General features: G+C 38.4%; 1 protein-coding gene across 1 annotated transcript; it reads right to left on the bottom strand.

Annotated features, from left to right (window-relative positions):
• Window positions 1-51,903: 51,903 nt before the first annotated feature.
• On the bottom strand, window positions 51,904-67,254 carry EDN3 (endothelin 3). The gene is made up of 5 exons (XM_086761010.1): window positions 66,933-67,254; window positions 66,263-66,491; window positions 55,039-55,203; window positions 54,456-54,560; window positions 51,904-53,587 (listed from the first exon to the last, which is right to left on the bottom strand). The coding sequence occupies exons 1-4, from the start codon at window positions 66,982-66,984 to the stop codon at window positions 54,488-54,490; spliced, it is 519 nt and encodes a 172-aa protein (XP_086617136.1). The 5' UTR covers window positions 66,985-67,254; the 3' UTR covers window positions 51,904-53,587; window positions 54,456-54,487.
• Window positions 67,255-72,089: the final 4,835 nt, after the last annotated feature.

The following is a 72,089-nucleotide window of genomic DNA, read 5'->3' as shown; positions in this document are numbered from 1 at the left end:
AGTTTGATTCTGTCCTCTGATACATGTAGAATTTTTCCTTCTCTGTATTTTTCCCTTGAGTCATATCTTCTGGCTTGTTTCTTAAGATTTCCTTACTTGGCTGGTGTCTAGTTGTTGCAGTTCTCTTCTATCTGTATTTTTTCTTCTTAAAACAAAATTCTCACTGTGAAAAGTTTTCTATTTGAAGTGGGATGGCAGCATTTTTTTTTAATGTCTGTTCTCTATGTCCCAACACAGCTTGCCTCTGGCCTGAGTTCTTACATGTCTCTGAGGGTATTACTAATTCATTTTGGAAAAGAATGGAAATTCTGGTTTACAAAGGCTTTTAGTCTTTTAAACTGAGTTTGTTCCAAAATGAGTCCACCCCTTCCAAATTTGAATTCTTTTTTTGAAAGAAAATATTTTTTCTTCACTCTTATAAGAAAAAAAACCTACAAGTAAAAAAATCCATATCAAGGTACAGCAGTGAAGTTCTTAATTATTTTTGAATAAAAATAGATTTTTTTTAAGTTTTTTTTTTAATAGTATTGGAATTAGTAGGATTTGTTTGGGTTTTTTTTCCCATGTGGAAAAGAGAGATTAGAAAACTCAGTAACATTTTGTCCAGTACTTCAAATACAGCAAAATTACAGCAAATACTAAATAATTTATCCACGTGGGTTATTTAACCTTGGTCTGGTTACCTAACCCCCTTTTTTTTTTTTTCCCATTTATTATCTAGTTATATACTTGCAATGATATTCTACTTCCTTCCAACCCAGTCTAAGCCTATTGCATCTTTTTTTTCAAAGGATACAATTTTTCATGTGTGTTTCGGTATAACTGAAACTTCCAGCCTTTTTTTATTTGGTTGAGAAGTGCTCTTCTTTTCTGGCTATGAAAGCCTTAAAGATTGGATCTTAACCCTGAAGGAAAATATTCCAGATACTTCCTCCCAGGTATGCCTGTCATGGGTTCATCTGCTTTATCTTGGAAATAGATGCCTTGGAGGATAAAAAAAATGCACCAACGTAATTATTGAGTTGTGAAATTACAGTAAGCTGTGTTGGCTAATGATCTGTTTCTAAATGTGTTATATGAATCTGCCCTTTCTCTTTTCAACCTTGAAATATTAAACTCACTTTATTTTGGGGCAATTGATGCATGTTCTTTTTATTTAAGTGCACATACATATCAGTGCACTGACAAGAATTTATTTTTCATAATATCAATACTTCATTTTTCCAAAAAGAATGTTATGTTCCCGCTTCTCCTTTAAGTAGAGATCTTTTGTTTACAGTAACTGTCTATAGATTTGTTTTAATTACTTTCTGAAATTATTCCAGTGAATCATGGGAGATCGAGATTTTTGCAGACTCTGCACAGAGAGCAGAAGTGTTCAGACTGTGCTTTCCTGTTCCTTCCACTGAACAGGCAAGTGAGGGGGAGAGGGAATGTTAGATGCACATGTTCTTGGTTGTTCTTTGCTGTAGGGATTCTCATAATTTGGTCTGATGCTGGAGTGACTCATACTTCCATTATCTCCTCTACACATATAAGAAGGAAGTAGAGACTGCTGGAAGCAGAGCACAGAAATCCTGACCCTGCTGGAGTCAGTACCTAAAGTTCATCCTGATTTCAGTATGGCAAGGATTTCGCCATTGTCTGAAGGGAACACCTTGCATGTTACATACTGGTACATGTTCTGCAATGTTAGTTCTTTGTAGCTGAGCCTGGACGTATTGACTATCCCTCATTAAAGTAATCTAGGAAATCCAAGCAGCTGAGCTTAAAAGACTTGAATGTGTGTACTGTATGCGTACAATAAATCTCTTGTAATACTTAAATGTTTAGATAGGTGCCAAGAATGATGATGTCTGAAATTGCTTGAAGAACATATTTTCCTCTTAAGACCATGGACATTCTTTTTTTTTTTTTTTTTTTTTTTTTAAATTATTCTTTTGACCAAGTGGAAACTATTGCACATACTCTTCCATAAAGTAAACCTTTATCTCTTATAATTTCATTATCAGCTCCCAAGGGGAGTGACATAAGATTGCAGTCACTCTAAAGAGAATGACCGGCACGTGGGATAAAGAAAAATAACTGTTGCTTATCTTTTAGGAGAGAAAAAATACTTTTCTTTCTGTGAGACATGAAGGGACATGATAAATAGTAATAGTTCTGTCCTTTTGCCTTGAGTAGCAGAAGGTGATGGTGAAAGTATGGTTCCAGTGATAATGGATTTTAGCCCAAGAGGTAAAGAGGGCTTTGAGTAACATGCATGTTTTTTCAGGAGAAACATATAGAATATTGTTAGACAAATTTTTCTTCCTTATCTTCATTACCATATGTATTCCACAGAAAGTCGAGGAAAATGTCAAGTCTGTAGGTGGGAAGAAGTTAAAGTTGTATTTTATCTCTGTATGAAATTATATAATTTACCATTTTGCTTCAGTGTCGTTGTTTTAGGTGTTAGTCCTTTGAGACTGGATGGTAAATATTAAGGACTTCACTTTCATAGAGATTAAAAAGAAATGCAATGGTTTCCAGATAAGGATATTCACTAGCTAATATAAAGGCAGCCCAAGAACATAATGGAAATTTAATATTTAGGAAGTGTTCCCCTGAGTTGGTGGTGGGCCATGTGGTTTCAGTCACTTGTTCTTTCAGTTGCCATCCAAGAAATAGTGCTTGATGCATGCTGACATACTTTACCCTTGTAACCTTGTTGTGTGGGGAAGAAATAAATTTCTTGTTGAACTGCTCACGAGCAATGTTAATGTTGTTTAAACTCACTTATTTAAACTTATCCTCCTAATTATTCTCTTTAGTAGTGCCAGTAACCTTTAGTTTATTATATGTAATATTAACTCATTGAAACAAGCTGTAATACACATATAGCAGTAATAGAGCTACATCACTTGTTTATATTCTGTTTTAAATTGTGAGAGTTTAGGAGATTATTATTTCTTACCAAGGTAAATATGCAGAATGTAATGTTTGGTTCATGCTCTGGACTGGGAGTCAGGAGATTTGGATCCTATTCTGCAGCGTTCCACTGCACTTGCATAAACTTGGTTAAATGTTTTGCCTCCCTCAGTTTTGGCACCATTTGGCTGTACTGTTTGCTGTTGGAACCGTGGTTCAGAAGCATAGCTAATTCCTCACTTACCTGGTGCTACTCGCTGAGGTGCAGTGAGAAGCGGAAGAAGCTGCAGGTAGACAAGGCAGTGGAGCCAACATTGAAGCACTGGGAATTCCTCTGTGAAACTCCAAAGCTGCCCATCAGTGCTGCTGCACCCCAGTGAGACACAAATCCTTAGGAAGCCAAGCACCAGTATCACTACTGATCATAGCAACCCACTGTTTAACGTGGGGCTTGGCAATGCATTTATGTAGACACTTCAGTTTTTAAGGGGGAGATTAATTTCCATCTATTTAGAAAAAAAAAAGCTTAAGAATGTATTTTATCATGTTAGTATAGTTTCCAGGCAGGGTACATGCAGGTTGTTAACTGAGGTGATGTGTCCATTTGGTCTCAGAAGACTGAGACTCATCCTCCATCCAGTCTTCCCAACTGAATCAAGAACTTTCAGTAGGAGATAAAGGTCTGAAAGCCAGGTATGTCCTGGTTCTGTATGAAGCTTATGTTAGGTGTGGAAAACATGGCAAAGAACTGATGCTATTTCTTTTGCTAGCTTAGTGACTGTGAAAAATAACATAAAAATCTTTGGTTAAAAAAAAGGACGTTATAAAGACAGTAATAGCATTGTCTTTTTTCACTCTTGAATGTGTTGTGTTCTGTAGCACAGAAAGCAATTAATTTTGCATAACAGTGTGCAGGTGTCATCAAATGCAATAATTAAATCTCAGCAGAGCAGTTGAAACATGCTGTTACTGGTGTGACTAGTTAGTGCTGTGAATGATGGGGAAGAGAGTCTGATTAGGGAGCCCGTAGGCAACAGGATAAAAGACCAATGTCAGCAACATCTTAACCAGCTGAGAAAAGTCTTTATGCCCAACGTGCTGCTGCTTGTACTTTAATAACTAGTCATCACCTGATGCTTTTCCTTTGGACAACCAAATGTGTATAAAGGTGGTGGTAATGTGAACTGTGACCAACATACTTCAGTCACAATTTGGGAGGTTTCTTCCTCGTGTATTAAGAGACTGTTTATACAACAATAGCTAGACCACATGAGTTACAGAGGAACAGCATGGACCCCTTGTGCAAGAATGTTGGTTTTGTAAGACATAGTTTGACACACATTCCCCTCTTGTAGTGAGTATCCCAAAACAGTTATTCTAGAAAGCCAGGCAACCAACTCAAAAGATTAAAAACTCCAAGAGGACAGAGCTCAGCTGTATCAGAAGGTGTCTGATCTTAAAATCAGCGGCAACATACATCTGTATGAAGAGAGTATGTGTGAATGCTGGGGCATGATTCTTGACTTTTGATACAGGAGACAGGCAAAGGTAGTATCTGAGCACTTGAAGATTCAAATTGATACTGGATATCAGGGCCTCACCTTAAGAATTTCTCAACCATAAGTCCTAGAGATGAAGGACTGAACTCTATTCTTTAGAGACTTATTTAGTTCTATTTTTACTGTTTTACGCAGTCTTCCAAAATGACCTCTTAATTCAAGTTTTCAATTATTAATTTGGCTAGAGTGGTAAAATAAAAACAAACACTCCCAAAACAAAAAAATCTCAAAATTAAGTGGCTGCTGGGTAGAGGATGATAAACTGAAAAGTTATTGCTTCTACATTGGCAAGGGAATTTATATGTTATGCCAGGTATTTGTATCCTCTTTCCTGAGATGAGTCAAAGTTAGGAGAGAGACCATAGGATGGACTGGAATATGGAGAGCAAGGCAGCTGGGAATTTCAGAGTATTTCTGTTCAGGGTGGAAGGTGCTTTCTCTAAAATGCAAGTGAAGACTCACTTAACGAGGGAGGTAGCAAACACCTGGCAGAGCACAGCACTCTAAATGTGAAAAATCAGAAAACAAGTTCAAGGTAACCACTGGGAAACTCCTCTAAGCCTCTGCAGAACTGATGTTTTCTTTTGTGAGAAGATGCCATCTGTTTTGTGACAGTAGGAGAAAATACTTCCTGCATGTAAGTAACATTTGAATTTAGATTTTTAATGTGTGAATGTATCAGTGCTGTTTGTTTGGAAAATACCTGGGCCATTTGAGTTCTCGCTGGAAGTCTAGTTTAGTGAGAGCTGATATGAAACTGCAAAACTGTTTCTGTGGAAGAGCTGGAAACAAAGATACTTGCGATACAGCAAAACTGCGATTGTGATATTCAGAGTAGGTAGCTTGGAGACTTTAAAATCAAATAGTAGGATTTTATTTGAAAAATACTGGCTTAGTGAAGCAAATATACCTATTTCAACACACTTCTACTAATGATCAGACATCTATCTGTCAAAACTTGCCTGGTTATCTTACAGGGTACTAAAAATCAGGTTTTCAGTATTTGTGGCTGCTTGGCCAGAACACTGTAACTATTCTATAATCCTGTTTTCAAACTGGAATGGAAGTGCAAATAACCCTATGTAAGTGAAGGCTCATGGGACCTGCTGGTTCCCTGCCATGCATTTCAAGGACTGATAAGTTTGATAGGCTGGCACCTTTGGGCTGAAGTGGGGATGTTGGGATTTTATGCTTCCTGATAGCACTTGTCCTAACTTTAAGAGGACTTTGTAGAATGTCCTTATCTTCTCTGAAGCAGCTGAGGCTGTTTTCAGAATTAGGACCAGCACAAGTAGCTGCTTGGAGTTAGGGTAATTGGCTGTCTAGTTTTATTTAGGAAAAAAAAACCCCACACACCACTATTTAAAATATTTGGATTTTTTGGAAACTGTATTTCTCATGCTTTATTTTTTTGACCTGAAAATATATGTGTGTGCACATGTCGTATTCTGCCTGAGAGACAGGTTGTGCTGCTGACTCAGATTTCCTTCATAATGGAAGTTACAAATCTAACCAGCATTCCTGGCTACTAAGATAGTATTGTGTATCTAAAGCCAATAGGATTTCCTCAAGGCCCCAAACAACCAATGCCGCCTTCTAGTGCTGCTTATTCTCAAGACAAAATAAAAGAGAAAAAAAAACATTGATATTCTGTAATAATGTAAGGACAAGTGTAAAATATTGCTAAATATATCCTAGTAGCATGTGCTTTGGTTTATGTTATAGTAACCTAGCACGCTACTTGTGGTGATTACTAATGCTTCACAAGAACAGTGTGTGCTCCTACCCCCTCTTCTATTAATTGTGTAAGTTTCCAATTGCTGCTTTCGACTTGTCTAAAATATCTCCTCAATCATCTGCAACACTGCTCCCTTTTATAAAGTAACAAAACACTATGAGGCTTTCTTTTGATTCAATTTAGTTGTGTTATATGCATAGCTGAGAGGCTAATATCTCATCCTATGATACTTAAATAAACATCTTTTCCTTCCATCAGTTTCTCATAAATCCTATACTTACTTTGTATATCCACAGGAGTCCTTTTGAACTTTGCATTTGTTTTTGTAAAACGTAAGTACATGTTTTACTGGGGACAGTGATATCTTGGTAAATAATTTTGGCGTAACTGATTTTGTGCAACAGTCATGGGATCTAAATATGCAAACAGACAAGTTTTCTGGGTTCAAGTCCAATAGAACTGAAATACAGGAGGACAAACATTAGATCATGAGATTGAGCAACTGTTTTCCATTTATGTTGTTATATACTACTGAATTATAGGTTGTGAATTCAATGGCCTCTGGAAACATCACAGTAGAAAAGTCTTTTGGCTTGTGAGTTGCTATGCAAATGTAATTATGCAGGTGTAATGCACTGTGGGGTTTTTTTCCTAGTTCTTTAAATGAACGTCAGCCTGTGTTACAATTCGAGCTAGGTTGCTGGCTTTATATTTGTTCTTTCTTTCCTGTACAACAATATGTCATTCAGTATTTACTAAGGTTTTATGTGCTATGACATCTTCCCACAGTCTGAGCTTCATTTGTAGTAGTTGTTAAAGCCAAAATATAATTGTACAATAAACTAATTGTGACTTGATACCAAAATGCTGCTAGGAAAATATGCAAACATCTTCTGACCCCTTCAATGTCTCTTCTCTTTTAAGACTAAGACAGGAGGAAATAAAAAAGCTAAATTGTCCTCATGCCAGTTGCAGTACAAGATGACAAAATATTTAGACAGCTTGTTCCTAAGCAAATACATATGCTAGACAATCAGATGGATGTTTTGATGGATCTAATAATGAATACAAATTAAGACCACAAATTGCTGAAGGCGGCCAAACAATTGTCCTGCCAAATGAGTTGCAGCATAATTGGAGACAATGGACTGAACTTGCCTGGTATCTTTTTCCCAAACACACCTTTCAACAGTTCAGGCTGGCTGGGGCCACTTGTTCATTCCCTGTAAATCAGAGTTTTCTCTGTGTGTTGCCTGCTGTTACCTCTCAAGGCAAAGGAACTCTTATTGATTCTACCTTAATATTGCTTTGCCTTTTAGAGCTTTTACAGTTTTCTTAGAAACTGTAAGTGAAGGATGGCAGATGCACTCGTTGTGGTTATCTAATTCCACCTAGGATGAAAGCAAGCTACTAGGTGTAGCAGCTGAAGGCCTGATTTGTACAATTTACCTGAACACTTTGGAATTTGAACACATGTAAGTGTCTTGGTTTTGCGTAAATGCATTGATGGCAGAGCTACTTCTGATTTGTCTCAATCCAATGGAAAGAAGAATCCATCCCATGGCTAGTTTGCTGCGGCAGAACTGCACAATCCCTTGGGGAATGCCAAATAACATGCTGGGCTATGGATGTAAAAGGAAGGATCCTTCTGGGTTTGTTTCTTGTATTTTTTTCAATGCAGCCTCTTGGAAGTCTATTACCCTATCAATTAAGTTTTCAATTATATTATTTTTTTTTATGAAAGCATTTCTTGTTTTAGTTGAAAACCTGTAACATTTCAGTAATAGAAACTTTGACAACTAGAAATTTTCAAACTTTTTACCCCCTCAAAGTAATTTTTTTTTCTTTTGAAATATTCTTCCTTTGGGGTAAAATATCGGTGTTCAAAAAGAATCCTTTTTCCTGTGTAATGGGACTTTATTTAATACATACTTAACTAAAACATGACACAAAAATCTCTCTGCTCTTTAGTCACAGTGATTGTGGAGGAGGAAAAGTGATCAGTTACAGCAGATCTGTTGTCATAGCAGTGTATTTACCACGTTACAAGTTTTAGGATTTCCTTACTATAAGTATGAAATAGGATTTTGTTATGCATTTCACTTCCATCAAATGCTTAATCTCAAGTTTTTTAATTACATAATTTTCTACTTTTTCAGGAACCTTTCTAAAATACTCAGAAGCCTGCTCAGTGTTAGTATAATAAAATGGTCTTTACTTGCCATGGGCAGTCCAGCCAGAACGCTTAAGTTTCTTCCACAACTTCTACCTCTTTTTCTTTAGACACATCAGCAAAACTCACTACATCTGTTTTCTGCTCAGCATCACATACTAATTTCCTGGAAGATGCTAACTTTTCTTTTGTTCATGGATACTAGTGGGTATTGCAGTTTTCAGAATAGTGCATAACTCTTCAACCTGCAATACAGTCATATTCCTGTTAGGTTTTTTTTTTAAGACGCTTACTAACTAGAGATAAATATTATGCATGTTTCTTGTAAATTAAATTAGTTCTGCTGCTTCCTCAAATGTAATGAGTTATAACTGGTAACTAAGTGGTTTTAATTTTTGTATTTTTCTTACCCAGTATTTCTTTTTGTTTTAATTCTTGTTTTCTGCTCTGGTTGTGTAACCTTCCAACCTATGTAGCATATTCTGTTGCCAGTTTTTCCTTTCACAACGACAAAGTTGCTAATGTTTAGTAACTTTTGTGTTAATAGGTACAGTACAGCTTGTGGCTTTTGTGGTGATAATCTTGTTTGTTCCCATCTGACACAGAATGCAAGTTTGACTACGTGAGCGTTTGATGCTGTCTTTGCGCACAAATACACAGTTTTCTTTAAGTGGTAACCTAACATTAAAAATAGTTATCCAGAAGCTGATGCTATATAACATGTAATTCATACAATTAAATTACAGATCTATAATGATACAGCTGAAAGTGAAATTTGGTCCAAGTTTCTCATGGTTCAACTGAATCAGATTTGTTTCTGTATTTCATGAATCTTGCTGATAGGGTGCTGCACAAGAGCCACACTAGTAAGTACAGAAACCTTAGAAAGCTTTTCCATCTAGTTGACAGGACTTGGAATAAATCAGAAACTTGTAACTTGGTAATTGTGACACGTGATTCTTCCAAACGAGATGGTATTTTCTTTCCATAGGTCATGAGCTAGAGTCCTTCAAAGACCTTGCTGCCTTGTTATACATATATGAAAGCAGTAATTAATTTCAGTGGAAGACCTGAAGTGGTAAAAACATTTTGTAACTTGTGGAGTGGCTGTTACACCTTCAATTTAGAGTGGAAGTCTCTCAATAGTTTGTTCCCTTTTATCTTCTGCAGTTTGGGGTTTTTTCTGATCACGTCAGCAGCTTAATTTGTGTATTACTGCAGGATGCTTTCAGAGTGACTGCTGACTGTTTTAATCTCATAGTCCTGTGATTTACAGAGATACAGCCTAATTATTTTTCCTCCTCATCCCTGTTTTTTAAAATCTGGTTCCTTAATTAATTTAAGTCAGAAGAAATGTTGCTGGCGATTTCAGTGTGGAAAAGATGTAAACTATGCCACTTTTTTTTTTTTTTCAGTCTAGCAAAAGTACTTTCATTTCTAGGATTTATTTTTGCTTGGGCAGAAAGAAGAAAGAGTGTCTAAGAGTGTCATCAAGCCATATTTTTTTTTTCTTTCCAAAAACTTGAGTTTGGATGTAACTGGCATTGGCTGGAAAAGTCATTTTACTTTCTTTCTGCCTGTACATCATCTTCAGGCTTTCATTGTGCTCTTTTGTGTTCCTTTCTGCCCAACAATGATTCTTCACACTCAGGAAGTGGAGAATGCACTTGAAAGTACAGTAGATAACTTTACAAGGTAAATTCATGCCCTCTTTCTACTCTGAGATAGAAGTATCTGATACAGCTAAAGAGCGTTGTGTCTTTCAGTCCTATAAAGAAGACAACACTAAGTTTTAAGACCTGGGATCAAATACTTCAATTTATCATTTAACTTCAGTCTAATCAGACGCAGAATGCCGTGTTTATGAAGCACGGTAACTGAAGTTCATTCAGAAATGGTTGTTGCTTGTGACGTTCACCTTCATGGTTGGTGGCTCCATAACCAAAACTGTTTCTGCTTCTGGATTCTGGCTGTCTGATATAGCATGAGAACTGTTGTGGCATTTTGGAAGATTCTTACATTGTGGCTAATTCTTAAATCTTTGAATATTTAGTCTAGTCTTGATTCAGTTGCGAAGTTAATAGGGATTGTATTTTCAGTGTCAAAGCGAAAGAATGGCTGTATTAAACTCTCACAAAAGTGAACAAGCTGTCTCCGAAAGAAAGCATTGCTTTGCTTCTGAGTCTCTACTAGATGTTCCTTTTTCTGTGTCTGTTCATGAGTGGGGTAGTCCAGACTAGTTCAGTTGAGCTCAGCTGTTCTTTGTCACTTTAATTACTGTAATCAAATGGCTGAACTCCTTGTGTGTTTGAGAAGAGAAAAAGTTTTAATATCCTGTTTAACCTTTCACTGGTTTTAATATTTCCATGAATGGAAGTTAAGTGAAGGCATCTGGCATGTTTAGTCTCAGTAAATAATGGAACTTCTCTCTGACATATTAATTATACTGAAATCATGACTACTATAAAACTTAAAAAACTTCAGACCTGATCTTTGGAACTCAGGTGTGCACAAGTAACATTTCACTCCTTTGGAAATAAAACCTCACTTGTGAATTTTAGTTATCTGTTGAGCCCCAAAAAATATCAGCAACTTCCACAGCAGTAGGATATTTTTTTTTTATTCTTAATCTATTTTTTTCTTCTAAAAAGTTCTATAAGCCCAGAGTGGGTGGCACCGTGTGACACTCAGCTTATAAATCCAGCAAGATGTGTGTAACAAAGAGCTTACAGTCATTCTTCTAAGGTCCTGAAATCAAAACCTAGCAGCTTTCTTTGTGACTTTGGCAAATTTCATGGGATGTGCGTTTCCTTGGACAGGGTAGTACTGCGCTAGCACTGTGGTAGCTCCCTCTAAGCAAGTCAGTTACAGTGCATAGCACACTGCTAACGTGTCTACACTAGGTGTGCGGATAGTTTTCCTCACCTAGCTCAAGCATCTCTGAATGCATTGCTATTTAACCGCTCTCAAGGCGTAACTTCCCTGTAATCTACATTTCCTGCAATCTACGTTTTCATGTTCAATCCAGCAGTCTTCTAGAAGTCTAAGTACGCTCACTGTCTTAACAAGTTTTGGCCATATATGAGCAAATTGAGTAAAGGAGGACTGCAGAGAAGGCATGAAAAAAACCCCAAATCAGTCTCCAAGCAAATATCCTGGTTTTGCTGTGACTGATGTAGGTATTTTCTCTGCCAAGCTTACAAACAGTAATGTATTCTGAAAGCACAGACGATCAAGAAGATTGGGTTGCGTGAACCTACTCTTGAGTTTGCACTTTGTAGTGCAGTAAAGACAGTCTTTGTGTCTTAGTCCCTAATCTGCAGAATAGATGCAATCATAAATCTGTCCAAAGCTGATCACAAGCTAAATATTTTGATGGCCATGAGAGATGTTCAGAGAATACAGTTATGAAGACCACAGATGTATCTCTATGGGAAAAGAGATATCCTGGGAAGCTACTCATTAACACCATTAACTGTAGGATATACTTGTCATATATCCATTAAAAAAAAAAAAAAAAAAAAATTTGGTAAACTTTCCAAACTTTGTAACAGCAGCAATGTCCTTCTCGACTCAATATTTTCATGATACTTCTCCCTTTTATAAGAGGTAGGTGCTTGAGATATAGTTTTTATTTTTTTAATTTGTCATTTTAGATTTATTTTAATTGAATACATTTTTATTAGAAAAGTCGTAGTATGTTGCATTTATAACCTAAGAGTTTGTGTACATGACCTATTAATGGGACAGTCAATGCAAGGTACATTAAGTGTAAGTTTAAGCCATGTGGCTTGCTAGCCACTAGACATTTATCGCATTGAAAGATAGAATGATTACATGTGACAGCTTCTACCTTCATTATAGCTTCTACATCAGCATGATGTTAAACTTAAAATGATGCTAAAATGTACTGAAAGTTTCTAACCAATAAAAGATTTTCATGAAGGGGAACAAATACAGTGATAAATCCAAAATGGTCTTCTAGGCTCAGTGCACTGATTCTTTATTTGCACATTTGTCATGAGACTGAATCAGGTTTAACCCTGATTGATCTTTGTTATGTCACTTGAGAAAATGTAGTTCAAACAATCCTTATCATTAACATCTCCTAAAGTAGAGTAAGAACCTAACTACATCAAGCCAGACATGTTTTTTAGTTTAAAGGGTACGGTCCTGTGAACACGTCTATTCATTCCTCCTTCTAAGAGCTGATGCTTGCATGTACGAGTGTGTGCAGGTTGTGGCTCCAAAGGGAGTGGGGATGCTAGAAGTAGACTATGATGAGAGTTGGTGTTAGGTTTGCAATACTGTCAGGACCTTAATCTTTTCTTCAGTTTAAATTTTACTTTTCAAAGTTTTCTAGAGTGCTGCCGAGCTGAGAGCTGCATCTTGATTTGTTATATACATTTTAATTTTGACTAAACAGTGTTTTGCTCAAGAAATATGGTGTTTGCTAGGACATAGCTGTCACACAGAAGTGAAATATGGATGTACACTTGGAATATCTACTATATATCCAGAAGATATTGTCATTCTTCACTGCTATTGGCTTATAAAATGCTTGTGTTTCCTGCTGAGGAAGATATTGGTGCAAGCAGTTCTGGGGCCACTAGATGAGAACTTGGAAAAGAGTATTGGGGATTTTGACATGCATAAATATTGTCTGGATCAGTCCCTAAGCTGCGAGTTGTTGAGAGCTGGACTTGGGAGAGGACATATCAGTGTTTTTTCTTCCATATGTGTCTGTCGTGGTTTTGTTAGTGAGGGGGGGCCTAAGGTGGTAGCTTCTGTAGGAAACTGCTAGAAGTCGCTCCCCTTTGTTCAGTGGACTTGGCCAGGCCTAGGGCGGACCTGCTGCTAGCCAAGCAGGTCGATTGGTAGCAGAATGTTCCGTGATAAAGCCTCTGTGATAACGTATTTAAGAAGGGGAAAACAGAAAAAAAAAGAGAGGAGAGAAGATGTGAAGAAGCTGAGGGGGGGCAGAGGCGCAGAGGGGGAGGCGCAGGCCTCATGGGCCTTGCAGGCCTCACCCTCTGGCCTCTCACCAGGCAGCCAACTGGGACCGACTCAGTCCAGCCCGGCTGCAAGAAGTGGAAAGGAGATGAGAAGTGAATAAGATGTAAAAAAAGATCCTGAGAGACATCTACCAGCCTGTTGTGAGGAACGGCTGCAGACACCAAGGTCAGTTCAGAAGGAGGGGGAGGAGTAATGCGGCTCCTGGCCAAGATTCCCCTGCAGCCTGTGGTGACGACCATGGTGGAGCAGGTTGTCCCCCTGCAGCCCATGGAGGTCCACGGAGGAGCAGAGATCCACTTGGAGCCCGTGAAGGACCCCGTACCGGGGGAGGTGGATGCCTGAAGGCAGCTGTGGCCTGTGGAGGGCCCGCTGGGACAGCTGTTCTAGAGGGACTGCACCTGTGGAAGAGATGACCCACGCCGGAGCAGTTCCACGAAGGACTGTGGCGTAGGGGTGGGACCCCACAACGGAGCAGGGGAGGAATGTGAGGAGTTCTTCCCCCAACCATGAAGCAGCGGTGTGAAACAACGTATGATGAACTGACTGCAACCCCCATTCCCTCTTCCCCCCTGTGCCGCTCAGGAGGGGAAGGTAGTAGAGATAATGTTAAGCTTGGGAAGAGGGAGGGGTGGGGGGAGGTTATCTTGCTCTCTGTCTCATTATCCTGCTATTTGTAGTAATAAATGAATAGTTTTCCCCAAGTCAAGTCTGTTTTGCCCGTGACGGTAACTTTAAGGATTTCTCCCTGTCCTTATCTCAAACCTCGAGCTGTTTTTCCTTATATTTTCTCTCCCTGTTCTCTCGGAAGGTGGGGGGAGTGAGAGAGAGACTGCGTAGTCTGGTCCTGATCAGGGCTGAACTACGACAGTGTCCATACCTGTTGCTGCTGGAAATTAGTCCAGCCTGAACCAATATGACCATTCTTGAAAGAAAAACCTCTCCTTAAAAGAAAACCTTCTTTTTAAAAAAACCTGCTTGAAAATTTAGAATTTACAGAAGAAAAATAAGTTGGCCTTTACATAAAAGACAAATGTGAGTGACTTTTATGGGGAGTCTGAAACTTTGTGTAATACCTTGAATTGCTGTATTCTTTGACCAAGATGAATGTATTAAATATTTGAAGAATAGGCATAGTAATTTTCAAGACAAACATTTGGGTGAACTATCTAAATTGTTAATCTGAGAACATGCTCCATATGCTTTATTTCCCAATTTTGAGGAAAACAGTTGATTTATTGTCCTAGAGATTGTATTATGAAACCCATAAGTTTGGCTTTATTTACACAGGAAAACTGCTGGAATCTAGGAGAAATGGTCTCAAAGTATTTTATATGGCCAAAAGTCAGTAAATAATGTTTCTTACCTTCAAACTGCCAATCCAGTACTTTATTTATGAAGTTAAGTGAGTCAGTATCATCAAGATTTCCACCGCAATGAATCAAGAAACAAGTTCAGTCATATGCAATCACTTAAAGAAAAAGCAGTGCTATAATATAGTGGAGTCTTGAGATAGTTACCTGTCACAGTTTTGTAATTTCTTAGATTACTGATATCTTCAACAGCTTGAAAATATTTTGAAAGATTATGTGTATGACCAATTTACCCAACCTTGAGGCAGCGCTAAGAGTCCTTGTGGTCATTTGATGCCATCAGAACCCCCCTAACTAAACACGAAATGCCAACTTTGGTGAGTTGCCTTAGGCAGCAAATGAGGAAGTGGGGAAGCTCCCTCATGCCAGCTGTATTCTCCCATCTCCTTTTTGAGGAGAAAAGAAGCAACTAACTAGCTTTAGAAAGGAGGTTTGTCTATGTTGAATCTAATTTCATTGTTTTCATTACCATCAATGCAATGTAAGAATTTCTAAGTAAGCCCATTTTTTTCACTGGTAAAATGCAATTCAGTTTCCTTTTGAAGACAAAGATGAATTATAAAAGAGAATCAGAGGAGGTAGAGATGAGAAATAGGATTAAAAACAATAATGCAAGTGGGAATATGTTGCTAGAATTAGTTTGGGCTTAATGTTATGAGTCAGTCATAAAATATGAGTTGGCTATTGCCCTCCCTCTAGAACTGAGGACAGAGATCAAAGGAAGCCTCCCTGCATGTACACAGAAAAGCCCCAAGGGGTTGCAGAGCGTTACAAGGTGAATCCTCTAGGGAGTAATGAAATTGGAATTGCTTTAGCCACAGTTTAAAGGTCAATATTCTTGTGATGAATGATATGACAGCATATAAATTACACTCTGCTCAGTTCTCAGTGTTGGGTTTTTTTATTGTCTAAATTGGCCAACCAGCTGCTTGCCTTTTTTTTTTTTAAAAGATTTGTTTACTGGCATGATGAAATGCAGAACTGTCTGGATCTCTGTGGTCAATGCCTAGGCCAGGTTGTAGTGTGTTTAGGGTTTTTTTAACAAACAAACAACAACCCAACAACAACCCCAAACAACAACAACAACACCCAAATCAGAACTCAAATTACGAAACTGTGTGATGAAAAGCAGAAATATACTAATGTCTTCTATAAATTTGTAAGGCTAAGGTTTAGTTTACAGGACTATGCACAAGGTAAATGGTGTATTAAAGGGAGAACAGTTAAAGCTTACTTTGTAAAACTCGGAATTTATTTGCTTAAGTTGCATGCGAAGGAGATCTAGAAGACCTTCTTATCAGTCAGTGATCTTAATTTCTTTAGCAGATCTCCAGTTCTGTGTAGTAGACCTCCTGCCTGTAGAATTAATTTTCCCTGTTCTGTTGACACTTGTCCAGTTTGCTGTCCAGATCACAACAGGGTGAACATGAGCAGCTAAATCCTCTGAAAACAATGGAATTGCTGCAGTCTAATTTCTTGTAGAGTTTTGCTTCGTTTGTTTCCCTACTAGTTGTATTAACGGCGTTACCCAGCTCCCTGGCCTCTCATCATCAAATGCTTTTCACTTCAGTGACCAAACCACCTCTGTTTTCTTTGCTTACCCACAAAATATCCCCACTCTATCCCCAACTCCCTCTTGAATTCCTGCGCTAGCAGATGGGCAATAAGCACTTAGGGCTCCGGTTTGTTCCACGCTGGCTGTGTTCTGGCTGACCTACAGATCCTTAAGTGTTCCCCTTCACACAGAGACAGCACTAAATTCTGGCATCTATGACCAGAAACTGGTTTCTGTAAACCTCTAGAAACAAATAAATTTTTTTAAAATCTTTACCGTTTTATTGATTTTAGTGAAGTTGGCCAGAAAAATTGAAGATTGTATTAACTGATACAAGTGCTAACTTTTAGCATAAGTAGCTCACTGAAAGCATGAGACGTTTAGCCCTAAATGCTTATATATCCTGTAGAACAATAATCTGGAATAGTTTATCTACAAAGCTAAGTTAGAAGATTTTTGTAGGTGTTTTTCTTTACTTTAGTCTTTTTGTTGTCACAAATTATCCATATTATTGGAAACTTTCTGTATGTGGTACACTGTACTATTAAATTACCATGTTTACTTTCATGTCTCAGAATGAAGAAACATTTGTATTAGCAGTGATTCTTGGCACAGTAACCAGCCAAATCTTACTAATTTCCTGTGTTACATACCAGTAATAACCCTTTGAGTTCTGATTACCTAACCGCAGCTACTTACTTCGTGCTGGGAAAACATTGTTAGTTTAGGAACCAAAGTGTAATAAAAATAAACCTGTTAAACTAATGAGTTTTCTGTAGATCAGTCTCAGCAAGTCATTGACCTGATGAATGTAAACATTTTAAATGGACCGATGATGGAGATTTTGACTTTTAGACAAAGAAGGAATTTATGTAGAAAACAGAAACACATTAGCATGCTAATAAAAAAAAAATCCTCTAAATTTAGTGTTAGAAAGTAAACTTAAGTAATTTTTAATTATGAAGACGCCTAACACACTGATGGCTTCTGTGTTCATGTAGCACTTTTCCCTACTTACACATTGTGCCCTTTTGCCTTGACAACTCATAGGAAAGGGTAAAGAACAGAAATAAATGCTCTGCAGGTTTTCTATATGACAATCAAATTCTCCCATCATTACTGCAAAATAAAAATGGGAGAGTGAATCCACAAGACATTTTGCATCCCTGGTGTATGCACTAGCTCTGTCATTCTGGTGTAAGAAATGGAATATACCATTCTCTCCATGCCCAGATTATACAATAGCTTGCATATGGCCAAGAACCTCTGTGTTTGTCCATCCTGGCAGAATCTGTTGTGCTGAAGCAGTGTTCTTACCTGTATGCAGAACTGCAAGACCATCCTCCTTCACTAAAAAGACATTAAGCCAATGCTTTTAAAAAAATAGTAAGCATCAGTTCTGTAAAGGACAGGTTAAGAGGACAGTAGTTCCTGTCCCTTTGAAACCTAAGTGCGATGCCATCCCTCCTTGTTTTGTCATTAGGGGATTCCCAGTCAGCATTCCACCCAGCTGAGGTTTACTTTTGGTCCTGGTGTAACACTACTGAAGGTGACCCACTGAACTCCATCAGTTCTAGGGAGTTAAGCAACCAGATTGGCAAGCAAGTTCTTAACTGAATGTCATGATAGTTCTGCGTATTGAGTGTGTTCTGTTCTCATTTTATCTTATTTAGTGCTCAAAAGTTTTATTCCTTTATAAATTGTATGCTATCAATATGTATATCTACTGGGACATTCCACTAGAAAGAGATAGAATGAGTGCTCAGAAGGTGCTCTGCCATTTCTTATTCTTAAAATAGTTGAATACACAGTGTTCTGAAAGAATTTCAGTGATTATTTGCCTATAAAGAAGTATGCTTGGTCGTTCTAAGTTCACATACAATAAAGGGCTGTATGTTTTAATTGGCTCTTATTAATTCTGTGAGATGTAAAAGCAGCAAAGTTGTTTTTGCATTTCAAGGATCTCTTGTATATATATTTTTATTTAAATCTAATCCCTCTTTAGAAATCACAGAACCCTAAAAACATTTAGGCTGGAAGGGATTTGTGGAGGTTATCCAGGCCTTGAGCTTCCTGCTCAAAGCAGGGCAATTTTGTAAGTTAAATGAGGTTACTCGGGACCGTGTCCAGTCATGTTTTGAAAAAATCTCTAAGGATGGAGATTCCAGTCTCTCTGAGCAACTTGTTCCAGTGCTTAATCGATTTCATTCGGATTTTTTTTTCCATATACCCAATCAAACCCTTACTGCAACCTGTGATAGTTGTGTGTTTTCCTTTCATTGTGCACCTCTTAAAAAAAAAAAAAAAAAGTGAAGACTGCAGATTGCTCCTTGGCCTTCTGTTTGCTGACCAAAGCCACTTCCATCAGCCTTTGCACATCATGTGCTTCAGTCCCTAACTGTGTTAGTGGCCTCTGCTAGACTGGTTTGTCCATCTCTGTCTTGTAACGAGTGTTCCAAGACTGGACACAATATTCCAGATCCAGATGCAGCCTCACGTGTACCAAGTAAAGGGGAATAATAATTTCCTTTGACCTCCTGGCTATGGGTTTACTTACACGACAGCCTTTGCCACTGCGAGGGCTCACTGCTGACTCCTGTTCTGCTTGTCTTGCACCAGGATCCAAAAATCCTTCTCTGCAGAGCTGCTGCTTAGCCCATTCAGTTCTTAGCCAGTTCTTAACTCATTCTTGTAGTTGAGGCCTTGGTCCAAAATCCCGCCTTGGTTCCCTCTTGACGCTATTGCCTCTCAAATGGATCAGTTTTGTAGCAGCGCTAGTCAACCCTTCGGAGAAGGCTGCTTGAAAAAGATGTTGCCTGTTTGTTAATGAACATCAAATATTCAGTAAGCAGGTATTATCATTGGTGGTAAAGTAGCTAAATCGGCTTACATCACGTGTGGCTTTAGTCCATTTTGTTCCCTGCTGAGCTAGTGGATTTCGGCTTACGTTATGGTCTGTCTCATTACTTCCATATTTTCTTGGCAGAGCTTTTTAAATTTCAAGTCTCTGATTAATCAAAGTCATCCTTAGAGTTATGCCTTTCCTCGAACGTGGGCAAAGAGGCTGTTCCTGATTTGATGTGGGATTTGTGGGGTTTAAGTGCAAAGGACATATGGAATAGTATGAGTTTAATTGTCTTGTTTTTATGTGCTGTACTATAAATACAAAAGCACCAGTACTAATAGTAAAATAAAAGCAAATGTTATTAATATCCTATTAGCTTTAACAAAGGAAAACATGATCTTTTTACTAACAGATGGAGTCTAGACTCTGTACATTAAGTATTTTTAAAGTATTTCGACATTTGAACAGCAAATGGATCAAGTGGATCACTTAAAAAAAATACACAGAAGAAATGAGAGCTTAAAGAATAATCATCTTTTCTATGACAAATAGCTTTTCAGTCTGATACACAACTTGCCTTCAGTCCATCCTTAGTGAACTAATAAATAAAAGTACCCACTGATGAGGAGATATCTGTTCTACGTAGGTCTCAAAGCGTTCAATCATGTTGTCATATCAGCATCCCAATTTTTGCTGGAATAACTGTGGTCCAGTGATGCGAATAACTTTCCCAAGGTTGTCCCGCAGGCCAGTGGCAGAACAGTTTATTGCCACAAATCTGGACAATGTAGAGTTTGAGCTTCTGCAGTGCTATTAAATAATCATTCTGGAATATATAATACTGGGTGGTATTGTAATGTAGTTGATGCTAACTAGAAAAGATTGCTAGGTGTTAATTGGATTATTTCTTCATGTTTCTGGAAGTGAACATAAACAAATTTAATCTGAAGTAATTAATATCCTAAGGTAAGAACTCTCAAAATACTATAAAAATTTTTAGATTGTAAATACAAACCAGCAGAGTATTTATAGGAGCTGAAAAGTGGATTAAACCCTCTGTCCACATTCTTCACTACTAGGGAAAAAAAAAAAAAAAATAACAAAACCCCTCACATTTTTCCATTTAGTCCCAAAATGCAGTTCCAGTTCTCTGGTAAGAAGTTCAGTCTTCAGAAAAAATCCTTCGCTGATTTTGGACTGACTTTATTTATATTTGTTTATGCATGTTTATCCTTGGAGTGAGCCCATCAGTGATGAGAATTCCAGACTTTGTGGACCAAAATGCCAAGGAAGCATTTCAAAACTGAGGAAAGCAAGCCAGGAAGAGAAGGCGCTACTCGCATGCAATTTTAAGCACCCCAGTACACAGGCGTTCAAAGCCCCCATGATCTTTAATGTTTTTATAATCTTTAGTGTTAAATCCTCCATTTTGAGATCGTAGAGATGTGTATAACCACAGTGAGTGCATGGAGTAATCTGGGACACTTTACCAGTATGCGCTTACTGCCTAAAAGGAGAAATGAGTTTGGGTAGTCGTTAGCCAGTGTGAAACCCTTTCACTAGAATGATTTTGGTAAACTTTATATACATTTTATGCAGTTGTCACTGGTAAATCCTTTAGAATCAAAGATAACAATGAGAGTGAATGAACAGACTTTATTTTCGATGTAAATGACTGTACACTTAGGGGTGCCAGTAACGTTGTATTGCACGATTCCTACACCGCACAGCACATAAGCCATTCAGTTACCACATTTAGCCAAGTAGCAATCTATTTAGAAAAAAGGGGATGGTATTAAATTTTGGCTTAGTGTTTAAGGAGATTAAACATTTGAAATTGTGCAAATTAATTTGTAATAACGCCATACACATCTTGCATCATATGTTTGCATTTTGAAGTATTCTGAAAAGTCTATAGCCATTTTTTTTGAACTTAAATTGTGAGCAGCAGCTCTGCTTTTGAAGCTTGTAGAAATATGCAGCGTTAACAATTCAGTTCTGTTTTCAGTCTTCATTGCAGACAAAGTCTGTGTCCAATGACCATTGCACACAGAATGATTTAGACCTAAGATGTTGTTTTTTTCAGTGCAATTTGTGTAATTAGGACTTTAAATATATATATCTCAATTTAGGAATGAATGGAGTTAGCAACACTGTAATAATGAAGAAAGCACCTCATTTGTGAATTACTACTTAGAGTAAATTGTTGGAGACTGAAGAGGCTAGCTGAGATTCTGGATTTTCTTCCAATTTTTTCCCAATCTCTAGAGCAGAGTTAAGGTGAATCTAGAGCCATATGGTAAAACTCAAACGTTTGTAGGTTTTATGTATTTCTCTGTATTTTCTATTTGCTGTTGCAATGGCTGTATTATTGTTCCTACTGATGAGGTCTTGGTCTCTGTAGGTGTTTGCTGCTGCTGTCACTGCCAGCAGAGCTGGGGATAGGCGTGGAAGGTGTTAGTTCTCAGTAAAGGCAGCAGCAGTTGGTTTTATAAGAGGGGAAGACACTGTTGGGGTGGGGGATGCCCACACCCATATGCTTCCTGTGGTTTCTACCGATGCACAATGCCAGTCATGAGCAACTTCAGAATTAGTGTCAACAACCTGGAAAAACAAAGAAAGACTGGCCAGTGAAAGTAAAAGTTGGAAAATGGTATTTATTTTTTTTGCTCTGAGCTGCATATCATCCATGGCTAGTTATCATTGAAGCCTTCTGAAATGGAGTTGAGAGTTGTGAAAATACGTAGGACAAGTCTAACTCAAAGGCCAAACTTCTATGGCACTAGTGTAGCACAGTGCCTTCAGAAAGTGAAATGATGCATGAATAAGGTGCGGGAACCAAATCTTTAAAAACATACATGTAATTGAGTATAACGGTCTTCTGTTGTTACTGTCTGATACTTCCCCACCCCCAGTATAATGAAAAAGATGTAACTTGAATTAGCATTTTTTCTTGGGGAAAGAAAAAGTAAGTGACCTTGTGTTCCTGCAGAGCTGCTGATAACACAGTGGTGTGCTTTTTGTGTTAGACTACATGATAATTTTGTCATTTTGTATTAGACCTTTATTATGCCAAAAATAGAGCCTAGTCAGAAAACGGCATGTTTCAAATCTGGCTCTGTAATCTTGTTTACATTAACTTGTACGCTGAGTGTTCTCCCTGAAGTCAATGGTACAAATCCAGTCTTAATGAAACTATTTCTTGTTTATTTTTACTCATCTGGTAATTATACTTTGCTATCTGATTCTTTTGTGACCCTTCAAGCAAAAGACTGCAGAACAGAAATAAAATCATCTTTGCTTCTGCGCTGGAGCCAGTTCTAAAGAAACGAAAAGTTCTTGTACCTGTTCTTAAAAGCCTCACACAATCTGGCAAGGAGGAGTACTCATATGGTATTATGAAGGTTGCTTGTGTATTTCAGATTTTTAAATATAGATGAGACTATGTGTTAAAGCTATTTTTGATGAGAGACAATGATCTAATACTGTAACTAGTTGCATCTGCTAGTAAGCTTAAAACAATCTTTGATAAACTGAGTCATCACATGCACAAAAATACAGGATTGATAGGAGAACTCTAAGTTGTTATTGAAGTCTAGAAGTAAAGCATAATAATTCACATAGTTAATAGAAGACAATATAAATATATAATATTTATAATATATTTTACTTTTGCTACTCAAAAGCAATAAAACAACTTTAAAAAGAACTTCATCAACAGAAACACATTCAGGAGGCCTGCAAAAATTGCAAATTTTGAAGCATAGGTTTCCATTTTCCAAACTTGCTACTTCATATTTTGTACAAAATTCACAAAGGATTTACATGAATTTTATATGAGACACAAGAGTTGCTCTGCCCTCTCCCTCATCCCGCTGATATGACTGCGAATTTTACGCCATTTTCTGTTCTTTTGTGGCAGTGATCAGAAAACATCCATCCATTTTTCACACTCAGACTATTCATACTTATTTGTGCAAAGTATTTTCTCAAGGTGTTTCAAGAATTGAAGTCCAAACTCTCTTGAAACAACTCTGTGACATTAAATAATAATTTGCATGGTCCCTTTACTATGTGATTTGTTCATCTTGTTTAATATAAAATGCTTGCTGCTGATTAAAGCTTTAATTTTGGGAGAAAATACCCTGGAACATTCTAACAGATTCCTCCGTGCCCCTGCCTCCTTGATGGAAGGCGCGGGCGCGGTGATGTGAGCACAGATCTGGGCTACATGGGCTGGAGCTTTTGTTGCTGGCTTGGGTTTGGGTTGTGTTTGGTTTTTTTTTTTTTAATCTTTGCTGTGGAAGGCTTATGAGAGGTTTGGTCAGCTGTTGTCTCACAGACAAAGTAGTGCCTATTGTTTGTGCTATTAATCTGTGGCATTTGGAGTAGTTTATTTTTAAATGGCCTTAAACTGTGCAGTAGCACGATTTACTTTATTGCAGCCAATATAGAGAATGTAGAGTGTTGTTCACTACAATATGTTATATCAAAAGTCCAGAATTCTAAATTCTAATAAAAAGTAACAGATTAAAATTTAAAAAGAGAAAAATAAATTAAAAATAATCCCAAAGCACTGTGTACAGAGGAAAAAAGTGCATCCAGATAACTCCCTTACAATTAAGATGTGACACGTATCTCTTCCTGTTCCATGTTATGGTACTTTCTCAGTAGGATGAGACTGATGACTTTATCACATTGTGATTAATCATTAAAGTCTTTAGACCTTCTTTGAGAATCTCAAAGTGGAAATGATGATTTATTAAATGGAAGCGTTTCTGAAATGTTACAGTTTTGGTCATTTTTCACAAACCAAACCAAATATCAAGTGAAACAGATGTTTACAAGCAATGCAGGTTGACACCAACACTTTTCCCGTGGAGAATGTGATTTTCAGGTATATAAAGTCTTATTTGAAAATTCTATTTAAATGCTTTATTTTCTTTCCTGGTGGAAGACTACTACAAATGAAAACACAGTCAGATTTTGAATAATATTTAAGATTTTTAATTGTAAGTCTATTTTTTTTGAAGGAGAAGAGTAATTTCCAGATATCTTCAGAAAAGGAAGAGGAGAAGAAGATGAAGTCAAAGGACTGACAGTTTATGTAGTGTGCTCAGAAATTTGATAAGTAGAAACCCTGGATCATTAGAGAGTATTAATGGAGATACTTCTATCAACCCATTTAAGTTATATCTAATCAGCTATGAATTAGTTATCTCAAAGGAACTTGGTTGACAATGACCATGTGCAAAATAGTTTCTGTGAGGAATTTAGTATAAATTATTTCTATAACTATTGTTGGCTCAAAAACTACTGTGGAAAAGTATAATGTAAATGTACTTCTGGGAGAGAATTCTGGTTTCTGCTCCCACTCCAGGTTATTTCACCCTTCAGTATATCTAGGGTCCCACATTGTGTAATCGTTCCATCCTCTTGACGTTTAGAATCGGGGATCTTTTTGGGTCAGATTATTTATTTTTTTGACATGATTCAATTTTTTTCTCTCCTTTTCATTTCTTAAGCTGAAAGAAAGTTATTGTGCCACTTATGGGAACAGGCTGAGTAAAATAAGTGTCTGTACACATTAAAGAAGTCCTAGGGGAAATCTAGTAAAAATATAGAGGTGAAAGTAGTTTGGGTAACCACAGTCATCTCTAAGAACAGCCTAAACTACTTAACTGATTTTTAAAATGTCTCATTTCCTGTGCCAGTGATTCTAGTGGAGGAAATGAAGCTCAAATATTGTTTGGTTCTGAGAATTTTTTTCTTCCTTTGGAATTTTTTAACGCATATAACACATGCACTTTTATTCCCATTGTTAGAAAATAAAAAGGGAACAATTACTGATTTCCTGTTTTGCTACCAGCGGTTTTGGTTTGTTTTTTGGTTTTTGTTTTTTTTCTTTTTGTCCAGAAGCATATACTATTAATTATGTATACTGTTGGTACAGATTCATTTTTCTTGTACAGAAGGCTTCAATTCTTTTCCTTCCCTGGCTGTTAGGCATCTGGGACTTCTTTTAGGTAAAACGTGCAGTGAATATCCAAGTAATTAATCTTCAGCCTATACTTGGGATAAACCTTCTTACTCTAGTGGTATTTGAGAGTTCTTTCTTGGCTTTTTTTACAGAAAACTTTTTCTTTTTTTTTTTCATTTAGCCATACTTTTGCCTTTACTTGAGATAATAGTCATCTTCTGTTACGCAAAGGATGATGTGCTCTTAATGTGATTCTGAAGATGTGCACATGTGGTCAAGAGAAGGTAAAAAATTTATTGGAAGGTTCCATATGAGAATGAAGCAGACCTAAAGTAAAACCTCAGTCTAACTGTACTAGTCGGGATCTATCTTCAGTGTTATTGCTTGCTTATCTACCTCTCCTTGCAGAAGAAATTCTCTGGGTAACCACGTTTCCAAAGCTGCAAGGTACCGCTAGCGAGTGACAACATTCCTATTAATTCTGTTTCTATTAATAACATATGACTAGACTGAGAAATTTTGATAGTTTTAATCCATAGTGACTTCTCTCACACTGTTTTTAAATTACAACTATTTTGTATTTTAGAAAATAAATTAATTTTTGAAGCTTAATATTTTCCATCTTATTAGTTCTCAGTAAGTCTTGTTTCTAGGATAGCATGTGTAACTTGAGGTTTTTGTACTACACTATGCTGTAGTTGATATCATCCCTATTATGGATGTAGAAGAAAGTAAAGAGTTCACCACAGGCAGTGTATCAAATGTTCTTTTCTTGTGCGACACTCGGATCTCTGATGTGTTCACACAGCTCCAAACTGCTTCTGTGGGAACTGCGCGCTCGGATCTGAGGCTAGAGCTAGGTTTCCTTTATTCAGGGTAATTACCTCATGGAAATCGCTGATGTCCGTTTCCTGACTTTTTACTCTGTCAGCTCGGAAACCCCGAGGTTTGGCCGGTGTGTCCCCAGCTCCGGGGGGGCGGGCCCGGCAGGCCCGCTCTTCCCGGCCGCTAGGTGGCAGTGTTCGCTGGCCGTTACCGGGGGCTGGGCTGGGGTGGCGAGGGCCGGCTCGGTTCCCGCGCCTGCGGGTTCGTTGTCCTGCTTAATTACAGTTGTCTCTAAGTTGATTTTTTTTTTTTTTTTTTAATTTTTGCTGCTCCATTTCTGACAGCTTTCCATCTCTTCTTGAGGGGCAGCTTTCTTTTGCTAGGCCTGCTAAATTACCCCATGTGTTTTGATGACTTAGGTCCAGAAGAGCTGCTTTGTTGTTTGACATCATGTCACTTCAGAATTTAAAAGATTAATATTGTTAGACAGTAATTTATCTACATTAAAACAAATGCCAAAGCTTCTTAAAAATAAAATAAGGAATAGCATAGATCTAAAAAATACTGTGTGATAGTCTTATGTCTAATTTTTGTCTTGTGTTCTCCTTAAAAAAAAGTCTAATTAGTACAGATTATGTTTATTAGCACGTGCACTCGCATGTACTGCCCGTCACTCTCCAGTTGCAGGTCTCTGCAGGGTTGGGGCTGGCCACCATGGCAGTTCATTGTTACGTGAAGTTCCTTTAGGGGACGTTGCACAAGAACCAAGGAATATGTAAATCACAGCACGAGAGTACGAGTGGCTGAAATTATGCCGTTATTAAATCTTATTTGTTTGTATGGCAAGAATCAGTAAGAGGCATATGAATTGTTGTGTTTAACAAAGTACAAATTGTGATCTATGAATTGGAATCAGGTGCGTTGTTAGGACAACAGAGACACACAGAGTACAAAGAAATATCTTTCAGTGCTAATGTTGAAAATGGGAGAAAGGCAGCAAATCTCTGGCAGGAACTTTCTCTTCGGGATGCCTACCAGGGGGGTGGGGGGGAAGAGGAGCAGTGAGGAATCGGGATTTTAGGAAGCAGTTCTGTTTGTGCAAGGTGTTGGATTTTGAGTTTCTCAGTTCACAAAAATAAAGAAACAATGACGCTTTTTGATTGTAAAGAATACCAGAAATGCTAGAGGCACAGCAAGACTCCTTTATGATTTTTTTTTCTAAAATGTCTATTGTTGAAATTCAGGTGTATGCAGCAGGTTAGCAGGAAGCTATCTGGGACGAGTTATTTAACTCCCAACTCTCTACTTGGAGGATCTAGATCACGAATAAAACTTAAGTTGTGCCTCAGTTCAAACACTGACAATTTCGTTGTCTGTAAATTACATGATATAATCAATCTATAGATATATTTATTTCTTTAGAACTCTTTCTGGATTTGAAGATCTTAAAATAGCATTTGGCCATGTGTAATTTTTAACTTATAATCATGAATATATTTGGAAGAATTTGTCTATCACAGCTTGCCTTCATTACCTCTGAATCTCCCTGTTGAAACAGAAGAGCTCTTTGCTCTTCTTTGAACCCCAAAAGCTTTTCTACAGTAGCTTTCATGGAAAGCAGACCCCCACTGCACTGGCAGAAGTTTGTATTTCTGTAGGGCTGCCTCTAATTTAATTTAAACCAACAAATCCCGCAAATTGCTGCTTGTCCTCAAATCTCTTTCAGATGGTAAAAGATGTGTCTCTTGTGGACTTGTCTACTACTCAACCTAGAACAATCTCAGGTTTTGCACAACATTACTTGCAAAGTTACGTAGGAGTGTCTGAATGGTTTCCTGAGACGACTCCTTCCTGTCCGTGGTTCAGCCTGGTGGGTGGTCCGTCAGCTGCTGAAGTTGGTGGTGAAGAATTAGACAAAACAGTGCGAGAGTTCACACTGCACAGCGGCTGCAGAGCTCTTTAGTATGTAGTCGTACTGCTTACGGTATCTTTTCCTTCCTTTCTAGCCGTATAGCCTAGCGTGGCCTCCTGTTAGCAACATCACCTTAGATGTTTGCTACAATGATGGAACTTCTCCTGTGAAAGCAAAACAAGTCACACTTTAAAAGCTGTCCTGAATTGAGATGTAAATCCTGGTCTAAACTCTGGTGAAATCACCCATTGATTTAATTGGGTTTGGGCTAGTTCCCTAATCTTGTGGCAGCTATTAGGGCACGTGCTTTAAAATAAAATTTTTTAAAAATAATTAAAAAAAAAAAAACCACAAAAAACCTCTCTGAAAAATTAGACTTTGTATCACTTTACCACCCCTGAACACTTCCAGAATTTGCCTCCCATAAATTTTTGCATGCTAAAATAGAGAGTTGTTGCAGCATGTTCTCCCAGAAGGCTGTTTCCATTTTACATCTATTAAGAGGTTTTCCTTTTCTTTTCTTTGAACATGTCAACTTTGAGCAATATTGATTATGATAATAAAACTGAGAGAACTATTGCTGCAGGTGCATTTACATTTTCAATCACACTTCTGCCTCTGTGCACCTACTTGGCAAGGAGTAGCTCATTCTCCAGAGACACCCATGGCTCACCACCGAGTTCTTCCCACGGCCACAGAGCAGCAGTTGAAGATTGCTTTGTTTCAGAGCACTGGAGGTAATTGCTTGGTGACAGGCAGAGCTTAACATGTTTGGACAGCCTAAAGGGATGATCTGACTCTAAAGAAGTGCAAAAATTGCAAAACTCGGTAAGCAAACAGGGCCTGGCCCCACGCCTACATTTCAAAGAGGCTGTGTGACCTATCAGCTAGTGCTAGAATGCAGCATGGGAATCCCTGTGTTGTACAAAGGGACAGAACTAGGAAGGCACTTTCGCATCCAGTGAGGATACCCAGAGGGCACACATATTGCAGAAAGGGTATGTAATACGTCCTGAGAATATAGAAAAAAAAAAAAAACAAAAACCCAAGTGGTTGCTTTCCTGGATGCTTGGAAGCCAGATACGCAGAAAGATGGGCACTTCTCTAATGAACCATGTATTCTCTGTGTGTTGAAGTCCTACACACGCACCATGCGTGTGGTCAGTGCCCGTGTCTGTGTTGCACAGGTGCAGTGTTTGACCAGACCAGCACAGTGCATGTGAGGGTGATGCAAAGTCAACCGCCAGTTGCACGTTTTGTTTGCTGGGTGCCGCAGAGGCTGCTCCTCGGTACTTGGCATCCAGGCTTTGTGAACTGGCCACACTCATTCATTGTAGAAATCCAGCAGACTGAGAATACTAATATTTCCGGAAGGAATTGGGCCTGAAGAAAGTAAGCAAGAGGGCTTATCATTAAAATGAAGGGAGGAGGATTTAAAAATAAATGTCAGAATGCTCTGGAAACACGTTTCCCAGAGCAATGAGCTTTGTAGGCCAACTGACAGAAGCCCCTGCCCTCAGCTACTGTTTCTGTGGTGCATGCCCAGTCTTCTCTAGGGAGATTTCTCACAGCTATGGATTGCCAAAGGTATAACAGAGATAATATTCCCAGCACTGGCGTAACTCAGGGCATTTACTTTCAAAGAAAATATTTTATTCAGGTGTCAGAAATCTCCTGATCTGAGGGAAAGGTGGAGGGGGGGAAGAGGAGGAGGGGGAGCAATTCAGGCTAATTAGCTGTGAATATTTTATTACTGATGAAGCATTGTTCTTGTTATGACTTTTTAGAGAAAAAAAAAAAGTGAGGAAAAATCAGAATGTAAACATGAACGAAGATAATGCAATTAACAGACTTGGCCAAAAGAAGGCTGAATTAAAGATCTTAAGCATGTAGAAAATACCTTTTCCAGACCTACCCTACCACAAAAAAAAAGATAAATTTTCTCTAAAAGCCAAGTATGAGACCCAAGAATGGAGAAGCAACTGTTAGGACTTGGCTGGAATGATAGCTCATTTTGAAAAATTCTTATAATTACTATCCTTGCAAAAGATTGAAGCAAAGATTAAAAATAAATGAAGGTTGATTTAAGCTAAACACAACTAAAACCAACTGATTCCCCCTTCTCCCCCCCCCAGTCCTACTGGAGGATTGTTTGGGCAAGGCACTTTATCCAATTTCATGTTCTCAAAACCGAAGAATTTCATGGATTCTCCAGTTTTTGGATTGTGGTGCGGATGTTAGAGAAAACTCTGAAAGTTGTATAGCCATTACTATATTTCTGATTAAGGTGAGCTGAGTCTGTATCAAGGCTCCTCAGAGATGTTGACGAACTAATTGAATTATCTAGCACTGATTCTGAATTTTCAGTGTTAATGAAATTTCTCTGGAAGTTCTTTCTCCTTGAATCAGTATGGCAAACATTAGCCTGCGTTGTGTCCTTCATTCATAAATATTTCCACAGCATGAAACAAACCTATTTTGTTTAAATGCAAATAAGTCACTGGATTTTGTTGCGTAACAAATTTTGTTTAGGTGATGTGTAGTCTTTGAAAGTGACTGTAATGAATTCCAAGCTTTTAATATTCCTGTCTAGTATTTCTTTTTATTATTATACTCTTTTGTTTGTCTGAAGTGGAAGAGATTATCTGTACTCTAACGTAAGCCTTCAGAATATCCCACTATACAAAGGTTATGGTACTGAGCCTTATTTTTTCCACAGAATAAATAACTTTTTAACAAAGGGCTTCACTATGTTGTTAGTCAGATTCCATTACTTTCTTTGCACTGCCGTTAAGCTGAAATGGATAACGTTACCTTCAGAGAGAAGGCAGCAGGTTGAGATGTAGCCAAAAATATCAGAATTAAGAAAATAAGATATGTGCAGTTAGCCAAGGAAATTATTTTCCCATAGCAATGGGAACAGCACCTCTCACAGATAAACTAGTCCGAAAGCTTTGGCAAAATTGAGATTCTGAAAGCAGTTACGGAGCAGGCTCCAACAGCAACGTGACGCAGGAGTCCTGCAAGGATGGAAGGTGTGTTCAAATGTGGCAGCCTGATAACAGGACTCTTTGGTTTTGATCTCTCAAGGAGTTTATCACTAGATGTATTGAATGTTTGTTTAGGTCTGTCTGTAAAAATAACTTAACTGGGATGGAGTCTACAGTACAGCATTCTTTTTTTCTTGTTCTGTTATAATTCTCTGTCCCTAATTTCCTGCTTCCTCATTTGGCTTGAATTGGACCGGTTCATGAGAAAAGCCTTCTCCATAAGGCATTAATTTTGTGTGGGGGAGAATTCTTTGTAGATACTCTGTGAATTGGAATAATAAACTACTATGGATTTGAAAGCTACTTTGGACAATGGCAGAAAGTCTGGAACTTTTGTTTCATTAGTATCCATTTTTTCAGTTAATCCCACTGCAATTTGAGGTAATGTATTTGCTGGTTTTTTTTCCTTTGGCAAAAATGCAAAACCCTTCTTGTCCACCAAATGCATGCACGTACTACAGACTTGTGTTGCTGACATATCTGTACTTGGATTGAAACTCTAAATGAGTGTTTTTGAATAGCACACCATAAATATTTTTTGCAGAATATTTCATAACTGCATTTAGAAGTTGTAGTGATTTTTCCCAGGCTTGAATCGGTGACGTGAAGTGTGTTATGTTCTTCACATGAAAGACCTGGTGGTACTGAACTCGCTATAGCTCTTGTGTGGTTGCATCCGTGCAGGCTGTCACTGATATTGTTGGCCGTAGATGCTAACGTTCTGTAACATTTTATTCTGAGTCTTTGTATTTACTTTTGATTTTTTTCTTTTCTTACCAAGTCAGAGAGTTTGATATTTCTAATACAAGAGCATATTCTTTCCAAATAATTTTTTTTACGTTTATGATAAACTTTCTAAAATCCTTTGCAACATTAAAAAAATTTTCCATTTTCAACTTTGTTAAGGTTGTGACTAAATAACATAATTCAATAACGTTAAATTCTCTTTGAATGCTGATTTGAATCCCTTGTACACAAACCAGTAGTAATTGTATTGGGCAATATATGTCCACATTTTTTGACACTCCCAGTTAAATAAGCTGTGTTTATTGAGTGAACAGATATTGTATATATTAAAAAAAAAAAAAAAAAAGTCTTACTGCAGCTGCTTTTGTGACACAGCAGGTTTTTAAGTCTCCCTTCAAAGGTGCTGCCGGGGAAATTCTAGGCGCTGCTTTATTTATGATGCTAATGTTGTGGTAAAATTGGCTTCAGGGGAGGGACTTTTCAAAGCATCTCGCTGCTTAACAGCACAAGGAATTTGTGCTCCCAAGTCTCTTGGGTACTTTTGAAAATCACATTGCATGTATGAACCTACCTGTAAGGATAGCTACTTGCTTGGACCACCATTTGGATTAAATGGACCCCTTTAGTGCAGAAGAGGACAAAAAATAGATTTTTTTTTTTTTCTGGAATTAAATTAAAAACATTGACTAAGATCTGCAAATATGTGTGGGTGTCTCCACGGGAAAATCTTGGTGGATCTAGGTGAAGACTGCATATCAAAATAAGTAAAAATAGTTACTAAATGGTGTATTTTCTAGAAGAGAATAACAGTTTTGAGGTTCTGATCTGAAGCCTATTGAAATAAAAGGACTCTGCAGAGTGTAAGGCTTGGGATAGTTTTTGAGATCCTTCCTTTCATTGAATAGTACAAGGGGTCTCAGCGAAGTCTGTGAGATTAGTCATTTAGTGCCTCTAGGGATACAGTAGTGATTAGCAGTAAAAAAACATCCTGATAAAGTAAACTAAATAAAATAGTAATTGTATCTTGAAAAATTATATCCAGCTATACACTCTGTTAATCTTCTGGAGGGAATTTTCTGAAACATTGAGTGTTCGTGCAAAATTAGTCATAGCTAGTCAAAACATTTCAGTACCAAGTACCAGAAAATATATTTTATTTTGCATCCATCCACAGAAAGCAACTTTTCTCATGTGCTCACAATTGTTAGTGATTCTCAGTAGACCAATCTGAACAGATCATAAGTATGAAAGAGCAAGAGCTTGCATCCTTGCATTTTACATATTCTACAACATCAGGCACTGGAAGAGTAACGAAACACTTCTCAACAAACTTGTTCAATTGTTATATAAATCAGTATTTTTCATCATTACACTATATTACATCTAATCTTCTGTAAGTGTTCTTGCTTATTGCTTTTTTAATGAATGTGTTTCTCAGTTCTGAGTTACGGCTGGCCTTATGGTTTTAGGAGGGGCAGGTATTGTTACACATACAGATGGTTTTGGTTCATTTCCAAAGTAAAAATGATTAACTAAGTGTTGGCAGCTTCATCTACCATTTTATACATATATCTAAATATATTTTATGGTAAGAGTCGTTTGTTCTAGGTGTAAGGGTGGGAAATGCATCTATACCCTGTAACCTAATCAATCTTTCAGAGTTCACAGTGGCAATCAAGTCCTGGAAAGAACATTTTGATGAGAACAAAGCTGTTGAGGAATTCTTGTGAGTCCTGTTAGAATGATGGCTTGGAATTGATATAATGCCAATACCTGTGAGAAGTCTAAAACTCAAAAGAAGTCTTACTGATTCAGTTATTGTGCTTCATGGATTTTTCCCTAAAACTTCTTTTTGTAGGCCATGTTGGCAGATTGTGCAGGGCAGTCTCCTGTCATGCTTTGGCGCTGATGGCATGCTGATCGCAAGGCAGAAGAGTAGTTGTATTTTAGAGACTTTGAATTGCCAGTCTGGTGGTGAGTCTAGTCTACTCCCTGACAAACGCTGGTCAGTAGTGTGACAATTCCTAAATAAATTGTCTCACTGACCCTGCTCATGGTCTTGTTTAGGGAGCCCCATTTAAGCCTCCAGCCATCACCTTTCTTGGTGTAGAGTTCCATAGCACGCTCATTCCAATCTGAGGCCTTAGGCTCTAACCCTCTGTTGTTCATTGCGATCTCCTTCAGCAGGTCAGGTCAACACCTGCAGTTCCATTCTCTGCAGCGTTATAGTGTACATCTTGTTTCTGAAAAGCAATATGTTATTTAAAACGAAACACTTCACAGAAAGCAATTTTTAAAAGAGCAATCAGTCTGACATGTCTCCCCATACACTTTTCTCAGGTCAGTGTTCTCCCTCTGTAAATTTAAGTCCTGTGCTGTGTCAGGTGTTTTGAACAAAGTGAAATCCCTCCTTCAGCTCCCCTGATTGGGGCTGAAATACTGAGAGACTCATCTCCTCTTTTATTGTTATCACCATGCTTTAAACGTCTCAAATGTCTTCATTTCCTGAAGAATTCTTTCTTCAACTATTTGGAAAACCAATACAAATACAATACATGTTACTGTAATGTTCTTGGAAAGTTCTTGTCCCTGAGGAAGGGATGTGGCTTTAAGGTCTTCCTGTGCCCTCAGATTTTATTTAACTTTATGCAGATATCAAGAAGATACTTCTTCATTCAAGATGCAAATACTCTCATATGTTTAAGAAAAAATTTGAGAGAGAGAATTTAATTGCAAAAATATCGGTAGACTCCATGTCACTACTTTCGTTGAAGTTGTGTGGATTTTATCACTCTTTATCACAAATTTTGAATGGATGTCTTCCAATACGTAGAATTCAGCAGACAGTATGACCTGTTGATTGATTCTAAAATTGTCTTGACAAATTGCAATCTCATAAATATTTTCTGTTTAACTTGAAGCTTGTTCTGAACGCTGTTACTTCTGCTATTCCTTTTTAAAAGCTTGCATTTATTTTTTAAGGGATTCTTTGCTTTGTAATAAAGACATGTTACAGACCTGTTCATAACCGTCCTTTGTTATGCCTTTAAAAATTGACAAGAATGCTGTTGTGCGTTAATACACTTGACAATTCATCCTAATTAAAAAAAAAAAAGGGGGAAAGAAAGTCCCCATCTGACACTGAAAGTACAGTGTTTGCAAGGTTCTGTGTTTTTATGAAGTAGAATGCCAGAGTAAAACCCATAAAGAAAGTGCAATTGCATGGCAAATTGGAGACAGTTTCTTGGGGGGAAGGAGGAATTCCCCCACATGTGAAGAGATTCAGCTTTTGAATAGCTTAGCTCCACGCTTCTCCAATTTTTGTTGGTATAAAATTCATCTCAAACTTTCAACAGCTGGTTTTGCAGATGTAGTCTTGAATGATCGTGTGACTATGAAATATAGCGTAGAGATTATGAAATTAGGTTTAAATCCATCAGCTTGGTAACAGCAGGTTTAGGCAAGTGGTGTGTAACACCATGGAAGCAAATTCACTCTTTTTTTTTAAAAAAAAAGTAGTTTTATCTGTGTGTCTGTGCAAGGTAAATTGACTGACATGGATTTGCTGTGGCTAAACCACTTTCAGTACTTGAGCTAGTTAACTTTAAATTAATTTAAAGGTTAATTCATCCATCCCTAGGCTGAAGAGCAGACAGCATTGTAAGCAAACTGTAAGTACAGAACTTAGAGAACCAGAGACCAAATACTGAATAATTACATGTCTGCTTGCCAAGTAAAGAGAGTCTGCCCCACTGCTGCGTACTGGAAGTGATAATTGCCACACATCAGCCACCTGGGGCTGGAGTCATCTCTGGATCTTAGAGTCATAGAATGGTTTGCGTTGGAAGGGACCTTTAAAACCCACCCAGTCCAACCCCCCTGCAAGGAGCAGGGACATCCCCAACAAGATCAGGGTGCTCAGAGCCTCATCCAACCTGGCCTTGAATGTTTCCAGGGATGGGACATCCACCACCTCTCTGGCAACGTGTTTGCAACCTGGGCAATCTTCTTTGTGTGTTTCCTTAACTTGTTTTAGTTTCTGAAACATTTAATTTATTTTATTTCTGTGAAATCACTTGTGGTGATGCTTAGCCTTGTTCATAAATATGCTGTGTTAGCTCCTTGCTGCACTCAAGCCCTCCGTAGGTGCTTAGTAGATGCTATGATGTTTTCCTGGGAAATTTCTGTGGGCAGAACAAAAAGATGGCATGAGGCTTTCTCAAGTCCTTCTCTCAGTTCCAGCTGCCTATACTGTGGCATATTCTATAGAGCCAGAGATGATGAGAGTCCCTCCAGATGCATGACTGACTCAAGTTCCAGTGCTGGTAATATGTATTTAATTTTCAATAAAACCTAGCAATAGAGAAAGAAACTGCATGGTATAAGAGCAAATTGCCATCGCAGTAACTGGAGTTGTTTCTTTAAAAACAATTTGAAGTGCTTGTCACTTTAAGATCTTCATATACAGTTTTGGTGGGTTTTTTTCCTCAAAAGGTACCTGCTGATGCTTCTGAAAATAAGAAACCTTGCAGTGGCGTTAAAGCGAAAAAAAAAAAAAAGATTTACAAATATGTCCTTCAGCAGATTATAGTTATCAGCTTTCCAATCTCTTCTCAAGATGAAAGGTGAAACAGTCTGACTTGAAACAAAGAAATGAACCCTATCTTGTCTTTGAACTGTTTGCCAAGGAAGTAATGGGCTTATGGTATTTACCTGTGCAATGCTGAATTTTGCTGAGAACAGCAGCTTTTAATGAAGCATACAAAAATATTTGAAATTTAGATATATTTTTGTTTGAACAAACTGTAATTCTGAAATGCTTCTATGAATTGCTGTTTTCTACATATCTGTGTACATTCATGTGCTTCAGTTTCAACTGAGCCTTGTATTCTAGAAGTCATTGCTTAAATTTTGAAAATAAAAATAATTGTAATAGCCCTAAAATACAACTTTAATTTCTTCAAAGAGGCCATATATGGCTGTTAACTTCTTGCTTCTGGGCAGCTTGAATCTTTTTCAGCATTCATTTTCCAAAGACCCAGGCTGGTGCACAACTTCATATGTGAAGCTATTCCTATGGATTTCAGCTGGACTGTTCATATGAAGAGAGCATGTACATGGACATTTGTCAGATAATGAAAAACAAAACAGGAAGATAAATGTTATTACAACCAAGATCATCCAGCAGTTCTGTGCTGATGTATTTCTGTGCATTAATCCTATTAATGCATAGAAAGATTATTTACTAAAAAATATGTATTCAGAAAAGATAAGAGCTGTCCCAGATAATTCTGAAGTAGTATTTAAAAACACATGGTACTTGACTTTTAACAAAACATCTATACATACTATAGGAAACTGCACATGGCCATCGTACAGAAAGCCCCAAATAGTTACTTTGTGGGTTCTGCTGTCCTTGAACAATCAGATGACCGAAGAGTGTGCAGAATTAACATGACACAGCCAGAAACCTATGTGTGCTCTACCAAACAAGGCTCTTTTCAAGGGGAAAAACGAGCCTCCGAACATGGCATTTAGGATGCTTAAACCGTACTGAAAGCTCCTCTCTCCTGCCCTTCAGTGAGGTGCTGTTCTTTATTCTTGCAGGTGTTCTGCAAACGCATCATTTTATTACGTAGCAGATACGGACCCGTTGTTTCAGGTATTCCATTAGGCACCCTGTTTCTCCATTTCAGTCCCCGACAGTCGCGCTTGAGTCACTTCACAGCTGTGAAGTCTAGACAAAGGCTTTTTTAATCATGGCACTTCTAGTTAAGTTCTTCAGTTTACAATCAAATCTGCTTGCAAGAGGTAATTTTAGTACTCTGTGGCTCATTGCGAAGCCATCTTACTTTCTTTTTATGCAATGCTGTTAAGATTTCTTGAAAGTTCTAGTCTTGTAAATATTCCTAGACTAAGCTGCTTTGTGATTAACAAACATAGGTGATTAGCCAAAGCCTGAAATCTTTGTTCCCTTTCCATTTATAAACTCACAGGCTTCATACAGAGGGAAGCACAAGATGGATTTCTTCAGTTTCCCTAATAACTGTTAGAATTCTTGTGAATGAAAAATTGTTCGTAATCTCATGGGATGTGACAAGCATTGCAACATATGGTGGCCATGTTAGTTGTCCAAACCCAGAAGCAGCACAGAGTAAAGCTGTAGCAAAAAGAGTATTTTTTTAAAGCATCATTGCGGTTGTTGTCTTCGTTCTCCTAAGACTCATGTATCTTTTTTGCTTACTTGTTTATTGCCATCCAACTTTATGAGAAGAGAGAAGCTTTGAAATAATATTCAACATGGATAACATTATTTGTAATTTAAGATCATTCTAGCAGTCAACACAGAAAACAATTACTGCCTTTCTTTTTGCAGTAGCTTAAACATAGCTGAGGACTGTTTCCACATGCGTCCTCCCCTAATTGTCAGTTCTTTACACTAAACCAGCTTTGCCTGCCGACAGTTTGTGAAATAATTGTATAGACAATTTTTTTTTTTAAACCAGGTATGCACATATTCATATGTATGCAAGCAAAGCAGAGAGGAACAAACTGTTAATTAAACTTAAATTAATTCAAGCTTAATTAATTTAAGTTTTCCTAGGTCAGTCTAATTTTTTATTTGATCGAGAGTGGAGACTAGTACGGGAACATTGCATGATAAATCTAAGAAATTCTGCATAAGGATTAGATGATTCTTGGGCTGGAAAATGTGGAAAAGCACGGGCAGAACACCTCCAAATTTTCACTCTGCTCTCACAAGCGTGTTTGCAAAGATGTTTGACCATCTTCGTTGTTCCTCTGGGCTCTTTCTTTACTTGCTGAGCATTCTTTTTAGACAGAGTACTGCAGAAGAGGAAGGATTATTTCATGCATTTTTCAAGCAATGCTGTTATCCACATCTGCCAATGCTATTGGTGGTGTTTTGGTGCAAGTGTGATGTTGTCTGTCCCAGGTTCAGTTTGTCACCAGGTACAGTCCCAGACTCTCCATTGTAGTATGCCAACATGCCCAGTTATTTCCCATCTTATGAGTTGGTAGCAACACAAAGAACTGTAGAAATCCCTTGTATCTCTTCTACAGTGCTTTCATGTCTCCGGGGGAAAATCCAGTTCCTTTTGGGGAAGTGGGATTTGCGGTAAAGTGAAGACCAATGGTTCATTCTGACACGTTTTGATCAAAGTAGTTATAAAGTACTCTTTTGCTTTGAATCTTGTTCTGAGCTAAATGCATTCATGCAGATAAGCCCTAGGGCATGCAGGATTTGGCCCTAGTGAGGATCTGAATGAATGCTGGGTAAAGTCAGGAAAGATTCTGTTATTTTTCAATAAGTTTTGAATTAAGTCTCAGTGGAAACATATTCTAGGCATCCCTATGAATCTGAATGTTACTGCTCCTTCATATCTGCCAATGCAGCTGAAGGCTATCAGCATGCAGGAAGCTGCCAGAGGGCCAAGGAAGTGGTTATTCGCCTGTATTCACCACTTCTGAGATCGCACTTGGGGGTTTGAGTGGGATCCCAAGCTCCAGAAAGATACTGCTGAACTCCTACAGAGGGCCAGCTACTGCTTGAAGACCTCAAGTCCTTAACGTATAGGCAGAGCCTTAGAGCACTGATTTGTTCAGCCTAGACTGAGGCTGTGGCAGCTGCTTGATTGACCTCATGGGTGGCTAAGCAGAAAACATCCTCTGGTTCTTCTTGGAGGCACACAGATGACTAGCAACAGACACAAGTTACAGTAGGGGAAGTTCTGACTAGAGAGAAGGAGAAAATTCTTCCAAGTGAGGGTGTTCAAGTCACTGGAACAGAGCCTGAGAGAAGTTGTGGAAAATTAAAGATTTTCAAAATTGAACTGGACAAGGTCCTGAACAACCTGATCTCAACCTAAAATTTTCCCTAACTTTGAAGTTAGCTGTGAAATTGGATCTGATGGTCTTCAGAGGTTTCCTCTAAAATATGTATTATTTCATAATTCTAACATGAGCAATGCATGATAAAGCATCTTGAGAAAAGATTTTCCTTCTACCAGTCTGGTTCACCAATGGTCCCACAAATCTGCATAAGCACAGTTATAAGGGCAGTAAACTGTGACATGGAAAAAAAAAAAAAAGTCAGGATGGAAAGGGAGAAAAGCGGTAATCAGAGGAAGCCTCCTAGTTAGGCTCCAGTCCTGGATGCATTGAAAATGGGAATGTGTCACCAGGCACTCTGGTATTTGTCCTCAACTTCTGCTTTATTCCAAGAGCACCGCCACACCACTAACAGTTTGTGGATCACTTTCTTGATGGACACCATATGAGAACAAGAGATCAGACAAAGATCATCCTTTGCAGTACTAATTGCTTAAATCTGGATAGCATGTAAGGACTGAGAGCTCTACATGGAAAGTCAAGAATGGTGAGATAGATCAGTGCCATGTACAGAGGCCAGGTTAATCAGCATCAGAAGTCTACATCCCAGCTTTAGCACAAAAAAAAATTCGAATCTTAATCTTGGCTTTTGATAAATGTTTCCTTGTCATTATTTGATCAATCACGTCTTAATGGAAAGTGCAGCAATATGTAATCCTATAGCTCTGTATTTGAAAGACAGACAGAAAGAGAAAAAAATACTGCAGTAATCACATTTGAGATGGGAAGAAAGCACATATGGAATGCACATGTAGCTAAGTATGTAGGGAGGCTTATTGAGATTCTTGCAGAAATAAGGAAATAACTGAAAAAAAAACTGTTGTAACTACTAAACGCTAGCAATTCCCAATATGATTTTTTTTTTTTTTTTTTTTAAAGGTAGTAAATCAGAGTGTCTATTCAGCCCTGGACTTTAATAAGCTAGGGTTCCATGCAGAACATGTGGAGTCTTCTTGCACGTAACAATAGGACTCACTAAAAAGCTTAATCATAAAATCATAATTCTAAACTATTATATTCCAGATGTCTTTACTGGTTTGCCTGTGAAGACAGTCTGGGATAAACTGATGTCGGGATGTTGTCTGCCTGTGCTTTCGTCTGTTATGGTAACTAATGTTTGCATCTGGACAAAGGTCTGCTCTACTGCTGTAACTTAGGGAGGAAAGCAGAATTTCTCCTAGTTTGTGCCCTTACTTGGGAGAACTTACTTGAGATGAATAAAAAAAGCAGTCACACTGATGTCAGATCCTCATGGTGATGAAATGCTACAAAATTATTGCAACTAAATGCAGTGGCATGACAGCCGTCTTCAGGAGTCCGCTTCATGGCTATCCTTCCTCAGTGTAGAAGTGCATTCGTTTTAGCAGTTGGCACAAATGCAAGCTCAAAAACAGAGTTTTGATCATAAGTTTATTTTTAAATAAAATCATCATAGAAAAGAGATTCTCAGAGGTTTTTTTTTCAATGCAGTCCTATTAAAATCTGTGGAGTTATTTTAACTTTACAGGAAAATAAATTAAAATCCCTAGCATCATGCCATGGCTTTCTATTTTATGTTACCTTCAGTAGTAAATTGAATTGCTGTGATACCTAAAACCTCTGTTGCAAAGTTCATGCAATTGATCAGAAAAGAAAAAAAAGTTGTGAAATATTTTGTCATTATTACAAAACATAATTTTCCTGAATTGAAACAGTTCATAGTCATTAAGTGTCTGATTAATGTTGTTTTCATCCTTTTCCCCATTTTTCTCATCCCTCTCTCACTTTCACAGTTAAAGAAAGGCCAAAAAGAGAGAGTGGCTCAGAAGAGCACATTTTTCCAGTTAATGTCAGAGTTGTTTTTCTATGTAGACACATGTTTAAGCAGTTTTCTACTATTTATGCCAAGGTACCATGATTAACTATGTTAGTAGCATTTATAATTGTTAATAATTTAAATCAGTAACTACTTCTATGCCATTAGTGCATTGCTTTGAGCACTCTGAATACACCAATAGCCATTTTATTCCTCTTTTAGCAGAACGTAATTGAGTGCTGTATTTCAATTCAAAATCAGGACAAGGATTAGATTAAAATTGTCAAGGAGAACTTTCAATTTTCTTACCTAAGCAAAAGTTTGAATTTAACTCATTCTTGTTATTCAAGTATCACTCCATGTGTGCCTTGGTGTTTTTTTTTTAAGAAGAGATACTTTCTGTCTTTTTTTTTTGCTTAAGAATTGTTTTATGATTTAGAAATTGGTTTAGACAAGCCATCAAGAATCGACCAAAACTGCTAAAACCAATGTCTGAAAAGGGATATATACTAGTACAACTTCAGCTCAAAAGCTATCGATGTACATAACCATGAATTGCATAAACTCAGAATCCTCGGCAGAGTCTGTGGCTGAGGAGGAAAATCAATTCTAGCCTGATGAAGCACAGGTCCAGCCGTTTGATTACTCTTCTCTCAAGTTTCTTAAGTTAGAAACGTGACTCTTGCAGTTCATTCTTACCTTTTTGTGACAGCAGCACAATGTAAGAATTATAGATAATCTGTTCAAGTTTAGTGTAATTTTGGGATTTCAGAATCAAGCTCTGGTGACTAAAGATGGTTTAGAACAAATGAAACACATTTAGGAAATCGGAAAAGGACTTTTAAAACTGACCTTAAGTCTGAATTGTAAAATCCTTAATTATTGGGTCAGAGATCTCATTGCAGCTGTGAAATTATATTCAACTTCACATTCCTCCAGACTACACAACAGGAGCCTGTGCTACTGCAGTTCTTGAGTGGGATAGTACAATTATATCTTGTTTTTTTCCAAGATACAACTTTTAAAAATCCTTTGCAATATTGATGTGAAATAGAGCTCCCTTTCAGTTTAGTATTAAGTTTTCTTTCTAAAGCTTCTGTGCAAGACTGATGACTGTTTTGCTCATGTTGGCTCTTTCTCCTGAGCTCCTCCGTAATCCCAGTCCATGTGGAAGTGCTGAAGGTACCGTGCCACACTACTTGCATGTCTGATAAACATTTGCAGGCATAAAGTTCTGCTCTGGAAGCTAACAAAATTGTTCAGGACAGCTGCTTCCCTTTGCCTTCGCCCACTGCTTTTGCAGCTGAGTAATTACATGCTATTTTGTGAATGTGAATTCTGCAAGATATTAATAATAAAAATGGAAAGGTGGATCTGATCCCTAAAACACTGAGATAGCCTCGCAGATTGAGAGGTGAACAGTTTCATGGGAGAAGAGTTTTATTTCCAGTTGGTGAATTTGGGAAAGGCATTGGTGATTTTACAGCCTGAGTTTTTTGTTGGTGAAACAGAAATGAAGATACTGACTTCTGTGAATTGCTTTGAGAGCTGAGGATTAATTATGGCATGTAAGAGTGGGACAGGACTGTTCCCCCTAGCCAGCGTGGTAGAATCTCTGCAGTCCTCATGGGAGCTGGGTTGGTTCATTTCTAGCAACGTTTCAAAAGTAATCAGCCATTTCTGCTTTCCTCTGTGTACCTTCCCTAGCAAAGATAGTTAACGTTAGTACTGGAGCAGTGCCATTGTTTCCAGTGGATGTTATGATTGGCACTGAGCATTTTGAGGGTAAGGTGTGCTACAAAAACTAATGAGCGAAGTTTTAAGGGTTGGATAGACTATATGACTGTAATTGAAGATAATTGCCCTTAATAGAGAAATGGAATACAATCATCATCTTTGTCCTGTCTAAAGACTAATCTCAAATGGACCAAAAACTGTATGTTGAGAAAAACATTTTAATTAAATATTGATAATAAAGGTAACTTTAGTATTTAATATGTTTCATGCTCTTCAAATTTGCATTTAAAACTTCAAGAATTACTGCAAAAGTTAGCTTTACAAAAAAAAATTCACAAATTTTAAATTAATTTTCTTAGATGAAGAAGATACACGTGTGGAAGGAAATGCAGCTAGTAACTGTGGCGTACCAAAAGTTTGTTTATATAAAGTCAAGGCTTAAAAGTACTGAGAAGCTATTACCAGGCAGCTCAGACCACGACCTGCCTAGCTCAGGTATCATAGTCTTATATCTAACTAAATTTTTAGTATCTTCAGTGCTTTTCCTTTTCTTCTTTTTTTTTTTTTTAATATAAAAAATGTAACTGAATGTGTCAAGTAGTATGTAACAATATGTGAAAGTAACTCCCACAAGCACTTGGATTGTTGTGCAGATACTCTTGGACTAACCTCTAAACCAATTAAGTCCAGATCAGATCATTCATGACCGCAAATCGTTCCCATATGAGGACTTCTCCATGAGTACGATAAATAAAGTTCCATAATGAAAACCAGGACTGCCACTAGCCTGCAGTGGTGGTGTTGGAGGAAAGGGGACAATGGAGTACAGAAATGAAACTATATTAATGTGAATTGTTCTTCCAAATGAAACACTTAGGAACAACAAAGAGACCTTGCAACATCTCTGCTGTTGCTGCCACAGAGAAGAATGTTTGTTGTTAGTGAGGCACCTCTCACAGGAACATCATTTAACTGTGGTGGGGGACTTCACTTGGCTTGCTGTAAGGAAAACGCCAGTGTAGATGTTTTACTTGCAGGAAGGAGTAGAGTGAGAATGCCGAGGCACGGGCAGTCAGACAGGGAAAGTGGCGTGGTGTATTTATGGGCAATTACAAGAGTGACATCTCTGGGTGACTGCTGCTTCAATGGCATTACAGAAAAAACATCTATCTTGAAAAATATTTTTTGATGGTGTCTCTCAACCATAAACTTCCTTCTTTATGTTGACTGAGCTGCCACTTTACATAAAATTTTACCTGAAATAAAAAATTATTTTATTACAGTTTTAAGATGCATTACTATTTTTAGGAGGGAAGGACTGTATAAAAAAACTATTTTATTTTAATTTGGCACAATTCTAAAATTCCAAGCATTTTAGTTTACTTCCTATAGAAAGCAAACTTTTGCCTTTTAGATAAATCCTGTGGGTGTTTGAACCGCTCAGACTCTGCTTCTTACAACCACTTTTGACAGACAGCTGAATGGGTTAATAATCTTGGATATACTTAAATGCCTAGAAATTCAGTGTAAACAGGTCATCAGGCAACAAAGTTCATTCACAAGTTTGCCCTTAGCGACCCATCCACCAATGTTTGTAATCATTCAAGGCAGCCTGCCTGTTTCTACCAAAATCCTCTGAAGAATCAGGGTTTTTAGAGAGGAAAAGGACAAAGTTGTATAGATATGCAAGCAATTAACAGAAAAATTGTGTACAATTAAATTTTGAAGTTTATTTTTTTTAATGCAAATCCATAAGATGTCAGACTTCTTTTGATCTGTTTGCAGAGAGTTAATGGTTTAATGTTTAATTACTGTAATGCATAAACTTTGAGTGACTGCACTTAGGATTTCCTCCCCACCTTAATTATAGGTAAGGCATTTTTTTTAGTGATGTTTAGCCCGTATTTGAACAAAGACTCTTCTTTCCTGTATAGAGGCGGGCATGATACAGCAGTGGGGAGTTAGCAGAATTGGTTTTGTCTGTATAGTTTAGAAAAAGAATGTATTTGAGAAACTGGAACAATAACTGGTTTGCAATAGCATTCATATGATGCTAGTAACAGAAAACATGAACGAGTAATAAGAATAACGTCTTTCCACTGGCTCTGTGTCTGCAACAGTTGATTTCAACAGTACGTTTCAAGTGCTAACAACATATCAAGTGAGGTTCCTCAGCAGAGTAACTTTAATCATGAGGGACTAAGCGAATATGCATGCTGTATAAAATACGAAGCAGTGTGAGAAGGATGGTAAGGCTTTTTGAGGTAGAAACAAGATTTTAAGAAGAACCTTTGGAGGATGCACGCAGATTAGTAAATATGTGTGTCTGACAGAGAAAGGAAAAATTTCCAGAGGAATTTTTCGAGAAAGTGATGATGTGATGTTCTGTACAGCATGCAGTGTTCCTATGGCTTTTAAGTGAAAACCAAGCTGACGAACATCTTAGGGCTGTTTTCTGTAAGTGAAATGTGCAAGCAGTGGAATCCGCAGTAGCAGAAACAGATGAGGCACAAAAAGTAGTATGAGAACTCTTTTGTGTACAAGCAGAACAACACTTGAAAAATAAAAGTTGACTAACTTAGGAACTTTCTGGATGGCTAATGTTCCAATTCGTACTGTTAGATAACCCAGCTATAAAAGTGCTATTAAAGGAAAAAAAAAAAGTCATACCTTATTCAGGCCAGATGAGAATAAGCACACTTATCAAAAATGTTGGCAGTTGTGCAAAGAAAAAAAAAAAGTTGTTGAAAGATTGTACTGAACTTACTCTTGCTGCAGCAGAGGCAACAGATGCTGGAGGCCTCTCTGTTCAAGATACTGTAGCTGTGCCGTGTTCTTCACCAGCACTTCTGGAGAATTGGGAAAGGCGAGTTTGGAATTTATGTTTCTTCCAATAGACGGTGTTTGTTTTGAAATTGGTATTTTTTCACACAGTGAGGCAGGCCCAGTAGAAGCAGTTTGGAAACAGGCGCTGCCTTTTGAAAAAAAAAAAAAAATTACTGATAGTGCTGCATATGTGGAAATAAAGGCTTTGAGAACCATTTATGAAACAATGCATGTGACTGGCAAAACATGTTTACTCAGTTTGCTCTGTGATATTTGGGAGAAGACCTCTGCAACATCAGTGAATTAAATAATCGTTGCAGTAAAATGCCCTCCGCTGGAATCCTTTGCCTGGGTGCGTAGTTCCGTATCTCAAGGCAGAGGGCCTGGGGCCCACCTTGTCTTCTCCAGTAAAGACATGGTGGAACAGCTTGCCCGATGCTCACTGCATGCTGCCCTGACGATCATACAAAAAGTTGTACCTCAGGGGCTGGATGCGGGCAACTAGGATGTGCGTTTTGATATTACTGGTACTAGTAACAGACTTTCCAATATCGAGATGTTTCTGAGCATGTTGGCATAGCAAACGCTGTGTACATTAGTTTACTTTGTGTTTTCCACCAAGATTCTTACATGGGAAGTACACTGCTAGTAAATTGATAATCCCTCCTTCAGCTCTCCTGATTGGGGTTGAAATACTGAGAGACTCATCTCCTCTTTTATTGTTATCACCATGCTTTAAATGTCTCAAATGTCTTCATTTCCTGAAGAATTCCTTCTTTAACTATTTGGAAAACAAATACAGATACAATACATGTTGCTGTAACGTTCTCAGCAACTTCTTGTCCTTGAGGGAGGGACTCCTTTTTTCCTTTTTTTCTTTTCTGGTAGGCAACAGATGACCGATTCCTTGAAAATGTTCAAAGAGGTACAGTGACAGTTCCACCAAAAGACATGGATCCTTCACATGTTCTCTAACATAAAGTGAAACTGTTATTTGGAGAGAAACCTGGCTTAGCACTGGGCCCGTAGGGATCTTAACAAGGACCTTGGCCTTGCTCTTGTGTTAGTGTGTGCAATGAGAGCCCAAGTCATTTACCCCAGATCCCATGATGAGATAGCAGCAGAATCAGAATTATGATCCAGGGGTAACTGCAGGATTTCTTCTCCTTAAACTTTCTTTTTTATTCTGTGCTCCTGCAAATACAGAGTTAAATTATTCAATCTCTTTGGAACTCTGCTTAAAGAAAGAATGTTAATTTAAGACAAACCTCAGGATCTGGCACAGGTGTTTTGAATATTTTAATTCATGATCAGATTTGTATAAAGAAGGGTTTTACATTTAAGAATTCAAATGCTTAGGTTCAATCTGGTTCTTAATTGTAGTGTCTTTAAAAACATTGAGAACATGACCCTTAGCTGACCCATGACTATCCAAATTGGCACCAGAAGGAGCTGCAAACTGGCTTCACTGTGAAATTAATGGAATTCTCTTCTGTGATAGATATAGGGAAACAAAGTACAGGTTTAAAAAACATCTATTTGGAGAACTGCATCTTAATGGTATCAGAATTGCATAAACACGTGCATAGTTCCAGGAATCTTCTAAAAGAGCCTCTGTGCTTTGATTGTTACTTATGTTTTACTCTGGTTATGTAGTTCACCTAATCCACTAGCCATTCAATATATATTTTATATTGCTACCATAGTTTGCACTTTTTTTAATGACAAAACACTCCAACCTTCTTCCCATCTGCATTGAAAGTATTTGCATAGCTAAGGGCCCGCGCTGGTACGCGAAGGCAGCTCATCTGCTGAGCAATATAGTTTGCCAGGCCTGGAACACCAAAGAGAAACATAGTGAGACACTGAAGCATTTTTAAATTCAGTCAGTTCTTTGGGGCAGTAACTATAAAAACAAGACAGCTATATCAAAGTGAACTATGAAAATAAAAATGAAAATTATTCAACTAATTGCAATAGAACAAATAATTCCTGGACAAGTACAGCGAAATTACCATTCATTAAATCCATAAACACTCACTAGCTTGAGTGAGCTGTTTCACACTCTGAGGAACAGCTTAAACAGAAATTATTAGATAATAAATGTGATTTGTTGTCTAATGGAATATCCATTATAACCAGTAAAAAGGAAACTCTCATCTTCTCTAAGATTATTTCGTTGTTTAACAGACTGGCCTCTTAGTGTCTAAACTATCTTGTCCATACAGGATTTCAAAATACTCATAGGAAAAGTGAGTTTGGATGTCAAAGACTTCTGAGCAACTTATTGGTAAGGGGCTAGGACTTCAGCTCTTGCAAGTCAATACAATTCAGTTAATGCTAATAGAGACATCTGCAGGGAGTTTGAGTCAAGGTATCCATTTACTAATGCCCAAATGATAGCACATGGCTAGATGTGCTAAAGATGTTCAGATGCCTAAAGAAACACAGAGGTGCAGAAGGAGGTTTTTAAAATGGACTTATGTATCTACCCAGTTTCTAAAAGTGGTGCATACAGGAAATGACTGGCAACCTGGTCTGTTATAAAATGGATAAGGATCATACGGAACTAAAATGAGAGAACTAAGCTAGAAGACATAGATATGGGGGGGGATGTTCAATGTGGATACTGGTGTGACTCTAGGCTAAAACCCAGTAAGAGCCCAACGATTCAGTGAGGTGTTTCCCAAGGCACAACAGGAGCTGAGGCTTGAACCTCATCCCAAACCTCTGTTGAAGCTCCACTGTGCTACTGTCAGCATGGGTCACTCAGCTAGAGATACCTTTGGGGAGTGCAAATCAAGGCACGCCTGTCTTCCAAAGCACTTCCGAAAATCCTGGAAGTCAAAATACTTTTTAAAATGTGCTTTTAAACAAAGTTTGGCAAGACATTACTGCAAGGTAAACACAAAGTTCAATACGTGTTGTTTAACTTGCTTAATGTATTTGAAGTCTCTCACTCCTGACATTTCTTGGTAGCATAAAGCTCTCCAGATCAGCTTATAAGTATATCTCTTCCATTGTAAAACTCCAGTAGTGAAAACAAACATTGTTTCCAATCTCATCTGTTCACAATTTTGCTTGATTGCTATTCCAAAAGATTTCAAGCTGTGGATTTAAAGATTTAATATTCATATGGCTAGAATTTGTTCCTTTTCTAACAATTACTTTTAGCTACATTATTCAGTCTTACTTACATTAGCCTGCATTTTACTTGCATCAAGACACAGAATTTGTCTTCTTAAGTTACCTTGAACCAAACTGTCATGATTGTCCTCAGCAGTCTTTCACATCAGAGTTATTTTTGCCTAGCTGTTCTGAAAAAAAAAAAAAAACGACTCCTAAAGCAACATCTTGAGTATGTGTGGAAGATGCTAGACGCTGCCAATGGGAATGTCTTTCACGCTGGAGCACTAGGTATCTAGAAGTATTCAGGGTGGATCTGGTAAGAACACGTCCCAGAACTGTGGCCACCATTTAGTTTGGTCATTATAAAAAGTCTTACAGTCTGTGTAACATTTGCGTTCTTTTCTTGTAGCAAGAGAAATTCTGACAAGCTGGTTTTGCTCAGCTGTGTTTTGTGAGAGAGAAAGGGTATTAGATGTCAAAGTTGAGGATTTTAAAACCATCAAGGGCACCAAATTCAGTCTCTGCTGGCACATAATGCCAGCAGTTTCATGTTTTATTTTGCAGAAAAAACTATTCAGTTCTGATATATTCAACAAATAGTGGAGGGTATAGTAGGATACTATTTAGCACATTTTAAAGCAGATGAGGAATTACTTAAGTCATTGGAGTTTAGCCAAGGGAAAATTACTTCTGCCTGTATGACAAAATAATCCTAAAAATGTACCACCATCTCCTACTCATGTATCTGGGAGACTTCAGTGTGTTACAAAAAAAACCCTTAGTAAAGGTGAGGATAATTAAACAAATAAACCAAGGGTCTACTTTAGTTTGTGTAGATTTCTTTATAAAAATGAAACATCTTTCTCAGTGAAGTCAACTAAAAATCAATTTATTTTCCCCCTACATCCCTTATTTTGTCATCCCTACATGGAAATAATAGTAGAAGAATCTACAGAAGAACTTGACTCCCAGGTTTACAAGCATTTTATAATATACGGGAAGAACTAGAAGCCAAAGAACAGTATCCCCAAAAGCTAGCACAGCAAGCGAGGAGCCGTTCATTCCAACGGACAGGGGACGAGACGTGGGCTGTGCTCAGGAACAGTCACCCAGCTCTGTAGGCAGGTACGAGTGTCCTCTTTCACACCCACAGCTCTGGCCGCCGCCTTGGGCGCTGACATCAAAGCCTAGGCCTTTCACAAGGCCCCGCCAAGGAGCAAGAGGTGCAGGTGGTGATGGAGACCATTGTCTTCGTGGCACTTAACCATTCTTTCTGGGATGTTTACCTGAATGGCTTTGCTGTAATGTAAGCTCCCTCCTACTTGTACTTCCTTCTGGAAACACAAGGAACAGAATATTGCTTTCCTCTGTCACAGCCCTTTGCGTTTGACAACAGCACTTACATCTCCTCTCTTCCTTCTCTGTAGGCTAAAAACTGATCTTCCTCCAAGCCTCCCTTCTACGTTGTTTTCCAGACTTTTGATCATTTATTGTTCTATTGCTATTAATAACGGAAAACTGAATTAGAATGAGAGCTATGCAACTCTGAGAAAATTACAGCAGAGTTATATAAATGGTTTTACATGGAATAGAGTAAGAACTGGAACTAACTTGTTGTTACAAAAGTAAACACAAGTGTCCTCAAAATAATATCCCAGACCAAGAATAACTCTGCAAAACACCTAACTATGCTCATGTTACATGTTGAAAGAACATTTATTTCTAACTTCTGCAACTAAGCATTTTATGATTTAACATGTTTTAAGAGGTCTTTGTTAGTTTTAAACATTCATACATTGTATATAAAATTAATTTTATATATAATTTTTAAAGAATAGGATTTCAAATTAGCTTAACATCTAGTTACAATTTTAAAAATAGGTAAACTGAGTCCCTAAGGGCTGAGGAATATTAATGGTGACATTTTCTATGAACGTATTAAATGAGGTAAAAATTATCTTGTGGGTGTTAACTATTCCCAGATAGAACAATGGTAGTTCTGCTCCAGAACCCAGTACATATAATTTTCAGGTATATGCTGTGGTTTATAGATTTATTTGGAGTAAACTTCAGATTTTCCGTCTTCTGAGTTTGACATAACAGTGATTTCTCATTTTCTTTCTTTTGCTATATTCACGACGGACTGATTTTTACATTAACTGCTAGCAGTACGTTGGCACAATTTTTCAGCTACTGTGCAGAGTCCCAGAACTGAACTACTTGAAAGTGGAATTCATGTAGAAAAAAAAGTTGGGGTTTTCTTTCTTGAGGAAAAAGCACAACAATAACAGCCCGCAACTCAAGGGCTAAATCTACCTGCATGCCAAAGAACACAATTTGTTTGGTTTTTTTTTCTGGGAACATTTAAAATAGAGCGAAAGCATGCGGGACTGGTGAAGGTGTGAATCTGTCTTCAAATGCAACATTGAAATTGAATTCATGTGAGGGAAGACAGGAGTAATCCAAACATAGATTAAGAGTTTGTGTAAAAGCTGAATTGTGTCAGTCAAGGAGGCACTGACAGCCTTGTTAGCACTGAGATGTGTTTACAATTACAGGAAAAAGAAAAAAGAAAAAGAAGACTGAAGCTGAAGTCAGTGAACATTGTTCACAAAAAGAACTCACAGTCCAAATGACCATTGTCTTCTGGTTTGTCCCAGGATACAAATCAGACCAGATGAGGGTTAGATTTATAGCAAAAGGGGACACAAAATTGAAATGTAACTTTTTATGTGTCATTATTATAAAAGAATTTTTAATTATGTTTTCATACTCAGTTCTTCTAACAGCTTGAGAATTATCAATCTCTTGAAGAAGGTAAGTTGGGTTTTTTTTGTTGGTTTTTTTTTTTTTTTTATGACCTGGGTGTATGCATTTGGGGGGAAAAAAAAATGCAGTTTGTGGTTAAAAATGAGCATTAGGCATTCGTCATAACAAAGCTCAATTATTTTTTTAAAACCCCAAAACTACACAGTATCTCTTAAAAATTATGGGAAAATAGTATGTGAATTGTTTTTTATACAATAAATAATCTATTTTCTATAAATGTACAAAATCATTTGCACAGCAAGTAAGAAACTAATACAAATGCAATAACTGAAAGATATCATTACTTTTATAACTGTAATAATTTATTTATGAAATATATCCACATATATATAAAATATATCATATATATTTTGGCAAAGACCTCCCTTCTTGTTTCAAACCACTCTTTTAAGCCTATATAACCATTTTTTGTGTTTATTTCTTTTCATTTTTCTTTTGGTCGCCATCTTTCTTCTGATAAAATATAATTTAATGTCATTGGGTTACAGTTTAACCTATGTGCCCTGGGAAAAGTCTGCATGAAGGTAAGTCAAACCAAAAAAAATATCTGTAATGTCACAAGTAAGGGATTTCCTCTCTTTAAATAATATAGAACAGGATTTGCAAAAGTTACTTTTTTTTTCCCTAGCTTACTCTTGCATCCTCCTATAAAAAAAAAGTCCATAATTCCTGAAGAAATAATTTACACTGAAAAATGTCCAGGGTTGGATACAATCTGTATTGCCAAGTTTCCAAGTTATTCAGTGAGGATGTTTCAATGGAGAGATAAAAATTTTATTTATAGCACTAACAAAGACGAATGTATGTACTGTGGATGATAACGTATTTAAGGGGCTTAGAACAGCAAATGGTCTCGTACAGTAAGTCGTTCTGATTGTACAAAGTTTCATTTGAAATTCCACAGCCCTACCCTTTCATCTTTAGGAACTTCTTTGGGATGAATAATTGGAGTTCTGTTCATCAACTACAGTGCATCCTTAAATAATCACTGTAAACATTTTTGAATGGAACTTTGAAATGCGGGAATAATTTGTGCCTAAATTAGGTAATCTATTGAATACTCAGTGTATACTCTTAACTTGCTATAGTTTATAATAATATTTATATTAGGCATTCATATTTATTCTGCATAGATATTGTCATTTAAACATCTGCCGTGAAGTTACGATATGATGATTCAGGCTTGCATACATTAACAAGAGAAATATTTTGTATCTGTTTATTCTTAATGAGAACTCATGTATAGGCAATCTCTCTCTAACTCGCCACATTCTCCAGTTACAGTTGCCTGCATAAAGCTGTGGATGGATTCTTCAGACATCTAGCAAGCAGTAAGTGGAACAGGATGTTTCTATTGTACTTTTTAAAATCACAAAGAAAAATGTTTCCTGAAACTTTGTGTTGCTGAAGTTTGGATCTGCCTTTGACTTTTTCATCACTAGTGATACGTTCCCTGCCAGGTTACACGACAAAGATTATCCTTTACTGAGACTCTCACGGGGAGCATGGGAGAAAGCTTCTTCATACAGGTTCGCATGCCCTCGAAGTGGCATTGTTGAAATGTGTTGCGTACTGCTGAATTCTCCACTGGCATCAGACTGAAGCATCGAGTTTGTCCATCTCAAGGGAGAGCTCTAGTTTAAGTTCTTGCTTCTGAGCTTCAGCAGATAAACGTGAAAGCTTTTAAAAAAAAAACCAAAACAGAACAAAAAACCAAACTGCTTAATTGTTTAGAACTAATTTCCTATTACCTGATAGAACTATTGTTCATCTCCTTGATAAGGTGTACACAGAGTGAATGCTACTCAATTGTCTAATTAGCTCTGATGAAATAATCATAGCAATAAATTCAGCCTGGGGACTTCTAATCCAAGTGCTTCCCTTCATAGTGAAAAATTGTGGGTAATAGTGTGATTTTTTTAATTTTTTTTTTTTTTAAACTTTTCGAGTTCTAGTGGCTGCTTCGTTTTACCCAGAACTACAAGTATTTGCTTATCCTGACATTTTGCATTTCGTATGTAGCAAAAGCATTACGGGTGGATTTGGAACTGAAACTTCCTGCAGCTGGCTAGTAGGTCACAGTAACCTCTTTATATCTGAAATCTAAAGTAGCTTTATTTTTTCCTCCAAGTACTTTTCCCACAAAGTTTGTTCTGTTTCTTTACCTTGACAATTTAAGTTTTACTGAAGCACTGCATTGTGACATGTAGCTTAAGTTGTTGCAGCACTAAATGAGCAAAAAGATGATTGACAGGAACAGCCCTTGCCCCCCCCCAAAAAAAAGAGGGCACTCTTCCCAAGATATGTATTGGCTTATAGCCAAAGAATCCAACTTTTGAAGGAGCTCTATCAGCATGAGGAAGGTTGTAGTAGTTCTGTGTATACTAAAGGTTATTTTAAAAAACAAATTTAAAAAACTAAACAACTCTTGGGCCAAATTCTGCCCTTATTTAGCAAGAAGTTATAATATGCAGTTTAAAGAATTTACAGCTCTGCAAATACATGGAAAGTTAATCTTTCTTTTCAGCATTAAACATCTGTAGCATACCTGACTGTTCAGAATCCTACAAACTCTCTGTGCTACTGAATGAAAGTGTGTTCTTCTTCCCTGTAGTGGTCTTTCTCCTCTGTCTTTTTCATTGATCCGTGATTTCTGGGGAAGAGACATTTTTTAAGTTTGTCACTGTGTTCTCATCAACTGTCCTTACAGAGCCATTCATAAAATTACAATGTCATACTCTTAATTAGACTAGATAAAACATTCTAAAATAGTGCAATATTAAGCATGCCCCTAACTGGACAGGAGATCTGCTGTTTCAAAACCAGCACATATAAGAAGAAACAGCAAGAAGAAAATTCAAAGCAGTACTGTACTGGGTCCAGCCTCTTTCCTTCACCTGTTAAATTTTCTTGATCGGGAGTTTTCTTGCTGAAGGGGGAAGTGAACAAGCGGCTGTATAAGTGCTTGGCTGCTGGCCAGGGTTAACTCACCACAACTGGAGATGAGAATTTTACTTAAAATCAATATATTTGTTAATTGGTTTCATTTGATACATGCAACTTGATTAATTTATCTCCATTAAAAAGTCAAATCATGTAGACAGTTTGCTAGGCTAAGAAAAGATACTCACCTTCTTCTGTCTTGCATTCTTCTGCAAAACTGCATACACTGTTTGTCATGAGCATCCAAGCAAGAACACCGAAATGAAGACTGGAAAGTACTTTGAATCTGGCCTGTAGACCTTTTGCCTCTAAAACTGCCTCTGTAGTTAGATAGCCCATACGGCACAGTCCTCCTGTTGTGAGAATTATAAATATCGTATATTTTAAGAGCCAATTAAAATGATATTCCATATCTTTTCTGTTTTAGAAAACAGATCTATTGCTACAAAGCAATAAATAGGGGCACAAAATTCAAACGCTGTGCTTATGTAGGAAGTTCTCTCTGTAACAGACCACAACTTTTGCTCAATCAACTCAGGCTTTCACAAAGTTAAAAGCAGCAGAGAGTGCGCCCAACTGGCAGAATTAATTGACAACTACACTGGTTATCTAAAACAATTTTTATTACCTAACAGCTGACACAAATACATCCCCAGGTTATTGCTCATTTTACTGCTTATTCCTTTATTATGTTGGTTACCTCCCGCAAACGCACAACATTTATGTTCAGTGGCATAGCTGGTATGAAGTGACAAAGGCGCTGTGCTGATTTCCACTAGATAAGTAACATCATGTTGTTGTTGTTGTCATCTTCATGATTCAGAGCCTGCTTTGCCATTAATTTTGTCATTGAGAAATGGAGAAAACTGTCAGCGTGATTCATTTACTGCATCATGTTTGGAACATGACCACTTATAAATGTGAGAACTCACTTATAAATGTGAGAAACAGCTAGATAATCATCCTCATATGTATCTACTAGTACTCTTCTACAAGAGATCATATTCTGTACTGCAGCACACCAAGAAATACAAAGAGGTAGTTCTCTTTATTTCCCTGCAGTCTGGCATACTTTGTTCTTTAATAGGTCATAGTCAATACTACTGTCAGAAAAGGACATGCTTCATCACTGCCCGCTAACATCCATAAAAAGCGTTGGGTAGCTTAGACTGACGTCATAAGTTATTTTCCTACGAGTTGTTTAAGAATCTCAATCAATAGCAGGTGTACACCACATGGAACTTCTGGAGACCCATAAAAGTTCCTGTGTACTTGAGGGGTGGGCTAAGCAACCCACAAATCCACAAACTAAAAATCTGAAGAGATTCTCATGTTCAAAAGCAAGAAAGAGAAGGGGGGGGGGGGAAGCAGGGGAGAGGAAGCAAGAAAAGATTGAGAAGAGTTACAGAAATGTTACAGAACAAAGCCTGAATAATCAGTCTAGAGACACTAATTTCACATAGTTGTACTTCTTTAATTTGCTTTCATAAAAACATCATTAGGCTATTAATTGGAAGACTGCAAATTTTCCCACACTCGTGGTGGGCTGAAAGGTTCAGAAACGTTAGTTTCCCTATCTCTGCAATAATTTTTGATGTAACATCAGTACGTTTGATGCAAATGACTTATTCAAACCTCTGCACTTATAGCACATACGAGCTTGTAATAGAGCCTCTCATCTTCCGCAGCCTGAACCAGAGCACACTTATATATAGATTTATCATAAAATCACACGGAAAGAAAATCACAAGAAGTATTTTTGTGTGTCGGAGACCATGAGATGGTCTTTCTCCAGCAGATACTGGTCTGCCTTGCCTATATGCAGAAACTTGCATGTTTTCACTACTTCCTTCATTCTGTGGCTATGCCTAGACACTGGGAGAGACCAAGAATAGGGATACAAGTCTTAAAAGACTTTAGGACTTGCTTTTGGCATCCCTTCTCAGTCATTTTAAAACCTTTTTGTTGTCTTAAGGATTAGGGGTGATGTCCATTTTATAATTGAAGAATATTAGTAATTCTATACTGCCATCTGCTTTAATGAATGATAAATGGCTAATGCAGGTAACTTCTGACATAAATAATTGCTGTATGGTGATACTTTTTGATACGTTCATGCTTTTTATGAAGTAATGGCTGGTATTTAGAGACAGGAAGAGGAGGAAGTTCCTGTATTTTTAAGAGTGGCGAACCCTCTGTGAAAACTGTTTGGTAAAATTCTGTTGTTGAACTTCTTGCTCAGATTTAGGCTGAAATGAAAAGATGAATTTTGCTTGGTCTAGCCAAATGTGAAACCCCTATTTCATTGCAGATAGCTTGCCAGGGGATAAAGAAGCTTTTTACAGCTCTTGCAGGTGTCATCCCATATTGTGCTAACAAGACACGAAGTGCTGTAGTATGTTATTCTCCTTATTTAAAGTGGTTCCTTGTTAAAAAGTCCACACTTCCAAAATACAGTACTGTTTTTTCTTACTCTGATTCGCTAAATTGGTATCTCTGGGAGTCTGAGCTGTGGCTTGCCCTGTGTCAGAGGTTCTGCCTGAATAGCCAGAGAGGAAGAAGGGCAGGTGTTTTATTCCTTAGTTGCTGTAGTTTGCAAATCAGTGGACCAACTAGAATTGTCATCAACTTCAATTTTATCTTAATACATCAGTACGTGAACTACAGTGGTTGAGGAATAGGCCCATTACCAGTCTGCTGTCTTATTTCCTAAGAGACAGTAAATTCCAGCAAACAGGTAGGGATGGAGAATATATTATAATTACAAATGACGCGAACCATGAATCACAGCCCTAAGCAAAGGAGGAGAATGATATTTTAGATACTTCTTCTTTTCTATGAAACTTATAATGCTTCATAGCTTGGAAAATGTATTCAAGACCACTTCATTCTCAGTGTTCCAGAAATACATGCCAATGCAATGACATTTTAAAGTGCAAGGATTTTAACTAGAACACCCAAGCAAAAATTTTCATGTAAGCTAACGTGCAGATTTCCCAGAGGCAATAATAATTCTCCCAATATGTCTGGTTTTGATTTCTAATCCAAAAATTCAAACCCAAACCAGATAAACTTCAATAGCAACCCAGGGTCTTTCCAACAGTATGCAGAAAGCTAAAAAATACAGATGCCTTCTTGCCTGTCAGTTACTCTGATGCAACTCATAAATCACAACATTTAAGCAAATGTTAGTGTGTGTATGATTATCATTTCCGCAGCTGAAAATGTTAGTATTTCAAGTTAGTTCATGCCTCTTTCTCAGCACTTCAGAAGTGAGAGGAGATGCCAGAAAGATTTAGTTGAAAAAGTATCAGAAGCATTTGCCTAGCAGCATGCTTAATCTTAGATTGTTACATGTGATTAACAAATGCTGCTTTTTCTTAGTATTTATTATGATGATTTTTTTTTTTTTTGTGGTGCTGCAATGCTCAGGTTCAAAATGTAGTAAGTAGAATCACAATTTCTACATGGTGAATGGGAATAACTGTCAACAATTAATTGTCATCAAGCATTTGTGTTGCTAAGAAGTCTCTGCTTTCCATGTCAGGTGAGGCATCTTTTTTCTTTAGTCAAAGCTTGCTGACTTCAGTATACACAGGGCAGTTTGTGTCTCCACAGTGAAGATGAGGAATAGCTGAACTAGGCAGAGAGATCTGTTGGCTAGCCATCTGCTAGGCTCCTGGGGATCCTACACAACCAGTTCCCTTACTCTGTGTTCCTTGTGGTTATGACTGGGTCTCTGGCTAAGAGCCATGTACAAACTTTTGGGAAATTTCTATGCAAAATCCACAGACTTCTCAAAAATTTCTTAACATTTACATTTCACAAGAAATTTAGAATTTCTGACCTTTAACTCAGTATGCATCACTTCTTCCTTTAGGAGAACAAAATTCTCCTGAAGCAGTGAAATGGGTTTCCATGTATTGAAGAGCCAGTGTGTACTGTGTGTTCTTTATGCCTTTCTTCTCTACAAAGTGGAGAAAAAGGAAACCTATGCAATTCTGGATCAGCCTTTCCAAGGTACTGCCTTGAACTGGTATCTGTATGGCAACACAGAAACCTGAGATTTATGTGGAAGTGACCCTCTTCTGTAGCGTTCAGTTACCAGTGTGATTACTGCAGCCAGCAAGTGAATGCACGAAAGTCTGCATGCTCAGTTTTAAAGCACTTCCTAAATTACAGAAGGTCTGAGTTTGAGGAAATAATTTCTTCTTCAGTATAAGCTATTTGTTCTTTATTCTGTGTACAAAAAAGAAGATGCTAACACAACTCTCTGGTACCTGGAATTATTCCATATGATGAAATTATGATTAGTCAGTGCAACAGATCTGTTATCTGAAGATAATTCCATGTATAATACAGAGCAGCACAAAGCTGATCAAAGCACAGTGTGCTCTTGTCACTGGAAACATACTTGTGACTTCTGCAATGGAAGGAACAGCAATCTTTAGGTCAGCCAATGTATCTCCTAGAATTTTAAAAGGAGAAAAAAAAAAAAGTATAGATCTGCAGATTTGGATACTCAGATGCTGAAATAACCTAGATTATTTCTGTATTTTGTGTCCACAAAACACAATCATAAAAGCTCTCCCCCTAGAAGTCAGCTAGCTTTGGAAGCAAGTTTTTGCCATTAAATTAATGGAGATAGGCATTTGTTTATTGAAAAGGATGAGAATTACTGAGTAGTAGTGAAACCAGTGATATTGGTGAAAATTTCCCACAGAAAAAAAACCTGCCCATTGAATGACTACTGTATTCAAGTCTAACAGGGAAGTAAGATTTGCCAAAGTCCTGCTCTTCCTTATTTATACTATAGTGAACATTCAGAATTCAGGCAGACAAATCTAATGGGTTTATTTTAATTTTTATAACATGTGACTGAGTTTCTCATGCTATGTTATAATTGACCTATGAGCTACTATTATTTTCTACTTTCCCAGCCACTTAAACACAGTAGATACCTCCAGGGCACTTGAGAGTTTCAGCCAAAACAAAGCGATGAGGGGGTCGCAGCAATCATCTTAGATGCTGTGATTTAAGTATTCAGCAATATATTTTCTGGCATGCATCCAGGCCAGCAAGGCTCCCAACAGTCTCCAGTGTTTTCAGACAATCTTAAAATGTATGAGATCCCTGTAAGGACCACTGAGAACAAAGAACATGGAAAGGAAGCAAAGTTTAACCTTCTCCAAGTGAAACAAAATGTCTCCAGAATGAATTTGCTTGGGGGAAATAACAGATAATATAAAGCTACTGCAGTAATATTGTGTAGCTCTGTAGATGAAGAGATCATCGGCTGCTCTGAAAGTTGGCTCCAGCTCTTTCTCTAACAGGCATATTTTTTAACAGAGTAGTTCATAATAGGTGTGCCTCCCATATTATCCCTTCCTTATCATCATTTATGAAGTAAAACACCATCTTCAAAGACAGGCTTGACTTCTTGGTCTTCTGTCATCCTAACCACCCGCTCCATTCACAGAAGCTGTACTTTTTCTGAGTAGCTTTTTGCAGTTAGAATTATTTTCAGAGGAAGCAAACTCTTATCCTTTATAGCCACACCTTTATTGTCCACGTCCTCAATTTAGTAGTAGTTAGTGTTTCTAGATAGGCTACTCTTAACCAAAAAGATGTACCTCCATAAGCTTGCTAGATTTGGTTTAACTTTCACTTCTTGTTTCTCAGTCTTATTCTTTAAGTAATACTTGCTAATTTATGAGGATCCCAAATTAGTTACAGTTAATTAGTTATAGCTAACTTAAGTAATAAGCTAAGGATTGCACACATCTGCTGCATCATCCAGTTTCACTGACCACATGAGTTCTTTGATTTCCCTCCTACTGGGACTCCATGGTACCCAAGTTAAGTACTGTGAGAGAATCTGAAGGCTTTCTGTCACTAGTCATCCTCCACTTGTACCTGTCAAAAGGATGTTAAATGCTTTCTGTTTCAAATATTATCAGAAAAACATCTGAGTTGTTGAGTGAAAAGCTGGGGTACGTTTCTTGAGGTAAGCAATATGAAGAAAGCAGGGGAGCGGTATTTCTCCATTAACAATTAAGTTAATTCCATTATTCCTTTTTCTTTCTCTGACTGGCAGGGAGTATTATTAGTAAGTGGGCTGGTTCTAACGCGGATACACTGAGGTAAATCCCAAAAGGCAGAGCGGCTGGAAAATACGGATGAAAGGAATCAAAAGAAATGTCAAATGGTAGCTTTACCAAACTAGCATTCAGAGTATTTATTGCTACTTTTTGAAGCCACCACAGCAGTGCACACAGAGAACACACTCTCTGATGTGCATGTTTCTGCCACTCTCCGCAGTGTGTATGGTTCAAAACCCACTGCTGGTTTAAAAACAAATAAAAGAAAAACCTGGGGGAAAATAAACATATGTTAAAATTTAAGACCGATGAAAGTGACTGTGGTTTGACAGCTCTGGAGACTGTTTATCCTTAGAATCACACCAGCATGAGTGGCCACAGTGAAATTTCAAGGCACTAGCTACGAGCATCTCATCCCTGACCCCGTTTTCTGCAGGGCCAGCTCCTGCAGCAACATGGGATTTCAGTCTGCAAGGCCAAATCATTTGAAGTCTTCCTGAGGATACTGCGGTTAAAACATCAATACTGTGAGTACCATAAATAAGCTTTACATGAAGACTAAGAGGATATATTCTATTTTTAGACTGTGGAGGGCATGCAAGCTGTGCACGTTTCAGACAGTAAGACACCGAAAGCGTGAAGTCAGTACATGATTTAAGTAGGCAAGAAGACTAACTATGTTTGAATAACAGACCTAAAAACCAGATCAGTTTGTCCGTGATGAAACATAACAATAACAGCAGAAGACTGTTACTATGTTAAGTAAATGTTTTAAATACTCTCCATTTGATGTGAAGATTTGTGTAGCTTTTTAAGTCAAAGATCCTCCAATTTTTTTAGGATTAGAGATATTTAAAATCTGTTATTTAAATTTTGTGGAAATTTGTAACTAAAAAAAAAAAAAGGAAAAATTTAAAAGGGATTGACAGAGATAAGGAAGATTACCTGCTTTATACGTGGTATTTCTTATACCAGTGAGTATGACCATAGATTCTATAGCTTCAGTTATTTCATTGTCACTAGCTTGTTAAGATTTTCCTTTCTACCCTTCAACATTCAGGCCACCCTAGGACATACGGTGTATACACATAGTCTTATCTCGGTAGCATCCGCACATGTAAAACAAATAGATTTCGGTGAACATCTGGATAGTAAAATCTACAAAATGGAGGGCAAACTTCATTCAGAAAAAGAAAATCTGCTCGACAGAAGATTCATCACTTCATTTTTGGCACTTGGTTCTGATAGTTAACTATGCGCACTGCTTAACCAACAGATCAGCTTCCTCCTCTGAACTGCCTGGCTTGCAGCCACTGTTTTATCATCCTGCCTTTGGCTAGCAGATATTTTCAGTCTGATCTATTACGATTATAAGCACATGCTTGATTGTTTTGCTGAACAAGAGATCTTTAGCTGTGTACTTTTATTTCTAGTAATATTCAGGACGTGTCATCTATACTTATCTAATGATGAACTTAATTCTCAAAAAACGGGGTAATTGTAATACTTTATAATACCACTTAATATCCATAAAGATGAAAAGCATTTTAAATTATGTTATTGTCTTGTCTTCTCTTTTGTAACAGCATCCCAAGACATCTCTTCCTCTCTGTATATAAGCAAACTATGAGTGAAGCGGTGATAGGGTACAGACTGTTTCCATTCTGAGATTACTTTCTGATGGTGACCTAAGCCAGTAGTGAGCAAAGATAATTAACTTAAAACTGTGAGAGAGCTGATTGTATGTGGAATCAGCTGCTGTTGTCTGTTTAGCTTCTGACAAGTCCTGGAACCCTAACAATCCCGTTTGTCAGCACTTTCAGGAAAGACCAAAAAAAATGAAAGAGCATGAAAAGCCTTTCTCAGCTCAACAGATGGTCACATTAGGTCAGGAAAACAGGCTTCTACAGAGGAGCTATCTGGAGTCAACTTAGTGCTAAATTTCAATAGCCACTTAGGAATATCTGACTTGCATATATTGCATATATAATAGAAACAAATTTCTTCTTTATTAAAGTGACAAAACACCACATCCTTGTAGTGTCACCATGTAACCACACACCATGAAACACTCACCAATGTTTAAAAGACAATTCATTGTTTCCTCCTTAAAATGTGTCTGTAGCTATAGATCAAGATAAGCATAATTAATCACTTGACAAAAAAAAAAAATTCATTGCAAACTAATTCCTGAGTAATCAATCTTATCAGTGAGAACAATTTACCAGCTTTTAATTATCTTTGTTATGCAACTTTTGTCTACAACTCATAATTGCATTATTCTGTTCTGACTTACCTGACTTTCTTGAGGTCGTCGTCTTTTCCACTTAAGGTTCTCACTGTTCCCACCATAAAAGATTCACTTTGTCAAAATAACCCCGGCACACTTAGTGGTCTGACTAACCGCAGTGGTTCATGGACAAGCATAAAGCAGTACTCAAATGTGTGCAGAGATAATGTCTCATTTAATGGGCAATAGGTGCAGAAAGTCAGAGGCTGCATATTCTGCAATTGTGTGCTTTTCTACAACTGTCACCCTGCCGATCTAAGTGGTTTCTCAGCAAGGATAGGAATAGACCCTCTGTCATCACTCTGCCTCCTACAGTTTCTATAAAAACTTTAACCACTTTTCCAGAAAAGGAGATGTCATGACCAAGGTTTGTTTTGAATATATTACAACAATGCCTAACAGCATCATCTGTTGGGGTCCAAAATGTCTAGTATCTCCATACACGCTTATTTCAGTGACAACCTCTCCCCTTATATGTAGAAGCGTTCCTAGGAAGAATCCTAGGATTTCTGAAAATCAAGACTGCACTCTTTCTGCAGGAAATCTCAAGAGAGAGACTTGTACATCTACATCATTTATAAACAGAGCTTTTCCTTTCATTGCTCACCTTGCTGGCTCAGAGAAGGCAGGTCTCAAGAAACAGGCAGAGGAGCAGGACAGCAAGGCAGCCCGGTTCAGAGACCTGGCTCTTCCAGCCAGAGCATACCGCTCTCTAGACACTGCAGCCAGCCAACTTTGAGAGGATCTCCTTTCTCCAGTTCCAATGAGCACTTGCAGATTCCAGAAAATTCAGTTCCTACTGGACTAATTCCCCTACTTTCCGCCATTATCCATGCACTATTTATCAACCTCAGAGGGCCCCCAGCATCCTGATAAACCTAGTTCCAACTGTGTTATTAGGTATACAGGTTCATGTCTTTGGAGCACAGCAACTAAAACATATCATTCTGTGTGAACACTGAATATTCAAATGGAATATTGAATATACTCTTTCTGTGGTTTGCATAGAAATGTCCAGTTACATGGCATAAAAATTAAGTGTGGTAAGAATCATACATGTCAAATCGTCACAGGCTAACCTACACACTGGACAGCAAGGGTAGACTTCACATATCTGAGATTTGCCGTTATTTTATGTACAACTGACTTCAGTTTAGAAAGAAGAGACTAAGAGCCCCAGCTGTTTATTTGGACTAGTATATGTATTTCATTGCTAATGCTGTAGGTATCGTGAAAATGTTATATCTCTCTATTCTCTAGTTTTTGTTCTTTCTTTGCTGATGTTAGCACAAAACTTTCAGGTAGGAAAACATTTTCCACATCACTGAATTAATGTACACTAAGTACTTTTCCCACTGGAATGAAGATTATAATTCCTGTAGATTTAAAACAGGATATCCTAAAAAAAAAAAAAAAAAAAAGGTGGGGTGGAGGGGGTGTGTGTTTAAAATTAGCAGAATTATATTTATTCAGTGTGTAGGGGAAAAGGAATGTCATTCTCCTATTTTCCCTGGTGAGCTCTGAGTTAAATATACTGAGTCATAAATATTTGGCTAAAATAATTTTCAGTAATCCTGGGGTGGACTAGTGCAGGTACAGAACTTAAAGAAGTGAATGACTTGTGTGAATACATGATACTTACGAGTTGGTAGAACTTCAAAAGACTTGTCATCAGATGTGGCCTCTAGCCAGGACACACACATGAATTTACAAATTAAGCGCCCTAAACCCCATTTGACTTAACCTATTTTACTGCTACTTTCTACTCTTCTATTCCTTTTGTTGTTTTAATCTGATTAAAAGCTTTGCAATTGATTCAAAAGGCAGATCCAAGTGAGTTCAAATGCTTCCAAACTGTAGTCAGTGCAGTACTTGATGGAGTGTGTTAGAAGTTCACAGTCATACAGTCCCAAGATGTTTAATTCTTGAAATTTATCCAAAGAAATCTGGGTTTAGATTCATCTTGATCTCCTGATTATTTTGCAATGAACCAATTGCTGTGGTTGCTACAGGACTGAAACCTACTAGGCTATGAAAATCTTTACAAATCCTTAAGCCTGTTTTAGTTACTCAGCGAGACAGGATATATACAATAGGCTAGGAAAAGGAGGCCTCTAACCTTTAGGCTACAGGCGAAGTGTCACCCTTCCTGGATGATTCCTTTCCTTTAGGCGCTCTTGGTACCAGACCCTGCTTCTCTGCTTACGTGCTCCACCCCCGCTGACCTGTGTGAAACTCTGCCTTTCCCACTCATGGGCACTGTTGTGTTTTCAAAAATTGGTTTTATTATGAGTTTGAAACAAAAAAAAACCTGATGTTCACCATTCCCGTAAAACATAATTGTAAAAGACGTTCTTCTTTAACATCTTAAATCTGATTTATGGAGGTTTTAAAATGCCAAATATTTTAATGTCAAACTATTTTTCCACATGAATTTTTATCAAAAACAGTACAGTTGCACACAGGCAGTATTCTTCCTTTCCCAGTTGGTTTATTAGAGGCGGATTTCTACGAAATACCTGCTTTTTTCCCTGTCACTGGTTTCTCTCCGGCCACACGCAGTTCACGCATGCGGCCAGGTACAGACAGCCCCGCTACTCTGCGCGTGTCGGTACCGGGAATTCCCCGCACCGAGGCGAGGGGGGCCGCAGCCATTTGCCCGAGGCTCCCGCCGTCTCCCCCGCGTCCCCGGCCGGTCCAGCCCGCGGAGCCCGGCGGGTGGGGGTCGGCAGGCCCCGCCGGGCCCGCTCGGCTCCCCGGGAGGCCCCGGCAGCCCGACCCGGGCTACCTGGGGAGCGCGACGGGTTCCCCTCGTCCCTCCCTGACCCCGGCGGGGGACGGCTCCGCCTTCAGCGGGGCCCGCGGCGCCCCCGCCCGGGCTCTCCCCCGGGGGCGGGCAGGGAACCCCCGCCCGTCACCGCCCCGCGGCGGAGGCCCGGCCGCCACAGGGGCCCCCCTCACCTCCCCCCTGCCCGCGAGGGTCGCACCCGGCCCGCCATTTCGCGGCCCGCCCGCACTCACTCGGGGGTGTTGATCCAGATGATGTCGAGGTGGCAGTAGTAGACGCACTCCTTGTCCTTGTAGGTGTAGCAAGTGCAGCGCCGGGCCCGGCGCCGCAGCGTCCCGCCGTCCACCTTGGCCCTGCCGCCGGCTGCTTCGCTCTCCTCCCGCTCCTTCTGGCCCAGCGCCGCCGAGCGCGGTTCGCCGCCGGCCGGCAGCGGCGGGGAGCGAGGCCGGGGCAGCGCGGACCCTGCACGGCGGGAAGGGAGGGAAGGGCAGGGCAGCGCTCAGCTCCCCCCGCGCACCCCCCGCCCGGGGAGCACCCCCTTCCCCCATTGCCTCCTTCGTACCGGGACCCGAACCGTCACCGGCCCCGGGAAAGTTTCAGGGCCGGCAAAAGGGCCGTTATGTTTCTAGGCACTGCAGCGTGGTGGGGGGCGCCCGCAGCCCCCCAGCCTTAGGGTGCATGGCTAGGCAGGGTTTTGGGTTTAAAACTACATACGGCCCAACGGTGCCTTTGGTGTCTCGTTATTTACCGCGCATCGGAGTGGGGTACTGCTTCCAGGCTTTTGGAAGAAGGAGGGAAAAAAAACAAACAAACAAAAAAAAAACAACCAAAAACACCAAACCACCCAGCTTTTCTTTGTCTGCATGCATGGAAGCGGCAGAGAAAGAAAGAAAGTCGCGTTACCTGCAGTCGACGTAACTGTAAGTCCAAAGAGGAACAATAAACCCAGCTCCATTAAACCCAAACTGCACGCGTGTTAACGGCAGGCGAAGGTGAACTGCAGGGGCGGCTCAGCCGTTCCTGGAGGAATCGCTTCAGGTTGGAGGCAGGGAATGTCCCGGGGCGGGCGGCACAGGCTGCTCCCCGCAGCCAGCTCCCACTCGGAGGTGCGATGAGTGGATCTCCCCTGCAGTTATTTTCCTCCAGTGCAGCCTTAGTCCTGAAGGGGAGCGTGTTGTCAAAAGCAGAGCAGCTCCATGGCTTGGCTTTTCCCACACACACCTCCCACCCCACCCCCAAATCTGATCAGAAACCGGAGCTGCTGTTTTCCAGCTGCAGACGCCTCCCACCCGTGACAGCTGCCTGCCTCCCACCCGCGCTCCCCGCCCCCGGCCGCCCCCCGCCTCCCACCCCGGCAGGTAAAAGGCAGGGATGGAGCAGCACATCCTCCCCGGGAGCGGGAGGCGCAGCCCTGTTGTTATTGCTGGGGCTGACCTCAGTTCATCACTGAAATGATCCGAGCCTGTTGTTCTGTGTGTAGTTCCAGGAGGACTGAGGATTGTCTGTGCGATAAAAATGCAAAGTCTTGACTCAGATCTGGGCTACAGATTTGGGAATTGCTTGCGGCTTTTTTCCCAGGACTCTGCCAGTTGTTTTCCAGGTGAAATTAAGTCACCGATTTATTAAGACTTTCTTTTCCCCCAATTAATTATGAACGCCTCTTTGCAGACAAACCTATCTAGAGTGCAAAATTGAAGGTAAAAGGGGATTTCATGTTGTGTGGAATACCTGACATTCGTGCCTAGAAAAATGCTCCTGCACGTGGCCCCATTTGCTATTGTAATATCAGCTATTAAGTGATAATAGGTAAGGGTTAAAGGAATTGGCTATATATTTTCTTACAGTAGTATGTGTAATACATCCTGTTATAGGAAACATATGTTGTAGATAACACACGGAGAATGGCTAGCAAATTTAATTGTGAGTATTTTAAATCAAAACATGATGTTTTATTTGAGAATGTTTCAGTACTAACAGAAAGAGTTGCAGCCAAAATTGCTTTTATGTATCGTGCCAGTTTGACATATTCACTAAAATCTGGTTTGTGAGTAGAAAACTAATTGCAGGATACTCAAGTTATGTTATCCAAAGGAGAAATGCCGTTCTCTACCTCATCACATTCTTCTCCAGTCCTGCCCCCAATTCCAGCTTCTGGTGTGGACTATTTAGTAACAACACTTACAAAAATCTCATTAAGGTGGCATGTTTTGTCAGTTTGTCAAACCTTGCCTCTTGTCAGTTTCTGAAAATTGAGAGTTTTGTGGGAGAACTTCAGCTGACCGTGTTCCCAGCTGGTAACAAAAGCACCGTGGTCATCAAAGACAGGGTAAAGTTCCTTTTTCTCAAATTTTGCTGAGACCATGGCTCTATGTGAAAACTTAAAATGCTTTTGTTTTGCACAGTTTGTGCAAATGACAAGACTTTACAATATAGCATCAAAACATCAGAAGCTTTAATCATCTCCTGTCTCAAAAATTTCATTAGAAAAGACAAGATTTCAGTAACTTTCTAAGGTTTGTACTCCCTGCAGTGAGTGCAGTTCACGAGGACGTAGCTGCAAGCAGTTTGCTCAGGTACTGACGCCACTCAAGTACCGAAACAGAACTGTGAAAGTACCTTGTTGATTTTGGTTCTGCTAATTCCAGATAGTTTTTCAGCAGTCGCTAACCTTCTCATAAGTAAAACAGTGGGGGAAAAACAGGTCCCATGTAAATCCCTGAACTTAGCATTGCGTTGAAGTTCATACTTGATCTAGGAAGGTAAGTGCTTGCTTTCCTTTAGGGATGAGAAACTGCAGTGACCTGCATGTTTATATAGTTTGCTTTGCTGGAGTGTGGGGTTGTGTGTATTGAAGTCGTGCTCTCCAAGCATCAGCAGAGTTATGGTGAGGCTTCACAGTTGTATAGCTGCTGCTACTTTGAAAGCTATCGTGACAAAACGTCTCTGGAAAAAGAAGGTTTTTGAAGTTATTTTCCTTTCTTGTATAAGTAGAAAAATTAATTGTTTCAAATCAGGAAGTTCTAGAGATTGTCCTCTAATACTGTTGGATACAGGATTGATTTTGACAAATGCTTATGATTGCGTTTTAACTTATCTGAAAAAGGAAAAAATACAGATTTATTGTGCAGTTACTGTTTAACAGAATTCTACTGCAGTGAGTAGGAAGTACTGGTTATGTGTTGCTGGTGTGATAAGTAATAATGATGTGAGTCCAAATTCTGGTTTATTAATTTCACTTTATTAATTGCAACATATTCGTTTTGTTAATAGTGATGTCAAATTATCATAGTAATAAAAAGTTGAAAATGAGTAATATGTAACTGTATCATATGTATAGGTTTGTTACAGGAAAAAAAGGTCATGTGTTGTGAATTGATTTAACCACATTTTCCTAAAAAATATTGTTCTATTTTTTCAAATGATGTTTTGAAGCCCTCTTCTACATTGCTCTACTTTTTCTTCCTTGTGCTGTTTAATCTCTGAGAAGCTATGGGAGGCCATATCAGCACTGATACTGAGTGCTGTGTAAACAAAACGAGTAATAAAATATATTCTGAAATTAGCTATCAGGGTTCAGAAATTAAGAAGGGCAAGGTTTTGGTCAAATGACCTCGTGTAAGCTTTAAAAGAAGATAAGACAGAGACTCTACAGGAAGAGAGTCTCATCAAAGGAATTAATACTTCTGGACATTGTGGGTCTGACTCATTTACATTGATTATCAAGTGTCACATATTACCTAATGACTTGAGACCTTTTTATTTAATAAATACAGCAGTTATAAAACAAGATGCTGGTTAAGCGAATAGCAGCAAATATGTTTTAAAAATCTAGAGCCCATTTTGAGTTGGGATAGTTATAAATGATGTCTGGATATCGGTGTCAGTGATATTAACATGTGATGCAAAACGGTTTTGTAAATCTGTTTAAGGATTAACATTTTCATTTGGTTAAAAAAAAAAGAGTAGCAGCTGTTGAGGTAGCTGGCATAGATTGGAAGCCAAGAGATGCAACTCATTCTTTTACAGCTTTTCCCTTAAATTTGTTTTAACTGCATAGGTTCCTTTTTCTACTTCGGTTTCAAGGTTTTTAGGGTGGATGGGTACTTCGCAAAAATCTTGAGAGCCCCAGACAAAATGTGTGGAGTTAATCCTTCTCTTCCTACCTTCTAATCTTCCCACCTCCACCGTACTGCTGCCTGCCCTTGTGCAGGAGCGCAGCCCTGCTGTGAGAGCCGGCTCTCCGCTCTGCACACAACGGGAATTCCCCTGTGCTAGGACGCTTCCTCGTTCTTAGGGCCACCCAAGCAGCTGAAGGAAGACAATCAGCAGATCTGCCCTGTTGCTGGGTGTAAATATTGTATATTTGAGAACTGCTAATTGACTGAAGGGAGACTATATCTTAGAGATGAGGTCAAGGCTGAAAGAGTCCTGGAATGCGGAGCAGCTGAAACAGATGATGTTAAGAAAAGTAAGCTCCGATTCCAGATTTTATATTTGAAAACCTTGGTCTGCCATTTCAATTAGGAACATAATCTTGGTTTTGTTTAGTACTTCTCTGCCCCTTGTATCCCTGCTTTATAAATACACTCACGTGATTGTGAAGCAATCAGACTCCCTAGCAGTAATTTCACAGCATTTAACCTTCGTCATACAGGTGACTACACAACATAGTTACGAGTTATAAAGAAGTTCCAGATGTGTTTAAATAAGATTGGTTACTGACAGAAACCACTTAAAAAGCTAACTTTCTAGGATATATTTACACTAGTAATAAAGCCTGCATGTAAAGGGTACAGTAGGGGTTTGGCAGCGGCAGAGAATTTTTTGGCAGTGGTGTCTATTCTTACAGCTCCACAGCAGGCCAAGAGGAAAGCCTGATCAATACAGATATGACACCAAGTAAAGGCAACCAATCTATTACATTTATAAAGCATTTGTATCTCTTTTTCCACTTTCTTATTTCCTTCTTGATCACAATGTTCTTTACTGTTGCTGAAAGAAGAGAGATTAAGCTGCAAACGCTGTGTATTTAATAGCACGCTCTGCATCACTCTCACAAAACAAGCAACTTAGTAGATGGTAGCTGATGTTTGAAAAAATGTGCTGAAATCAGTAGGTTCTCAAGAAAACACTATCTTCAGATTCTTATTTAAGTTACTTTTTGCTTGGGTTCTACAGCCAGAAAGCTGAAGTTAATCTTGTCTCCCCTCCTGTTACAGGCAGCTCTACTCAGAGCCCTTTGATGTCAGTGCAAAGAATCCCATTTTTAGTGGCCTTTGAACGAGATGTAGTAAAAGGGCAACTGAGCATTTAGTAGGGGTTGCAGTTGGGTAACTTGCTTAAAGGAGGAGATATCTGTTACCTGTTTCTGTTTTCCCATTCTTTTTATTATGTTTAATATTTATATACTGTTAAAAGTAACGTAGATGCCTAGTAAACAGCGAGGAAGACAAATGCCTCTGCTCTGTCCATATTGCAATTTATTTAGATAAAAGCAAAGGAAAGAAGGAACTGTATGGCTGTTTTTTGGCCTTCATAGCAGCAAAGCAATAGCACACAAATTTAATGATTCCTGCTTGTTTCAGCTATTGTGAAATTTAGGAAGGAGTTTGCATAAGATAACATATCCTGCTGTTGTAATATACTGGAGACAGGGCTCAGATCTCTGGATAAGGAATGCTGCAAAAATCCCAAGTGTTATTATCACTGCCCACCACTCTCCCCGGGATCTGAACCTGACCTCCCTTCCTGGATCCAAACGGTCTCTGTCTTGGTGAAAATAACAGGATTTTACAGGAAGATAATTGTCTATAATTATTATGTGAAACAGTTCTTTTCCTCAATGTGTGTTCAGGTTTGGGCATGTTACCGAACAAAGAGAATTCCATATCAAAATGTGATCAATCTGAACACTTCTTCTCTTTGTAAAGAATGGATGGAGAGCTGCCAGCAAATTAAGGAACTGGAGGCAGAAAACTGAGGTGGCTGTCTTGCCAAATAACTTAGCATGTTTGAAAATGAGTAAGGCAGAGAAGCAGACCAGTTGGGAGGGACATCTTG

The sequence above is a fragment of the Chlamydotis macqueenii genome, chromosome 16 (assembly GCF_036417535.1).
Source record: "Chlamydotis macqueenii isolate bChlMac1 chromosome 16, bChlMac1.mat, whole genome shotgun sequence".
In the NCBI taxonomy this organism is placed as follows: Eukaryota; Metazoa; Chordata; class Aves; order Otidiformes; family Otididae; genus Chlamydotis; species Chlamydotis macqueenii.
The sequence above is the reverse complement of the archived record's forward strand: the minus strand, read 5'-3'. Positions and strand labels throughout refer to the sequence as shown.

Bases quoted from the DNA above. Each gene is read 5' to 3' on its own strand.
- EDN3 (XM_086761010.1), bottom strand. From the start codon at position 66,984: ATGGAGCTGGGTTTATTGTTCCTCTTTGGACTTACAGTTACGTCGACT. The intron at 55,204-66,262 runs GTGAGTGCGGGC...TTCTCACAACAG, and splicing joins ATCTGGATCAACACCCCCGA to GAGGACTGTGCCGTATGGGC. The intron at 54,561-55,038 runs GTGAGTATCTTT...TCTCTTCCCCAG, and splicing joins AGAATGCAAGACAGAAGAAG to AAATCACGGATCAATGAAAA.